The 72,089-nt window shown below is 40.2% G+C and overlaps 2 protein-coding genes and 1 non-coding gene across 3 annotated transcripts in view; all 3 read left to right on the forward strand.

The window, feature by feature from the left end:
* The first annotated feature begins 35,013 nt into the window (after positions 1-35,013).
* On the forward strand, positions 35,014-37,744 carry LOC145160709 (serine carboxypeptidase-like). The gene is made up of 7 exons (XM_079079998.1): positions 35,014-35,386; positions 35,974-36,142; positions 36,218-36,337; positions 36,421-36,715; positions 36,800-36,888; positions 36,973-37,234; positions 37,315-37,744. The coding sequence occupies exons 1-7, from the start codon at positions 35,067-35,069 to the stop codon at positions 37,566-37,568; spliced, it is 1,509 nt and encodes a 502-aa protein (XP_078936124.1). The 5' UTR covers positions 35,014-35,066; the 3' UTR covers positions 37,569-37,744.
* Positions 37,745-38,864: 1,120 nt separating this feature from the next.
* TRNAF-GAA (transfer RNA phenylalanine (anticodon GAA)) lies at positions 38,865-38,937 on the forward strand. The gene has a single exon. It is a non-coding gene; the product is annotated as a tRNA-Phe (tRNA).
* A 32,826-nt stretch (positions 38,938-71,763) lies between these two features.
* LOC145158386 (uncharacterized) overlaps positions 71,764-72,089 on the forward strand; it is a 959-nt gene continuing 633 nt past the window's right edge. The window contains exon 1 of the mRNA XM_079077291.1: positions 71,764-72,089. This exon is cut by the window's right edge and continues 7 nt beyond it. Coding sequence (XP_078933417.1) covers positions 71,764-72,089 — 326 coding nt within the window.

Here is a 72,089-nt window from a genome sequence, read left to right on the forward strand (position 1 = left end):
AACTTCCTGGTAACCACCGTAACAGAATCAGTACCCTGCTTGAGGGTCAAGAACTCCTGAACCAACCGTTCCCTCTCCACCGGGGTAACATACTCGTCTCTGAACATGGTGGTGAACCTCTCCCAGGTCACCGCTGAAATCACTGCAAGAGTGAAGCTCGTCGTCACGAACTTCCACCAATCCTTCGCTCCCAAGCGGAGCTGGTTCAACGCGAACCGTACCCTCAGATGCTCCGGACATGAACACGTATAGAAGCATCCCTCGATATCAGAAATCCATCTCATCGCAGCGATCGGATCCTGCGTCCCATCAAACTCTGGTGGCTTCGTGTTGCTGAACTCTCGAAGCAACAACGAGTCACCTCCCTGAGGTCTGGCAGTAGCCACAGCTGCAGTAGCTGCAGCAGCCGCAGCCTCAGTCACCGCTGCATACCGCTCATCAAACGTCTCAATCAATGTGGTCTTGATAGACCCAAACATCTTCGGAATCTCGGCTCGAATCGCCGCTGCCACCTCATCGTGGATCATCTGACGAAGCTCCTCGTCACTCACACCGCTCGCCTCAGGTCTGTGGCGTGTCCCAACCATGATGTCTCTGAAATACAACATAATAATATCAAAGACTCGCTCGAGCATACTCGCACTCGATAACTCAACCCTACTTGTTCCTTAGTACCCAAAGGATTCTTACTTAGGGTGTGCACTGCTCCGGTGTCTTCAAAAGTACGGGCCCTATACTACCGTCCACACCGCATCAGCATTCACTCTAAGTCCTCCTCCATGGATCCCAGATCACAAGTACCCTACATCTCGCTGGTATAGGCTACCCTTCGGTAGACCTATTATAAGCTCCTCACTGCTATCTACTCACTCTCAAGCATCACATATCAGCAAAAATCTTCCTAGGCTAAGGCATCCCAAAATCAGGCCACTCTAGTCCTAATATGAATACCTAGCCAACTCTAGCATGCATATCATATCATAACATATCTCATAACACGTAATGTAAGGGTATTTTGGGAAATCACCGTTCAGGCGCTGGCTGATCGTACACACTGCTTCCTTCTGCCTTTCTCAAAATATTTTACTCTTTTAGAAAAATTGTTTACTTTATGAAAAACTTTCTCAATTCCTCAGTTTGAGTCCAGATCCATCCGAAGATGCACCTGAATCCCTCAAACCAGGCTCTGATACCAACTTGTAACAACGTAAATTTTCAAAACAATTTTTCATTTTTAAATCATACTTTCATTCACATGATAATCACAAAACATAATGTGTCACTGTGTCATAACAAAAACATGTCCCAGAATCTCAATAACATAAACTCCATAAGTGTGTACGGATCATGCCGGCGCCTTCCCACGGTCCTCGCTAGTACCTGAAACACATATCGTAACAACTGTAAGCATAAATGCTTAGTGAGTTCCCCAAAATACCACATGCCACACATACGCCTTTCCAGGCCACAACTCTGTAGGATCTTCCGATCCATATGTCTCAGGGGACTCCCGTCCCAAATCCCGGTAGACCTTCTGGTCCTACCCGTATCGACCTTCCGGTCCGTAACCTCTTGACCTTCCGGTCCATATCATACATAATCATACATAGCACATACATATCACATAACCGCATATAGCACATACATCATAGCATACAAGACCTTCCGGTCACACATAAGTACCCTTCCAGGTACAGTATAGTGAGAAGACTCACCTCATATGATGTCTAGTAACTCACGTGCTCGATATCCCTGAATCTCGAAACAACGACCTAGCCCCGCCTAATCACATAAAGTAATTATTTCAAATCATTAACGGCTCTCAAGGCTAGACTAATCCCTTCCTATGTCCTCTCAGAAGGTTAAAAGACCATTTTACCCCTCAATGGTCCCAAAAGTCCAATTGTTGACCAAACCCTAAAAGTCAACAAAAGTCAACTCTCCGGGTTACGCTGCGCGTACCAAGCCTGTACGCTGGGCGTACCCGGCGACCTCACAGAAACGGGGAACGTGACCCCCTACGACGCGCGTACTGGGATTACGCCCAATGTAACTCCCAGTTTCAGACTCCTTAGCTCTTGAGGTCTTAAACAGTTAAGACCCACGTCTAACTTTTAGATCTGACCATTTCTAAGCCTCTTAATCCATAAAGTTGGTGACTTTAAGCCTTTGCATGGCTGGACAAGTCACTAACACCCATAACATTCCATTTCCCAACTCTAGAAAGCTCATAATTCAAGCATGACCTCATATCAACGACCAATATGGAAACTTTATGGATCTATAACATTAAATATCACTGAAATGGGACAGATCTAGGTCCATGGAGTCCTTTATGCTCATAAAGTCTCCACCTTTGGGACTTTAACCCTAGAAATGGTCCATAAAGCACAAATAAAAAATAACAAGGAAAACTTTGAGCTTTATACCTCCAAGTGAAGCTCCTCCCTCTGTAGAACTCAGATCCAAGCTTGTACTCCAACTTCTAGCCTCCACAAGAACCTCCTCTTCTTCTTTACTAACACACAAAGGCACTTTCTTGCTCAAGAACACATACACTAGCTTTAGAACGATAAAGTTGCTCTTCTAGGGTTTCTCTCTGAGGGATGGTGGCTGGGGACAAGACCATCTCATTCCTTTTATAGCCCTCAAGCCACAATTAGGGTTTTGCACCTGGGCCAACTACGCCCAGCGTAACCCTGGGTACGCCCAGCGTACCTAGGCGAGTCCGCGTCTAAAATAAGCGCATGAGTACGCGCAGCGTACTCATTTGCTACAATTTCCACTCAAGGGCTAATCTTGACAAGTTGACAAAAGAGAAGGGTTAAATAGTTGTACCTGAATTTCGGGATGTTACATAAATCATAAAGTTTCCGACTTTATGACTTTTCATGACTAGAAATTGTCCAAATCTAAAAACCCTAACATAACACAAGATTCTAAGCCCCAGTATTCGTGCATGGATGAAAGGAAAGGATCAAGATCACACTGTTATGACTCCATGCACTTCAAAACGTCTTAAAAGGCTACTCATAAGGTCTGGAGTAGCTTATACTCAACTAGAACAAGATTATGGGACCAAAATGCACAAAACTTAAAACTAACAAGATCTAGTGAATCATTCATCAAGTTCAGAACTCTATACCTTCTGGAGGTTGCTTGATAGGTGCAAATCCTAGATATACAATGCTTGAATCTTTCCAAGTTCACTCCAATGATCTTCTTCCTTCAAGGATGAACACAAAACACTCATATAGCTCAAAAACTCTCAAATGAATACTAGGGTTTGCAAGGGGTCGTTTGGAGGATGGACGATGAAGGTGTAAGGGACTTATGAGGGTTAAGGTGTTTAAATAGGGCTCAAAACCCCGGATTTAAGGTTTGCATAACAGTCGAGTACGCCCTACGTACCCCTTGCATACGCCCTGTGTACTTATAAACACGCGCGTCCCTTTTTAACTACTTACGCCCATCGTACGCCCCAAGTACGCCCGACGTAAAGACCAATTTTGCAACAAATTTTATACCTTAGCTAAGAATGGAAATACCTAATTGGTTGGGTGTTACATTTCTCCCCCACTTGATTCAGACTTTGTCCTCGAAGTCCGATGCTGCGAATAACTTTGGGTAGTGCTCCGGCATCTGTTGTAACACCCATAAAATTTAAGCCAATTTAAAACTTTTTAAACAATCCAAAAACCATTAGTTATTACAAAACTTGTTTTCAAAAGGTATAATATCAGAGTATCCCAAAAACATAAACATAAATATGAGGAGCTGTACGATCACGCCTTCGCCTTGCCGCGATCCCCTGATGTACCTGAAACAATAAACTGAAAGTGTAAGCCCGAGGCTTAGTGAGTTCCCCAAAATACCGATACACTGCACATAATTCATATACAAATAACAGCATGTACTGGGTCCACAGCTTTACAGACTGGAATACCCCTGGGCCCACAGTGTGAGTCTGGATTGCCTACCGGTCCCACAGCTCACATCTGGATTGCCATCGAGCCCACAATACGAGTCTGGATTGCCTACCGGACCCACAGCTCGTATCTGGAATGCTCCCGGGTTTGTTGTTTACAATACGCAGCAGTATCACCTCAACCCATCCCCCATAACATATCAACATATAACATAACTACTGAGCATGCAGATAATCATATAACAAAACAGGTAGTCCTACAGATCTACCCAACTGGCATAACCACTAGCATGCAACACTAACTCATACCCAACATCTAACACTGCTAGGATAACATATCCAATGGGCCGGCCTTGGTGCCTTAGACCCCTTAGTATAGTGAGGTAACTCACCTCGCAAGTAGTGCTGAAATACTATAATTCTCTGACTGCTGTCTCACCGGGAATCCCGAACTGTCACATAATAATAAATACTAGGTTAATACCCAACATTACTTCCTTGACTAAGTTTCCTCATAACTCATTAAGTCCATTCCCTTTTGTTGGCCAAAGTCCCACACCGAGCTCTCAACTTGGAAGTCCATATACATAAGTCCACTATTGGCCCAATTTACTAAATTGGGCCCAATCTCCTTATTGGGCCTAAACCCATGATCCACTATCACTAATTGGCCCAAAACATCTTATTTACTAAGTCCAGCAAAGGCCCAAGTCCCTTTAGTCCATAAAAGCCCAATACCCGAAGCCCAAATGTCAATGGCCCAACAGAGAACGTACGCGGGGCGTACTCATCTGGTACGCGGGGCGTACGCGACCAGATGTTGACCACCATCGGGGTGCTTGACCCAGTACGCTGGGCGTACTGGATTTACGCTGGGCGTACTCCATAACTGGCCAAAACCTTATTAAGTGCTTAATGGCTTAAGCACTTAAGTCCTAATCTCAGATCCAGAGGCCTATCATGCCCAGGGTCCATAAAGTCACGAACTTTATCACTTTGGACGTCCATAAAGTCCTTAATGCTTGGTCTTAAACCATTAAGACCATATTTCTCTTGCATGGGACACCTACAGCCTATGGGACCTTATTTTTATCACTCAAGGTCCCTTCAAGAGCCTGGAAGGACAGCTCTTTTCGTCCACAACACAACATGCACCAATTTATGGCTTTTGGGACAAGAAATGCTTCTAATAAAGTAAAATGATGAGATCTAAGCATATAAGCATAAAGTTTGGAACTTTATACCTTTAGGAGCTTCTTGAGCACAAACTAACTTCAGATCTATGAACTTGATCTTCTTCTCCAACACTTGGATGCAATGCCTTCCTCTTGAAACACTCTAAGACACACCAAATAAGCTTACACCCACAAAGAAGAGTTAGGGTTTTGGGGAGGACGAATGTAGGCAGTGGAGGCTGAGGATAATCAGGGGAAATGATCCATAAAGGTGTTTATATAGTCCCCAAACCCTAAATATTAGGGTTTCCTCCTGACATGAATACGCCCAGCGTACATGAGTGTACGCCCAGCGTACTAGGGCGCGCCTAGTACGCTCAGCGTACCCTTATGTACGCTCAACGTACTCCTTCATGACTTAAAGTTGCAACTTTAGTACTTATACTCCTCATAGCCCAACTCAAACAACTCCAAGGACTACAATGGCAATTAAATAAAGAGAAGGGATTCGAAATATACCGGCGAAGTTCAGGATGTTACAATTCTCCCCCACTTGACTTAGACTTCGTCCCCGAAGTCTTCTGCAGCAAATAGATCCAGGTAATGCTCCCGCATCTCGGACTCGGGCTTCCAAGTCCACTCGGATCCTCTCCGATGCTCCCACTGTACCTTTACCACTGTACCTTTACCAAAGGTATCTCCTTGTTCCGCAGAACCTTCATCTTCCTCTCCAAAATGGCCACTGGCCTCTCTACATAACTCAGGCGCTCGTCAACCTGAATATCATCCAATGATACTACTGCCTCCTGATCCATGATGCACTTCTGCAATTGCGAAATATGGAAAGTGTTGTGTATCCGACGGAGTTCCTCCTCTGTATGCAACCTTGCCAACCCTGGCGATAACCCGAAATGGTCCAATGTATCGGGGACCCAACTTTCCCCTCTTCCTGAAGCGAATCACACCCTTCCAGGGCGAAACCTTCAGTAGCACCATGTCACCTACCTGAAACTCCAACTCAGATCGGCGTCTGTCGGCATAACTCTTTTGCCGACTCTGAGCGGTCTGTAGTCGCTGTCTAATCTGCTGAATCTTCTCGGTAGTTTGCAAAACCACCTATGTCCGTCCCATCACTCTGTAGCCAACCTCTCCCCAACAAACCAGGGTGCGACATCTCCGCCTGTACAACAGCTCGAAAGACAGAGCGCCAATGCTAGAATGGTAGTTGTTGTTGTAGGCGAACTTTACAAGGGATAGGTGGGAATCCCAGCTCCTACCGAAGTCAATAACACAAGTCCTCAACATGTCCTCGAGGGTCTGTATGGTCCCCTAGCTCTGACCATCGGTCTGCGGATGGAATGTTGTACTAAAGTGCAGCCGCGTGCCCAGTTCCTCGTGGAACTTCTGCCAGAAACGGGAGGTAAACCTAACATCCCGGTCGGAGACGATGGAGACTGGAACCCCATGGTGAGCCACGATCTCGCGGACGTACACGTCGGCCAATTTCTCGGCTGATGAACTCTCCTGGATGGCCAAGAAATGGGCACTCTTGGTCAATCGATCGACGATGACCCATATAACATCAAACCCCTTCGCCGTTCTCGGCAACTTGGTAATAAAATCCATCGTGATCTGTTCCCATTTCCACATGGGGATCTCCAGGGGCTGCAGCTTGCCATGCGGCCTCTGATGCTCGGCCTTGACCATCCTACAGGTCAATCACCTCTCGACGTACCAAGCGATTTCTCGCTTCATGCACGGCCACCAGTAGCTCAAACTCAAATCCCGGTACATCGTGGTAGCCCCGGGTGAATAGAGAAGTGAGACTTATGAGCCTCCTCCATGACTGTCTGTCTGACCGCACGAGACATCGGAACCCACACCCGAACGCATCGGGTTAATAATCCCCGGCTATCCTGCATAAACCGGGTGTTCTCACCCCTGATCCTCTCCAACTTCCAGTTCTCTGGCCGCATGCCCTCGACCTGAGCATCTCTGATCAAACTCACAAGCGGAAAATCCGCCGCTATCCTCATACATCTCGTTGGGGTGGAAGACCCAGCTGACTTGCGGATCAAGGTATCCACAACCAAATTCGCTTTACCAGGGTGGTAAAGGATCTCGTAATCGTAGTCCTTGACTACATCCATCCACTTGCGCTGCCTCATGTTCAAGTTCGGCTGATCCATGATATGTCTCAAGCTCTTGTGATCCGTGTATATGGTACAACGGACCCCATACAGGTAATGTATCCATATCTTGAGAGCGAACACCACTGCTCCCAGCTCTAAATCATGCGTAGGGTATCTCGTCTCATGCGACTTCAGCTGCCGCGATGCGTAGGCTATCACTCGTCCTCTCTGCATGAGGACCGCCCCTAAACCTATGATGGACGCATCACATAATACCACTAAATCCTCGACTCCCTCCGGAAGAGTCAAAACTGGAGCCTCGCACAAAACCTGACGGAGCGTCTCAAACGCCCTCTGCTGCTCAGGGCCCCATCGGAAATCCACCTCCTTCCTCGTCAGACGAGTGAGGGGTACTGCAATCTTGGAGAAATCTTGTATGACTCCACTACATGACTACCTCGATTTTGGCCAGCTCGACCAAAATCCCATCCTGGTTAATGAGGTTCCCGAGGAACTGGACCTCCCATAACCAAAACTCACACTTCGAGAACTTGGCATAAAGCCATTCTCGCCTCAGAACTCCCAATAACTCCCGCAGATGCTCCTCATGCTGCTCTCAGGTCTTGGAATACACCAAGATATCGTCGATAAACACTATGACCGAGCGATTGAGCATCGGTCTGCAGACCCGATTCATCAGGTCCATGAATATTGCTGGCGCGTTGGTGAGCCCAAACGACATCACCACGAACTCGTAATGTCCATAACGAGTTCGGAACGCAGTCTTCTCTACGTCCTCCTCTCTGACCTTAACCTGATGATACCCAAACCTCAAGTCTATCTTGGAAAACCAAGACGCACCCTGCAATTGATCGAAAAGATCATCTATCCTCGGGAGTGGATAACGGTTTTTCACCGTTAACTTGTTCAACTCCCGGTAATCAATGCACATCCGGTGCGAACCATCCTTCTTCCTGACGAAGAGTATCGGTGCTCCCCATGGGGAACTGCTAGGTCGAATGAACTGCTTGCCCAACAGTTCCTGCAGCTGTGATGACAGCTCCTGCATCTCTGGTGGTGCCAACCGGCACGACGCCTGGGCGATAAGGGCCGCGCTTGGCACTAGGTCAATCCTGAACTCGACATGCCTCTCCGGAGGTACTCCGGGTAATTCCTCCAGGAACACATCAGCAAACTCTCTAACCACTGGGACCTCTGAAACTGGAGTCTGATCCCTGTCCCGCGTATCCACCACATATGCTAAATAACTCGCACACCCGTGCTGAATGTACTGCCGAGCCCTGGCAGCAGAACAAAACCCTGATCCCACTCTGGTGCCCTCGCCATAAACAATCAGTTCTCCCCCACTTGGGGTTCGAACTACCACTCTCTGGCCCTCTCAATCTATCATGGCACCAAAACGGCTAAGCCAATCCATCCCTATGATCACGCACACCTCCCCCATGGGAATCGGTATCAAATCTATCGGAAGGGACACTCCGAAGATCTCCAACTCGCACCCTCGATAGACCGAGGAAGCAGAAACTCCATGTTCGTTGGCGATAGAGACTCGCAACGAACACTCTAGCTCGCTCACTGGCACACCAAACTCCCTACTAAAGGTCAGAGATACGAAAGATCGGCTCACCCCCGAGTCAAATAAAACCAAAGCAGGCAAGGAGTTCACTAAAAACGTACCTAATCATAGGTACAACAGATAAGCATAGAACATATATAATAAATGAGATAGAGGATAGAAACATACCAGCAACCACATCTGGTGCTGCTCTGGCCTCCTCCATTGTAAGCTGGAAGGCACGCCCCTGAGCCTTCGGAGGCTCTGCCTTAGCTGGCCTCCCATCTGCAATCCTCAAGGTAGCTGGATCGGAAGTCTGTGCCGGCTTAGCGGCAAGCAACAGACAGTTGGCCTTCATGTGGCCAACCTGATCACAGTGATAACACAAGCTCATAATCGGAACCAGGGCGGGCTGACGACAATCCTTCACATAATGCCCCTCCTTGCCACACTTGTGGCACCCACTACCAGCTCGACAAACCCCATAATGACCCTTGCCGCACTTTCCACAAGTGCGGATCTACTGGCTCCCAACCCTAGAATCAGCGGTCTTAGACCGCTTTGGCGCTGGCTGTGACTGTGCTGGGGCCTGTCGATGCTCCCTCATCTGCATCTCAATCTCCAACTCACGCCGCCTAGTGGCCTCCTGTAACTCTAGTAGAGTATCGCATCGTTGTGTGGCAACAAACTGACGAATGTCAGTCTTGAGCATGCTCAGATAACGTGTCATCTGAGCCTGCTCCTTTGCAAACTCCGGGCATAACATCGCCCTCTCCGTGAATACCCAGGTGATCTCCGTCACCAACTCTCCCTCCTGTCTCAAACTCAAAAACTCCTGAGCCAATCATTCCCGCTCAACCTGAGGAATGTATCGAGCGCGGAACATATCCCTGAACTGCTCCCAAGTAACATCAGCTCTCTGATCATCTGTGTACGACCCTGTCGTCAATCTCCACCAGTCCTTGGCCCCAAGCCTCAGCAGGTTCAGGGCACATCTGACCTTCTGGTAAGTAGGACATGAACACGTGAAGAAACAACCCTCCACGTCGGATAACCACCTCATAGCTCTAATCGGATCCTAGGTACCATCGAATGTCGGGGGCTTCGTGTTATCGAAGTCCCGGTACTGGAAGCCCCGAATGGCTCCACCTCCTCCTGCCGCTGTTACAGCCGATGCAGCTGCAGCGGCAGCCGTCTCTGCAAGGGTTGCGTAACGCTCGTCAAAGTACTCAACCATAGTGGTCTTAATAGACCCAAACATCTCCGGTAGCTGTGCCCGGAACATGGCAGCAACCTCATCATGCAGGATTTCTCGAATCCTGGCATCCAACTCCTCTGTACCCATCTGCACCACAGGCTTAGGTGCTGTTGGCCCCTCCTGGCCTCTGTCTCCTGATCCTGATCCCGAACCGGATCCAATCACAAAGCGTCTCGTCATCACCATTCTGAAACATACCACAAGATATCAGATAATCCATATAAGAACTGGGAACCAACTCCCGACTAAACCCTAGGGGTTGTGACTTCCTTGATACGCGTATGGGTCCTGTGCTTAAGGTAGTACGGGCCCATACTACCTTTCACACCTACCTATATCTGTCTCAAGTATCACCACAACGCCCTAACTGTATACATAATCTGGCAAGCGCTCAATCCTCACTCCTAGAGCAATATTGAATATCTCATAACTGGCCTCCCAGCCTCACACAACTCACCCATCCATGAAACTTCCACCAACCCTGCAACACTAGTGTATGCTAGCCATACATAACGCTGGACCCTATAGACTTTCGAATATCCAATACTACCCTAAGCCCTAATCAATAAGAACAGAACACAAGGCTAAATCAAACATTCTCAGGCTATAAGATCTTAATTATGTACGGCTGTGATGCATACACTAAGCAACTACAGTAATGATGTCAATTTCATATAAGGAAAACCCTAGGCTATCAGGCATCATGTAATCAGGCAATTCTATCATGCAATTCCTGAAGATCCCTAGCCTGGTACTAGCATGTTGTTCTAACACATTACAATATCAAATAACTGTATGGTATTTTGGGATCTACTTACTGGCTCCGGTTGATCGTACACCCTACATCCTCCTTTACTTATTTTGAAAACCTTTTGAAAAATCATTTTGAAAATCCTTTCCTTGATTTGAGACTGGAGTTACACGAGTGTTCCTCCAATTTACTCAAACCAAGGCTCTGATACCAACTTGTAACACCCATAAAATTTAAGCCAATTTAAAACTTTTTAAACAATCCAAAAACCATTAGTTATTACAAAACTTGTTTTCAAAAGGTATAATATCAGGGTATCCAAGAAACATAAACATAAATATGAGGAGTTGTACGATCACGCCTTCGCCTTGCCGCAATCCCCTGATGTACCTGAAACAATAAACTGAAACTGTAAGCCCGAGGCTTAGTGAGTTCCCCAAAGTCACGAACTTTATCACTTTGGACGTCCATAAAGTCCTTAATGCTTGGTCTTAATCCATTAAGACCTTATTTCTCTTGCATGGGACACCTACAGCCTATGGGACCTTATTTTTATCACTCAAGGTCCCTTCAAGAGCCTGGAAGGACAACTCTTTTCGTCCACAACACAACATGCACCAATTTATGGATTTTGGGACAAGAAATGCTTCTAATAAAGTAAAATGATGAGATCCAAGCATATAAGCATAAAGTTTGGAACTTTATACCTTTAGGAGCTTCTTGAGCACAAACTAACTTCAGATCTATGAACTTGATCTTCTTCTCCAACACTTGGATGCAATGCCTTCCTCTTGAAACACTCTAAGACACACCAAATAAGCTTACACCCACAAAGAAGAGCTAGGGTTTTGGGGAGGACGAATGTAGGCAGTGGAGGCTGAGGATAATCAGGGGAAATGATCCATAAATGTGTTTATATAGTCCCCAAACCCTAAATATTAGGGTTTCCTGCTGACATGAATACGCCCAGCGTACATGAGTGTACGCCCAGCGTACTAGGGCGCGCCTAGTACGCTCAGCGTACCCTTATGTACGCTCAACGTACTCCTTCATGACTTAAAGTTGCAACTTTAGTACTTATACTCCTCATAGCCCAACTCAAACAACTCCAAGGACTACAATGGCAATTAAATAAAGAGAAGGGATTCGAAATACACCGGCGAAGTTCGGGATGTTACATCTCTGCCTCGGATTCCCAAGTCCAGTCGGAACCCTTCTGATGCTACCATTGAACCTTGACCAAAGGTACCACCTTGTTGTGTAAGGTCTTTGTCTTCCTATCCAAAATCGCCACTGGCCTCTCAACATAGTTCAAGCGCTCATCAACCTGAATATCGTCCAAAAGAACCACTACTGAATCATCAACTACACACTTCCGAAGCTGAGAAATATGGGAGGTGTTGTGAATCTGACTAAGCTCCCCAGGCAGGTCCAAACGATAGGCTACTTTTCCTACCCTAGCTACCATTTAAAATGAGCCAATAAATTGGGGCCGCAACTTGCCCCTCTTCCTGAAGCATATTACACCCTTCTAGGGTGGTACACTTAGTAAAACCATATCACCGACCTGGAAGTCCAACTCGAATCGACGTTTGTCAGCATAACTCTTCTGCCGGCTCTGAGTTGTCTGCAACCTCTACCTGACTTGCTAGATAAGCTCTGTCGTCTGAAGAATGATCGACGTTTTTCATACCCCAGTCTTCCCCATATCCCTGTGACCGTCTCCCCTCAACAAACCGGTGTACGACACTTCTTCCCGTAGAGAAGCTCGTAAGGCAACGCACCAATACTAGAATGATACTTCTTGCTGTATGAAAACTCAACCAGGGGAAGGTAGGAGTCCCAAATCCCACCGAAATCTATGACATGTGCTCTCAACATATCCTCGATCGTCTGTATGGTCCGCTTGCTTTGGCCGCTAGTCTGCGGATGACAAGCAGTGCTAAATTGAAATCTCGTACTCAGTTCCTCGTGGAACCTCTGCCAAAATTGTGAAGTGAATCGAACATCTCGATCAGATACAATGGAGACTGGAACACCATATCGAGCGATGATATTGTGCATGTACACATCGGCCAATTTCTCCGCCCGAGGAACTCTCTCGAATAGCTAGAAAGTGGGCACTCTTGGTCAGACGATCCACAATGACCCATATCACATCAAATTCCTTAGCCTTCCTGGGTAACTTGGTATAAAATCCATGGTGATATGTTCCCATTTCCACATGGAAACCTCCAAAGGATGTAACTTGTTGTGTGGCCTCTGGTGCTCGGCCTTGACCATCCGGCGGGTCATACACCTCTCCACATACCAGGCTATCTCCCTCTTCATGCACAACCACCAGTAACTAAGTCTTAAATCCCGATACATTTTTGTGGCTCCAGGGTGTATCTAAAATCTGGACTTATGAGCCTTCTCCATCACGGTTTGCCTGACCCCACAGAAATCTGGAACCCAAATCTGACCATACTGAGTCAACAATCCGCAGCTATTGGTGTCGAACCTACTAATATGACCTTTGATTTTCTCCTTCTTCCAATGAGCACTCTTAATTCCCCTCTCCTTGAGCCTCCCCGGTTAACTCCAAAAACGACAAATCGATAGAAATCCTCATACATAAAGCCCCAACATAAGTATTAGCCGTATTACGGTTCAAAACGTCAGCGACCACATTCGCTTTCCCAGGATGATAAAGTATCTCACAGTCATAATCCTTGACTACTTCAAGCCATATATGCTGCCTCATATTCAGATTTGGCTGATCCATGAGATATCTCAGACTCTTGTGATCCGTGTATATGGTACATCGGACCCCATATAGATAATGTCACCAAATCTTGAGGGCAAACACCACTGCCTCCAACTCCAGATCATGCGTCGGATACCGAACCTCATGTGGCTTTAACTGCCTAGAAGCATACGCAATAACCCGCCCTTGTTCCATGAGTACTACCCCCAAACCAGTGATAGAAGCATCACAATATACAATAAAATCCTCCACGCCCTCCGAAAGTGTCAACACCTGCTGCTCATGCCCCCAACGAAAATCCATGCCCTTCCTCGTCAAACGAGTGAGAGGTATAACAACCTTGGAGAAATCCTGAATAAACCTCCGATAATAACCAGCCAAACCCAGAAAACTCTTGATCTCCGAGGGGGACTTCAGAACCTCCCACTGCATAACTGACTCTATCTTGGTCGGGTCAACTAGAATCCCGTCTTGGTTAACGAGGTGTCCTAAGAACTGGACCTCCCGTAACCAAAACTCACACTTTAAGAACTTAGCATAAAGCCTCTCCCTCCTCAAAATTCCTAGTAGCTCTCGAAGGTGGTCCTCATGCTGCTCCTTGGACTTGAAATAGACTAGGATATCATCAATTAAAACAATGAACGAACGATCGAGCATCGGCATGCATACCTGATTCATCAAATCCATAAATGTCATCGGTGCATTGGTGAGCCCAAACGGCATCACCACAAACTCCTAGTGACCATAACGAGTTTGGAACGCTGTCTTCTCCACGTCCTCCTCTCCGACTCTCATCTGATGATACCCTTACCTCAAATCGATCTTGGAGAACAAAGATGCACCCTGCAGTTGATCGAAAAGATCATCAATCCGTGGAAGTGGGTAACGGTTCTTCACCGTCAACTTGTTCAGCTCCCAGTAATCAATGCACATCCGGTATGAACCATCCTTCTTTTTCACGAACAAAATCAGTGCTCCCTATGGCGAACTGCTCGGTAGAATTAACTGCTTGCTCACCAGTTCATGGAGCTTAGAAACAACTCCTGCATCTCAGGCAGTGCTAATCGGTACGACGCTTTAGAAATCAGGGCCACGCCGGGAACCAAATCAATCCTGAACTCAAACTGCCTCGCAGGAGGCACACCGCGTAAATCCTCCGAGAATACATCTAGAAGCTTCCTGACTACATGCACATCCGGAACTGAAACTCCCCCTTTGATCGGAGTTTCAATCATGTAAGCGGGATAACCCAAAGATCCACGATGAAGATACTGTTGAGCCCTGAGAGTTGAACAAAAGACCGAACCAACCATGGTACATAAATAATCAGTTCTCCCCCACTAGGGGTTCGAACTATCACTCGTTGTCCCTCACAGTCAATCATGGCACCAAATTTTCTCAACCAGTCCATCCCTACTATCACGTACACATCCCCCATAGGGATAGGAATCAAATCGATCGGGTAAGACATCTCGAATGTCTCCAAGGTACAATCCCGAAAATTGGTCCAAGCAGAAACCCTGTGTTCGTTAGAAATGGAAACTCGCAACGAACACTCCAACTCTCCAAGAGTCATATCAAAACTCCTACTGAAGGACTGAGACACAAAGGACCGACTCGCACCCGAGTCAAAAAGCACAAGAGCAGGCAAGGAATTCTGTAACGACCCAAAAATCAAGGGTAAAAATTTCATTTTTAAATGTAGCTAAAGCATTGATACCATTTATTTCAAACATTTCAAATCATCATTAAGTAAAATATTTATCAGAGTTTATCCCAAAATCATTCATTGCGGAAATCATAGGTGTGTGCACTGCGATCAATCTGAGCCCTTCTTTTCCAAATCGGTGATACCTGAAACCATAAACAAAACTGTAAGCACGAAGCTTAGTGAGTTTCCCAGAGCATACCACACACACAATCCACATATCACATATCATGTTAGCTATAAAAGCTACCTATATCACATAAGCCATGCATACATAAACCTAGGAATGCCATGGGCTACCCCACATGGTCTTACATCCAACGTGCCATGGGCTGCCCCACATGGTCGTTACCTAGGAATTCCATGGGCTACCCCACATGGTCTTACATCCAATTGCCACGGGCTCCCCCCGGGGTCTTCCATGCAATAACACACATAATCACATAACATGTCATATATCACATAAATATCTACACATAATACAAACATAAACATGTAAGGATGCCGTGGGCTCCCCCCAGGGTCTTATACCATAGTGCCATGGGCTACCCCACATGGTCTTTACCTAGGAATGCCATGGGCTACCCTACATGGTCTTACATCCAATTGACACGGGCTCCCCCCGGGGTCTTCCATGCAAATATCACAAAGACAATTAGCATATCACATAACATATAATCACTAGCATACCATTTAGCATACAACTATCTATCATACCTAGCGATGAGCAAAAGGACCGAACCGGCCGGAACCAGCCGGAACCGGACCGGACCCGGGAACCGGCTTCGGCCAAAATCAAGAACCGAACCGGCCCGACGGTTCTACCGGTTCTCGGTTCCTACCGGTTCTTGTCGTGTCTTCTAATGTTGGAACCGGTCCTCGAAAAATAGCATCATACGGTTCCGGTTTTTGCCGGTTCTACCGGTTCCGGTTATATCGGTTCCGGTTCCTACCGGTTCCCGGTTCCAAAAATCCACAAAAATAACGTCCCGGTCCCGGCCCGACCGGTTCCATCGGGTTCCGGTTCCCGGTGCCGGTACCGGTTCCGGCCGGTTCCCTGGTCCATATGCTCATCCCTAATCATACCACATATCCCTACTACAACTAGTGTACCACATAACATAACATGGGCCGACCTTGGTGCTTTAGACCCATTGGTATGGTGGGAAGACTCACCTGGCACTACTAAAGTCTCGCGAATGAACTTCCAGCTGCTGGTTGACAGATTCTTGCACTGCCAACATCAAACAATACCCAATTAATAATTGGGTTCCAATGCATAACCACAACTCCATACTTGGGGTAAAAGACTACTTTACCCTAACTCAGCTTTATTCAGACCAAGGCCCAATCCAAAGGCCCAAAAGTCAAACCATGGACCAAAGCCCATAATATGGCCCAATTTTCCAAATTGGGCCCAACATTTACATGGTCTCCTTCAAAGGCCCACCCATTTAGTCCAGTCCAACATTTGGTATTTCCAATGGCCCAATATCTCGTAATCATATAGGCCCATCTATGGCCCAATTTTCCAAATTAGGCCCAAACCCCTTACATGGGCCTTGCCCTAGGCCCATTAAATTATTCTAGCCCAATTGCTTGTTCTTGGATGGCCCATTATTATCCCAATTATCAAAGCCCAATAGAAAGGCCCAACTTAAGGCCCAAGTGAAGTTAGAGTTTCACATAAAATGATGATTAGGGTTAAGTGTGCCTACTTAACCCCTTAAGGACTTAATCCATTAAGTCCCACATGGTCTCAGGTTAATTTGCAATGATTATTACTTAATATTTTAAGTTCATTAAATGATCCCGATGCGGTCTCGATAAATCCAAAATTAGGGTTTCATGACATTAGGGTTTTCCAAACCCTAGCTAGGGTTTCCAACCCATCTTAGCCCAATAGGCCCCATCGCTAGGTCTTTTGATCAATTAGGGTTCATTAGGCCCATTAGGGCTTCATTGGGCCCATTAGGGTTTTAAGCATCCCAACCGAATCAAACACGACAAGGCAAAGCATACCGCCACCCGACACTGCGGCCGGTGGCGGCAGCCACCACCTCACGGTGGTGGTTAGGGTTTCTTTTCATTATTCAATTTTAATTACAATTTACAATGCTTAAACCCCAAAAATAAACACACACACTATTGACAAACACACACACACACACAACCACCCTCGTGGTGGCCTGCGGTGGTATGTGGTGGCAGCCACCACCTCACGGTGGTGGTGGTGGCATTCCAACAAAATCCGGCCAAACAATATATGCAACATAGTACATCAACACCCTACACACATAAACCCATGGTGGAACACGCACACATCCACCTTCCATGGTGGCTGGTGGCGACGAAAGTGGCAGCAGACGACGGCCATGGTGGTTCTTCGTGGTTGTCGCCATCAACCACACACACAGTATGCACAACAACGAAAAACACACACCCTCGTCTTTTGCTTGCAAAGGAAACCCACACCCACCTGTGGTGGGTGGCGATGACGGTGAGCGAAACAGCCGGCAGCAGCACCCACTAACGGCGACAATGGTATAATCGGCGGCAACAACAACGAACCTCATGACGGCAATGGCTTCTCGGTGGCTTAGAACGTCCCATATACACCTGCGGTTGCTTGGAGCTACGACGGCAGAACGAAGGGAAGAAGTGGAAGGATGAGGCAGCAAGCGTTTTCCGGTAGTCCTCGTTGTCGCCTGCAGCTGTGGATGCGACTTCGACAGAAAAGGGAGCTGCGACGCCGGATATCGGAGGAAGAAGGGGGTAATGGCGGCTGGAGGGACAAGGGTGGAAAGGGTGGTGACGGCTGGAGTATACTAGGGTTAGGGTTAACGTTATATACTCCTTCCATACAAACTATGCCCCATATTAACAACAATAGTCCCTCCCTTCTAAAATCATTTCGAGATAAATCCCTTATTCACCTTTTTAACCCTGCCTCCTGAAACCTTTTACAAATCGAGTCCAAAATGTTCTCAATCAGCCCCTGCCTCCATAACTCCTTACAAAATAAGTCCCAATAATACCAAACACCCCCTGACTTCTAAAATCCTTTGCGAAACAAGTCCCGAAATTACACTTTAACCCCCGAGTAATCCAATTTATAATGTCCGGCTCCCCAAAACCAATAATCCTGTAAATAATATGAATTTATTGCGACCATTCATTCATCAAATTTTATCTATTTATTTAATTAATAAACAGGATGTTACAAATTCACTAAGAAATTACCTATCAGAAATAGAATCATAAGCATACATAATAATAATTAAACAAAAAAATAGATTAATGCATACCAGTAATAACGTCAGGCACCGCCCTGGCCTCCTCTGTGGTGAGCTGAAAAGAATGACCCCTGACCTTTGGTGCCTCAGCTCTCCCATGTCGTCCATCTGTAATCCTCAAAGTAGTCGGAGTTGGTGCTTGCACTGGTTTGGCGGCGAGCAAGGGACAACTGGTCTTCACATGGCCGACCTGCTCACAATGGTAGCAAATCCTGGTTCTCGATAATGGGGCATGCTGACGACAATGCCTAACAATATGCCCCCCTGCCACATTTTTGGCACTCACAAGCTGATCGACAAATGTCCTCATGCGCCTTCCCGCACTTGCCACAAGTGCGACTCCTCTGTCATCCAGATCGTGAATCATTGGGCTTGAACCGCTTTGTTGTAGGTTGTGACTGAACCGAAGCCTACCTTTGTGATGGGTTTTGGGCATTCTAACACTCCTATGGTGTACATGCAACCCTAGAAACCTTGGATCTATGTTTGACTAAGATACATGCAAATAATTATTTTTCCAAGGTTCTTATCCTAACTAGCATGGCATGGGATACTTGAATCAAATAAAACTAGTAGAATTACTTACCTTGTAGTAGTAGTTGATTGCTTGGAGTTTGAGAGCCTAGCACCAATAATGTGGATGCCTCAAATGGAAGTCACAAATCACCACAAACTTGGAAACTTGAGAGAAAAGTCACAAACTTCTTGAAATCGGCCCTCTTGGTTTACACACATCAACTAGTGCAATTTCAAGAACCAAAGCCTCATTTATATAGTGTGGTGGATTAGGGTTACATCCATGTAAACCCTAATACCCATGTCTTTTCATTTCCATGAGATCCACGGGTTAAAGCTCCATGGAGTATCCATGGACTTTCCATGCAAGCCTAGCCCATTCCAAATAAGCATTAGCCCACACTATATAAATATAAGAGCCCATATTTAATTAGTCATACTTTTGATCTCTAAATTAATTCTAAATTAATTATAGATCAATACTAATTAAATAATATGATTTTATATTAATATATTAGGACTTATAATATATTAATAAATCATAACTTATACTATTCTCAAACGATTATCCATAAATTGTTCGGGTGAAGTGCAACCCAAATGGACCATGCCGGGTCGGGTCAAGTACATACCAAATATAGTTATGGACTTAAACACTATATCCAACAGTCTCCCACTTGGATAAGTCTAATAACTATAGTTGCAAGTATGACTTCAGGAACCGATCAGCAATCGTAGGTCTTTAAACTCTATTGAACTATGAAGCGCCATTTTAGATAAGTGATCATATAATCCTCTGTTCTAGATATCAACCAGACAAATACATGGAACATGGTCTTGCTTATTGTCCAGCATTTGTTTCCCGATTTCCGATTTGTTTGACATAGAACTTAACTGAACACGTCAATTTAGTTCTGACCGGGCCCGGTACATAGGTCAAAACAAAATCATCGAGGGGCCCAGATATCGCTTCTAATTCTAGAAGGAACAGATAAACTTCGACTCATATGTTTGCTCTACTACTTGTTGAATTACACACAAAAGCACGGTTTATAACATCGAGTTACCAATGCGTTTTCGTGCAATCAGTGCATAACCAACTCATAGGCAACAAATCATATCTCTAGGTTTTAAGACTTATATGATATTACCGTCTCACGATCACTCGAGATAAATTCCATGAAGTGATACAAGTGAGCGTGGGTTGAATCCAATACTCAGAACTTATGAGCACTCATGAGTGCTGTAGCCCCGCTTTGTCTAACATCTTAGACCTCTACAAGCCAACCCATGATAGTCTTGATTCATATCTACTTCCAACATATGACCGACTGTGGAGAGTTTGAATAATATGATATAAACCATAACATAATTATTCTGGAAGTCAAAACATGCAAAAAGAAATAATAGTAAACGATTGACAAGAGATAGCAACACTTTACTCATAAATAACAACTTTTATTTATCATCAAATGTCAATTACATTTTTACAAATTTCAAGATTATCTAACTACTAAAACTAATATCATCCTTCAGCCCTATGCTCCGAGCATGCTGGAGATGCTTAGCCCGAGTCAGTCCCTTCGTGAGGGGATCTGCTGGGTTCTCATCCGATGATACCCTCTTTGCCACGAGGATTCCTTCTTCTATTCGATGTCTCATGAAGTGATATTTTCTGTCAATGTGTCTGGATCTCCCATGATCTCTTGGTTCCTTGGCTAAGGTAACCGCACTATTGCTGTCACAGAAAATCTCCATTGGCTCCTTTATAGCTGGTACAACTCCAAGGTCTCCGATGAAGTTCTTTAGCCATATAGCCTCCTTTGCTGCCTCGCTTGCTGCTATATACTCTGATTCACAAGTGGAATCAGCCACTGTCTCCTGCTTGGAACTTTTCCAAGTAATTGCCCCTCCGTTTAGAGTAAAGACCTAGCCCGACTGAGAGCGGAAATTATCCCTGTCAGTCTGAAAGCTAGCATCACTGTACCCTACAACTCTCAAGTCCTCACTGCCACCAAGGGTAAGGACCCAGTCCTTAGTCCTCCGTAGGTACTTGAGGATATTCTTTACCGCAGTCCAGTGTGCCTTGCCAAGGTTCCCCTGATACCTGCTAACCATGCTCAAAGCAAAGGCTACATCAGGTCGAGTACACGTCATAGCATACATGATCGATCCTACAGCTGAAGCATAAGGTATTCGACTCATTTCTGCTATCTCAGCCTCAGTACTAGGGCTTTGTGTCTTACTCAATCTGGCGTTACTCTGGATGGGTAACTCTCCTTTCTTGGAGTTATGCATGTTGAACCTTTTCAACACTTTGTCCACATAGGTGCTTTGACTAAGTCCAATTAGTCTTTTACTCCTGTTTCTCAAAATCCTTATCCCTAGGATATAGGCAGCTTCTCCAAGGTCCTTCATAGCGAAACACTTCCCAAGCCAGGACTTTACTTCCTGCAGGGTTGGGATGTCATTTCCTATGAGTAGTATGTCATCCACATACAGTACCAAAAAGCTGACTATACTCCCACTAGCCTTGGTATAGACACAAGATTCATCTTCACTCCTTGAAAAGCCAAATTCTTTGACTTTCTCATCAAAGCAAAGATTCCATCTGCGAGGTGCCTGTTTTAATCCATAAATGGATTTCTCGAGCTTACACACTCTACTGGGGTACTCTGTACTGACAAAACCCTCTGGCTGAACCATGTAAACATCTTCAGCCAAGTTTCCATTAAGGAAAGCGGTTTTGACATCCATTTGCCATATTTCATAATCATGAAATGCAGCAATGGCTAACAGAACCCTAATAGACTTAATCTTCGCCACTGGTGAAAAGGTCTCATCATAATCAACTCCCGGAGTTTGAGAATAACCCTTTGCAACCAGTCGTGCCTTATAAGTGTGTACATTACCATCCATGTCGGTCTTCTTCTTGAAGATCCATTTGCACCCAACTATCTTACGATCAGGTACATTGTCAACCAAGTTCCAAACTTGATTGTCATACATGGACTGTATCTCGCTATCCATAGCCTCTTTCCATTTAGCAGCCTCAGGTCCTGCCATGGCTTCCGTGTAGCTGTTAGGCTCATCCAGATTTACCAGTGTGTTATCACTGATAAGTGTCTCACCTTCTGCAGTAATATGAAAACCATAATAATGCTCAGGTGCATTCCTAACTCTGGTGGAACGCCTCAGAGGTATAGATTCTTCAGTCGGCTCAACAGGAGTTTTCTCCTCAGGTTGAGGGCTAGGGTTTGAGGTTCCTTCACCACTTGACTCTTGAATTTCCTCAAGGTCAATTTGCCTCCCACTGTCTCCTTGGCTCATGAATTCTCTCTCTCGAAAGAATCCTCTTCTTGCTACAAAGACCACATTATCACTGGGTCTGTAGAAGATGTAACCAAAAGATTTATGTGGGTAGCCGATGAAAATACACCTTTCGCTTCGGGGTTCGAGCTTATCGTGAGTCTCGCGTCTCACAAAAGCCTCGCAACCCCAAAGCTTGATGTGGTCTAGATTAGGAAGTTTTCTAGTCCACACCTCGTGAGATGTTTTGGCAACCTTCTTTGTAGGGACTAGATTAAGGATATGGGCGGCAGTATCTAAGGCATACCCCCAAAATGAGATTGGTAGCGAAGCTCGACTCCTCATGGAACGAACCATGTCCAACAAGGTCCGATTGTGCCTCTCAGCTACACCATTCAACTGTGGTGTCCTAGGAGGTGTCAATTGTGAGACAATCCTACATTCCTTAAGATAGTCAAGGAACTCAGTACTAAGATACTCACCACCACGATCGGATCAAAGCATCTTAATGTTCCTGCCCAACTGATTCTCCACTTCTTGCTTAAACTCTTTGAATTTCTCAAAGGTTTCTGACTTATGCTTGATTAGGTAGACATATCCATATCTACTAAAATCATCAGTAAAAGTCACATAGAAGCGATTAGCATCTCTTGTGGCGGTTCTGAAGGGTCCACACACATCCGTGTGTATGAGGTCCAACAAACCTTCACCCCTAGCACAAGTGCCAGTAAAAGGTGACTTTGTCATTTTACCAAGCAAACAAGATTCACAACTATCATCTGACTTTAGGTCAAATGACTCCAAGACTCCATCCTTTTGGAGTTGGCCTATGCGTTTCTTGCTTACATGTCCAAGACGACAATGTCATAAGGATGCTTTATCTAAGCTAGTGGAAGAGTTAATACACAATACATTATTTCCTAGATTATCTACAACATATACAGTTTCATACACGCCATCACAAGGTAATGCTTTAAAATAAAGAACATTATTAAAGAAAGCATCAATACTACCATTATTATTATCAAAATTAAAGGTAAAACCTTGTTTATACAATGCATGAAAGGAAATAACATTTCTTGCCATTTCTGGAGAATAATAACATTTATTCAAATCTAATGTAAACCCACTATTTAGCACTAAGGAATAAACTCCTATCTTGGTGACAGGTGAAACTTTCCTGTTTCCCATGATCAAGTTTATATTTCCCTGCTCCACATTCTCACTTCTTTTTAGTCCCTGCAAATCACAACATATGTGAATACCACAACCTGTATCAAGGACCCAAGACTTAGAATGAGGTGAGTTATTAGACAATATAGTGTATATACCTGCATGGTTGGGTTTTACTTTCCCATCCTTCAAATCTTGCTGGTACTTTGGGCAGTTTCGCTTCCAATGCGACTTTTCATGGCAATAGAAGCATTCAGCCTCATTAGGGTTAGCAGAAGGAGTGACAAAACCTTTCTTGGTTTTGCTTGAAGAGGAGCCTTCAAGGGTCTTACCCTTGGTACCCTTAGAAGGGTTCTTTCTCTTCTTCCCTTTGCCATGCCCAATTGCCAAGACATTGGCCGCAGTTGGAGTAGGAGTAGGAGTAGTAACAATCGACTTACCCTTTAGACCACTTTCGGCGGTCTTCAAGAGTCCTTGAAGTTTGCTGAGGGTGACTTCTTCCTTGTTCATGTGATATGTCATGCGGAATTGATCATAACACGATGGCAAGGAGTGCAAAATGATGTCTATTGCTAACTCCTTAGGGAAGTTCACATTCAGCTTCAGTAAACGGTCCACATACCTTTGCATTTTCTGCATGTGGCCCGTAATGGTTCACCATCCTTCATTCGGGTTGTTATCATGGAGGAGATTATTTCATATCGCTCTTGACGAGCACTTTGATGGTAGTGGTCCATCAAGTCCTGGTGCATCTCAAAAGGATAATAGTCCTCATAGGACTTTTGGAGCTCGGCTGTCATGGTGGCCATCATGATGCATGCCACTTTTGTAGCATCTCTTTCATGTACCTCATATTCAACAAGCTCTTCAGGAGTAGCAGTTGGCTCGGGTACCTTCAGCTCCTTGTCGAGAACATATTCTTTGTTCTCATACCGAGTGACCATCCTGATGTTTCTGATCCAATCTGTAAAGTTGGACCCATCAAATATGACTCTCCCACAAAGATTCATGAGAGAGAAGGAGCTAGTAGGGTTTGAGCCAGAAGCATTGTTATTGGAAGACATCTGAAAATAAGAGGGAATAGATTAGATTAGATATAGAGATAGTCCTTAACAAAACACCCAAATGTAATATTAAGGCTAGGACCCAACACAATATTTTATAACTTAGAAGAGGGATGCCGTAATCTAAGCTATAAGATATTTGAAGGCAAGTGAATGACGATTCACCAATTTCTACCATGAAAAACGAAATATTTAATTAGGTTTTAATGGGTTTAGAAACTCCTAGATTCTTTGAGATTCATTGAACTTTCTTCAATGGCATGTTTCAATATCGAGTGTGCCCTTCAAGTTTTGTGACAAGGATGCCGAGGATCACAAAACAAGGTGTGAAGTAACCATGCAAATTACTTGGTACCCTTAATGTATTACCCCTCAATCGATGTGCCGGTTAACCACACACGCTCCATCGATACTATGATAAACATTAAGTCACCCTTTACCTACCTTGTTAAGTTCAAGTTAGTGTGCCGATTAACCACACACGCTCCACTAACGACTTAAACAAAGTGTAAAGTGTAATTTCATGGATTAGCACCTTATTCACATTTTCCTAAAATAACTAAGATTGGGAATTCAATAAAGTTTAGTTACTTTAGTATTATCATTATACTTTTAATGAGAATTTATAAGTCCTTGTCCTACCCGTTCGGCTAACGACCCTCCACCGATCAAGGAAGCGGTGGGTGAGAGTGGACACCCATTAAGTTGCCATTTTATAGGCAACAACCTTATACCCCCCTTATAGACCGGCTTCGTGAATGAGGCGTACTAGCGGTAAGACGACTTGATCTTATACATATATAAATATTATTAAACTTATAATATTATAAAGTATAAGGGTTGAATTTTAACTTTTAAAATTCTAGGGGTTGGAACTAAAGTTTTTAATATGACTTTACATGTTCCAAAACTTGAGGGCAAGTTTTGTAAACTTTCAAAACTTTTCATTTCTCATAACTTATGAGTTAATGGTTATTAAAAATGAAGATTCTTCATTTTTTGTAACCTATGTGTTCTTTTAATGGTTATTTATAAATGTGACTTTTGGTTATCCATAACTTAAGAACTAGTTATGGACTCCATTAAAACACATAAAGATCAAAAATTAATCTAATCAATTATTAGCATATAATTTCTATGATCTTCTAAACTCATATGTTTATGAATGTTCATATCAAAAATTTCAAGAATCGTAAGTACATATACAAAACTTGAAATTTTGATACGAGCTTTTGAACAAAACTTCGATTTTTCAAGTTTTTATTTATTTATTTATTTATTTTTTTTTTTTGCATCAAGTATCAAATAAACAAACTAGGCTCTGATACCACTGATGTGTTTTGAGCATTCTAACACTCCTATGGTGTACATGCAACCCTAGAAACCTTGGATCTATGTTTGACTAAGATACATGCAAATAATTATTTTTCCAAGGTTCTTATCCTACCTAGCATGGCATGGGATACTTGAATCAAATAAAACTAGTAGAATTACTTACCTTGTAGTAGTAGTTGATTGCTTGGAGTTTGAGAGCCTAGCACCAATAATGTGGATGCCTCAAATGGAAGTCACAAATCACCATAAACTTGGAAACTTGAGAGAATAGTCACAAACTTCTTGAAATCGGCCATCTTGGTTTACACACATCAACTAGTGCAATTTCAAGAACCAAAGCCTCCTTTATATAGTGTGGTGGATTAGGGTTACATCCATGTAAACCCTAATACCCATGTCTTTTTATTTCCATGAGATCCATGGGTTAAAGCTCCATGGAGTATCCATGGACTTTCCATGCAAGCCTAGCCCATTCCAAATAAGCATTAGCCCACACTATATAAATACAAGAGCCCATATTTAATTAGTCATACTTTTGATCTCTAAATTAATTATAGATCAATACTAATTAAATAATATGATTTTATATTAATATATTAGGACTTATAATATATTAATAAATCATAACTTATACTATTCTCAAACGATTATCCATAAATTGTTTGGGTGAAGTGCAACCCAAATGGACCATGCCGGGTCGGGTCAAGTACATACCAAATATAGTTATGGACTTAGACACTATATCCAACACTTTGCTCCCTCGTCTGGATCTTAATCTCAATCTCCTGCCTCTGCGTGGCATCCTAAAGCTCAGAGAGGGTATAATATCGTTGGGTAGATACAAACTCCGGAATCCCAGTGTTGATCATGCTCAAGTATTGCGACATCTGGGCCTGCTCCGAAGCAGAATACTCGGGACAGAAAAGAGTTATCTCAGTAAACATCTTGGTGATCTCCGTCACCGACTTTGTCATCTGCCTTAACGACAGATACTCCTGATCCAACCTATACCTCTCCACCAGAGGAACATACTCTGTGCAAAACATCTCCAAGAACCGCCCCCAAGTAACAACAATTGGTTTTCCACTTTTCTCCCCCTTTTTTAGGAACGATTGGTTTTCTATTTTTTGATTTTTTTTCATGCCTCTAGTATCTACTTACTATCGATTCCATTAATCCACATATTTAAAAGTTTGGGCCCATAAAAATCAGGTGTATAATCAACGAACGATGACCGATTAGGGCATAGGAGAAATAATATCGTGAATTCATGGAGATGATGAAGTCCAAGGCGTGTGAGGCGTATATCTTTAAAGTCTTAGTCTTTTATTTTTGAATATTCCATAATTATAGGTTCGATAATTTTGGATATAAATTGCAAAATTCCAAAACTTACCTTATAGAAATGATTGGACCATATTTTATCATACAATCACACAATAATTGTGGTTTATATATATATATATATATATATATATATATATATATATATATATATATATATATATATATATATATATATATATATATATATATATATATATATATATATATAGAGAGAGAGAGAGAGAGAGATAGCTAGGTTCAAATGTGGATTAACATCTATTGTGTGGACGTGTGGATAATGCTATTCTGTGAGAATTACAAAGAAAATATGTTGTTTGATAATATGAATACGTTCAATCTTATATAATTATTTTACTTATTAAGCATTTTCACTAATTAAATCGTTTATAAAGTTATTATACACTTTTTTTAATTATTCTCATTCTGTCAGAATGTTATCAGGATGTTTATTGAGTCGTATTCTGTAAGAATTAAAATAAATAAAAAACGATGAATGAGAACAAAAATGAATTAGAATTGGTGAGAATCCATTAAAATAACAATAGTTCTGTGAGATTGAACGTATTCACATTAGTAAACAACATATTCTCTTAGTAATTTTCATAAAATAGCATTATCCACACGTCCACACAATAGTTGTCCATCCACATTATAACCTAGCCCTATATATATATATATATATATATATATATATATATATATATATATATATATATATATATATATATATATAAAAGGAGTTAAGTTAAAAAAAATAAAATACAAATGTATAGTTTATTATTTTTCCAAGTAAGCTATTTATAATTTAGAGGAGTACTGGAGTTCATTAGTAAGATGCTTTGGGCTTAAAAAAATAAAATACCAGTGTATGATTTATTCATTTTCCAAGTAAGCTATTTATGATTTAGAGGAGTACTGGAGTTCATTAGTAAGATGCTTTGGGCTAAAGTACATGTAATCTAATAATAATATAATTAAAAAATAATACAGTTGGGCTGGATGGGCTGGATGGGCCAAAATATTGAACCATAATCCATGACCCACTCCCATAGTCCCATGTATATATTATCTTCTCAAACCTCACTTTATCCACAAGACCACAATGAAGCTACACATGAAAAACTAAGAAATAGCCAAAAATCATGCAATTAAACTACATATGTCAAAAAAATATGATGTTTTTAGCCCTTCCAGATTTGTCTCACGTGATGAAATATATCTAAAAATATAGGAAAATAATATTTATATTTTATTATAGAGCAATAATCTTATTTATTTTAATTCAAAATAGATGATTTAGTAAACTAAAATTAGAATATATTTTTTTAGAATGGTGGAAACACCTTGTTAAACACAATACATACAGTCATTCAAAATAATAATAATAATAATAATAATAATAATAATAATAATAATAAATTTGATACCTTAAATCTATCAAATGTCCATCAACATTTATCACTTAATCCAACCGTTTCCTAATTAATGAGAGACATAATTGATATTTTGGGTTGGATTTTAGTAGAGTTTTACGTCCTTAAGCATGTTGCGTATACGTCTCTTTAAAGTCTAATGCCTTAAACGCAAACATAAGCCCGAATTTCATGGTCCACATCCACCAAACACATTTCCAACCCCAAATTTATAGACGTAGAGCGGAAGACGTGACACCCTATATAATCTTGAATTAGATTGTTATTCCATATTGTATTAAGGTCGTTAGAATATTATTTTCTGAAGCACAAGTTTATGTTTCATAGTTAAGTGATTTTCTAATGGAAGTTTAGGTCGTTTTGCTGTATTATGTAATTTATGTTGACAATTGTTCATCTGCCAATTTTATGTTGTTACAAATTGACATATATCACAATATTACATTGAAGATCTTTTGAAAAATTAACTTTAATGGAAATTATTTTAAATGAGAAAGAGGATAGAACAAAGTTCCTCCTTACTCATGCATTGTACTCCAAATGTGAAAGCCAAAGGAAAACATATATTTTTTTTAAAAATTTTAGCTGCATTGTGCACCAAATTGTTCATGCTTTTTGACAACTAATCATCATCGAACTCTTGCAATCATATTTTAGTTAATTAAAATATATGAATATGTTCATTAATTTGTTGTGGTTTGACGTTGGTAATAAACATTTTTTTAATATCAAATGGTTTTTGGCCTAGCGGTATCAAGAGTTGACAGAAATGTGCCATCAGCCAAAGGTTAATGATTCAAATCCCGCTGTGGACGAAGAATGTAGATTTACGAGTAGAATAATAAGTGTGCATGTGTGTGTAAGCCGTTCATTTTTTTTAATGTTTTGATGGAATAAAGCTAAAAATCCTCTTTTTTTTAACGATTGAAAATTATTACTATTAGCGAGAAGTTAGAAAACTAATTCCAAATTAATCGTGATAACTAGGTTTTTGTAACCACGTCACACAAATGACTTTTAGTTTTCGAAATCTAAAATTGAACCAACTAACATGATAGCACATCGACTGAGAATGAGAACTAATAATTCCCTTACAAGGAGTGTGACTACATTCCTTATCACAACACGTTTAACATATCCCATGAGAACTTTGCAATTAAGTGTGTCCGGTGAGAGCGGGTGACCCAAATGGACAATATTGTCTTACATGCCTTAGGGATGCTACTAATGGTATTAGAGGCTGGGGCATCGAACCTTGTGATAAAGGGTGAATGAGGGAGGGATCCTAATCTCACATCTACTGAGAATGGGAACTAAACATTGTCATATAAGGAATATGAATACCTTCTCTATCATAATTCCAGGATGCTGACCCCTGTGTGAGGTTTTCGTGTCGGGTGGTCTAAAGAGAAAATTTTATGGTGCATGCTTAAGGGATGTTGCATATGAGATGAAGAGAGTGGGATCTTTGATTGGAATGTAGGTAAAAAGTGGGAAGAAAACAAAGGGTGTAAGACATTTTCATGTCAGGTGACCTAAAGCGGAAAATATTGTGGTACGTGCTTCAGTGATGTTGCATATGAAATGAAGACGATGAGTTCTCTGATTGGAATGTAGGTAAAAAGCGAGACGAAAAAAAGGGGTGTAAGATGGTGGTGTAGGGAGCATAAGCACAATATAAGGTGTTGTGGAGTTCTCGAAGCTGCTATTAACGTAAACATGTAAAAGACAAGAAGAGAGCATGCAAAATGGCGTACTAGAGAGAGAATGAAAGAAAGAGAGCCTATCTGATATAAGCATGAGTATTATCTTGCATACGAGATATGCTCGGATAAGGTTGGATAAGGTATGACTATGAGAGCAAGGCTGTGAAGGGTTGGGAGTGAGCACGAAAGTGACTGAGAGGAAATGGGTCTAAGCTAGAAAGATCAGGGTGAAAGGCCGGAATTAAATGGAGAGACCAGGAGTGCAAGTAAATTGAGCATAAGTGATATAAGGTAGTGATGTTGAAATTGACTTACCCGACTGTAATGTCCCAAAAATAAGACTCGAAAATTTTCATTTTTAAACTAATAAAATAGTAAATCATATCATTTTCATAAAACCAAGGTAATCAAAGTTTTATCAATACATCATCATTATCAGAGTAAATCATAGAATGCAGAAACATGTGGTGTGTGCTCTGCAATCATCCCGAGCTCTTTCCTTTGAAAACAGAAGTACCTGAAACATAAACTGAAAACCGTAAGCACAAAGCTTAGTGAGTTCCCCAAAATACCACATACCATACATACATAAGTAAGCACATAATGGGCCCCGCCCCGTCATCAGGCCCCGCTCGGTATACAGATTTGTAAGTCTTCGGGCCCCGCCCAGTAAACATATAAAACATATATCATACAAACATACAAATACATGCGAAGATGACAAAGATAATAGCATACCGTAAAGTCATCGGGCCCCGCCCACTGAGTATAACGGGCCCCGCCTAAACTCGTATAACGGGCCCCGCCCACATACAAATCATATACACAGATACTAGCATATAGAATACCCATCGGGCCCCGCCCAGTAAGCATACAAGCACATACACATGCAAGAGTCACGCAAACATATAGCACCTTACATAACAAAACGTGGGCTGGCATTGGTGCCTTCGACCAGCTAAAAATAGTGAGGAAACTCACATCGCACTGCTGAATCTCACAGAAAGAATCTATGGCTGCTGCCCCGCTAAGATCCTCGCGCTATCAATCACCGAAATAATCATCCATCAATAATCGGATCCTGACCCACACTAAGTGTCTAAACTAGGGTAAAAGACCTTTTTACCCTTCCTTATGCTTGACCCAAGGCCCAAGCCCAAACCAAATCCAAAGGCCCAACTTCCAAATAAACACCCAAGGCCCACATATGGCCCAATTTTGCAAATTGGGCCCAAAACCTCTCATGGGCCTCAATCCAAGGTCCAAAAAATATTCCTAGCCCAAAACACTTGAATTCTGATGGCCCATCAAGGCCCTAAGGATCTAAGTCCAAAAATGGCCCAAACCGAAGCCCAAAACATCCGAAGCCCAACTGGCGAGTACGCGGGGTGTACTCAGCACGTACGCACAACATACTCGCTTTAGGGCTTGTACACTAAGCATACCTATTTGTACACCCAACGTACTCCCCCATTTGGCCATTTGGCCATTTACAGCTCTTAACCCATTAAGACATCACTCCAAAACTTAGATCCGACTTCCTTGAGATGGTTTATCACGTAAAGTTGCCAACTTTACGTGCATGCATGACTTAATGAAGCTCTTAAAGCTCAAAAGGACTTAACAAATGACTTAATGTATGCATGAAACCACTAAAACCATAAAGCTTACACCTTTAAGCTCAAGAAACTCATAATATGCCCAAATCTAGAAGAATAAGCTCCACAAACGACTTAGCTCAAAAAATAACCCAAAAGGGACCAAAAGCATAAAAACTATGACATGAAGAGATCCAAACATACAATGATAAAGGTTGGGACTTTATACCTCAAAAGTCACCAAAAGATTGAGCTAAATCTGGATCTCCAAGCTTCATTCCAATGAATGAGTCTTCCATTTCTTCTTCTTTCGCTTCTAGGAGCACAAATAACCCAAAAATCAAGTCCAAAGCTCAAGAACACCCAAAGAGGCTATTAGGGTTCGAGATTAGGGTTTTAGGGCAATGGAGGCTGGTAAAGAGGCTAGCCCTAGGAACTTAAAGAGCTTACATAGGGTGCAACATCCCAAAATTAGGGTTTCATTAAAATGCACGTACGCCCCGCGTACATAAGCGTACACCCCGCGTACATGCCCGAAGACGCGATCCATCCTCGCATGAGTACGCTAAGCGTACACCAGTGTACGCCACGCGTACTGTGCTTTGCACTAGTATGCCATGCGTACTCCCCATGTACGCCCCACGTACTAGGGTTATCCTTAAACCCTATAATCCTTCGATGACCATAACTTCTTCATTATAAGTCCGATTTCGATGATCCTTATATCCATGAAAAGGTAACAATAAGCTCTACGCTTTTATCAACTCATACTTGCCTTAAAATTTCCCGAACAAAAATCCAATTTCCATAAAAGCCCGAGCTGACACTTTACCAAAATACCCCTTGGCTCCGAAACACAAACCGAACACCTGGGTCATCTAAATTACGTCACCCACACCCAAATGGGAAACGATTCGGGAGGGCGTTATACCGATGTTGGAGAGGTGTCGACTTACGTGATGTAAGTGGTGATGGAGTTATTGGAGCTGCTGTCGTTAACATAAATCCGATGTAAGATGTGAGGGAGTTACTGAAGTTACTGTTTACCCTTTTTTTTTAAAAAACTGCATATTATAAAACAAACAAAAAACTAGAAAATAGATTACATAGAAATGTTTAGAATTGGGTTTTGTAGCCAATCAACCCAAGTAATCGTACTTTTCCTATTTCTACTCACAAACCAATCATATGAATTATCAACTATCAAATAAAAAATCGGTTTTTGTTGATATTTCCTTCATTAAAAACAACCGCATTCTGATTCTTCCAGATAGACCAACAAGTTAATGGATTCCAAAGCTTGTTTTTTGTATCTCGAAATGACCACAATATCAAGCCAATTGCACAAATGAGTCCCACTCCAGGAGAATCAAGTCATTCCATTGGGAGATAGCATTCCATGTTCTAACTGCAATTTCACACTTAAAAAACAAATGCTCCATGTACTCCACCTGTAAATCACAAACCGGAGACGTAATGTTCGAAATCTCCAACCCTTTTTTTCGAAAGATTAAATTTCATAGGAAGCCTATCAAGCCGAGCCCTCCAAAAGAAGATGTTTATCTTTCGAGGCACAAACCGATTCCATCTCGTATTGTTAACGTAAATATGTAATAGATAAAAAGAGAGCCTGCAAAATGGTATACTTGGAGAGAGAGAGAGAGAGAGAGAGAGAGAGAGAGAGAGAGAGAGAGAGAGAGAGAGAGAGAGAGAGAGAGAGAGAGAGAGAGAGCTTATCCAATACATGCATGATTATTATCTTGAGGAAGTGATATACCCAAATAAGGATACTTTTGTGAAAACATTTTCATATCCAAACAATGATAAACGACAAAGGTTCAACGTAGCGCATGCATCGACAATGAATGATGTTGAACGAGCTTTTTGTGTTCTCAAAATTCAAAAGTCTTTGGGGGGTATAAACCGTATAATTCAAAACCCTTCACTAACAGTGCAACCTAGAAAAATTAGAAAATAATGTACGTTTTCATTATATTACACAATATTGTTTTAAAAGAAGAAGGTGGTGATATGTTCTATTCACAAAAAGGAACTCCAACCTATTCATGAAGGTCTAGAAGTAAATCTAGATACTCTTTGGGAGTTGTATTGCAAAGAAACTCCCAACAACCTACGACGTGGAGCATATTGCAAATGTCTACATAGCTAATCTTGACTACTAGTTCCATATACATTTTATTAATAATTAGATGTAATTTTTTAATATATGATTATTATTTTGTTGTAATTTTTTTATTAATGAAACTCCATTTTAATTACAGTTTCATATATTTTAATTAGTTTTTATGTTGTTTTTATTAGATTCCATTTGTTTTAAATCTTTTATTTAACAAAAGTTGTAGGATGGGAGGGAGGTAAACGAGGACACCCCTCACCCTAAGTGGTTGATTGTATTGTAAATCGGTGGATTTTTCAGGTGATTCAAACAAAATATTTATCAAAATAGACAAATTAAATCAGGATGTAAGGAAATAAATGAAAGGAAAACCGTTACTAAATCGAATCGAAACCGAACCGATTGGAACCACATAAAGATATTTGTTCAGTTCTCGATTTCTTGAATTTCTGATTTTCAGAACTAAACGATCTCAACCCCACTTTAGAATGATAAATGATAGCATATATAGTGGATCCAGAAACTATCCGACCCATGTGACTATTTATTCATATGAAAGTCAAAAGTTAAGTTTTTAATTGGTCAAAAAGATTAAAGAAAAGAGTCAAAACTCAAATGAATACAAAATACAAATTTCTAAGATCGTGAGAGAACAAAGGAGGAAACAACATGATGCATTGCATGCAATATGATAACAAAGATACATTTCCATTTAATATTCCTTCACTATCCATTCTTTATAACGCACAGTTAATGTGTAACGTGTGAAAAAATAGATTTCCAAATAATACAAAAAATCAAACACTATATATACCCCCAACACAAAGCTCACACCAAAACCAACCTCCTTTCATTCATCTTCACACACAAAAACAATGGCTTCTCCTCTTTCAATTCTCTCTCTCTTCCTCTCTTTCCTTCTCTTCAATTCTTCATCATCTTTAACCACCAACCCTTCTTTACCTCTGAGAAAAACCGGCCACCAACTGATCAGAGACCTCAATTTGCACCCGAATCCTGAAGTCAACTTCTTTAACACACACACAACCTCTTTTGATGACAATTTTAAAGTATCTGAATCCAAGATTTTGGAGAAACGATTGAAGTTCCATGTTCATGGTGAACCTGGTGCAACTGTTAATGACCTGGCTCACCACGCAGGATATTATCATCTTCAACATACAGTAGATGCAAGGTATCATATGTTAACACATTATCTTAATCTTTCTGTTCAATGTAAGAAATTTTTCCATCTTATTCAATGCAAAAGATGCGGGTTTCTTTTTTCCTTCCTTATAAGTCGTCGTTTCTTATGAAAAGAATTCCAAGATATCATTTTTCTTCATGGGTTTTGATTTTTTAATTGGGGAATTTACCTACCCATGGAAAAAAATCTTTATGGTTAGGAAAATTTGGATTCTTTAGGTATTCGGTGCAGAGGTGACAGTCTTTTTATTCTATTGGTAGAGACTTTAAAGTATGGAATCTTTGAAGGACATGTGAGTAGGGTCAAAATGTCCAAAAGCACATTCTAATGATACCCAAACAAGGGCACTACTGTCTTATTCTCTACTTTTAGGACAGTCGATTATTGCCCATATGTTTTCGAAATCAAGGACCTTACATACAAAAAGAATTGAGGGATTTCCCGTTTTTGATTGGAGATCAAGATCCATTCATTTGGCCCATTTTTCTTCTACAAAAAAAGGGGTCCACAAAATGAAATCAAGAAATTGATGGGTTTTGCAGAGGGACTAAAATTGTTAAAGATAATATTTGCAGGATGTTCTACTTTTTCTTTGAATCAAGAAAAGCCAAAGCTGACCCTGTGGTCATATGGCTGACAGGAGGACCAGGGTGCAGCAGTGAACTGGCTCTGTTTTACGAAAATGGTCCTTTTAAAATTACCAACAACATGTCTCTTGTCTGGAATGATTATGGCTGGGATAAGGTAACTTTCCGTTTTACTGCTTTAAGGAATTGTACTGTACAACTAACTCATCTAGTTTGTTTGACTTTGACTCAGGTTTCAAACATGCTATATGTTGACCAACCTACTGGAACTGGTTTTAGTTATAGTTCCAGTGGTGAAGACACTCGCCATGACGAAACTGGTGTTAGCAATGACCTCTACAACTTTTTACAGGTCTGTTGTTTATTCATGGCAACACCGGAATCAGCAATTCCGTTGTTGAATCTAACTCTGTAATGACAATTGACATTTGACAGGCGTTCTTCATGGCCCATCCCGATTATGTCAATAATGACTTCTACATCACGGGAGAATCATATGCAGGACATTACATTCCGTCTTTCGCTTCAAGAATAAACCAAGGAAACAAGAACAAAGAAGGAATTCATATAAACTTGAAGGGATTCGCAATTGGAAATGGGCTAACTGATCCGGGAATCCAGTATCAAGCATATACGGATTACGCTTTAGCCAATAATTTAATTTCAGAATCAGATTATAACCAAATAAGCCAACGAATCCCAAATTGTGAACAAGCAACCAAACGATGTGGTAATTAATCCCCTTCGTTTCTTGAATTTTGTTCATTTAGGATATAATTGTAATTGTGTACGCATGTTATTGTGTTTATTTCAGGCACAACGGGAACAGATACATGCCAATCGGCCTTATATGTTTGTCAACAAATTTTTGAGGATATACTTTCGATAACAAACAATATAAATGTAAGAACTAAGAGAATCAAAATCTCACTAAACGTAGAAAATCGATTATTCTATTCTATAATGATTTATTTTTTCTATTTGCAGTATTATGATATAAGAAAGAAATGTGAGGGTAACTTGTGCTATGACTTCTCAAGAGTGGAAACTTTTCTAGGACAATCATCGGTTAAAACAGCATTAGGGATACCAAAAAATATAGATTATGTTTCATGTAGTGATGGAGTGTATGAGGCAATGATGAATGACTGGATGAGAAATCTTGAAGTAGGGATTCCAGAACTTCTAGAAGAGAATGTGAAATTGCTTGTATATGCTGGAGAATATGATCTTATTTGCAATTGGCTTGGTAAGTTGACTTCAAGACGTTGACTATTAATTATCAGATTTTATTGAATTGAGTCATTGACTAACATGATTGATTTGCAGGGAACTCGAGATGGGTTCATGCCATGTCATGGTCTGGACAGAAAGATTTTGTTGCAGCTTTGAATACTTCATTTTTAGTTGATGGAAAAGAAGCTGGGATTATAAAGAATCATGGACCTCTTACTTTTATTAAGGTTCATAATGCTGGACATATGGTTCCTATGGATCAACCTAGGGCTTCATTACAAATGTTGGAATCTTGGATGACAGAGAAACTTAACCCTTTAAGGAAGGGTAAGGTTGCACGACTGTAAAAACAAAAAAGGTTTAATTTTGTTACAAATATACATGTAACAGTTGAAAGTATTTGCTGTTTGTGTGCATATTTACTTAAAAGGAGGAAAAAGGTGGAAACTTTACTTGTAATTAGACAGCAATATTTATTGGGAATGTTATATGAAAGAAGTAAGAAGAAATTTGTTGACATAAATGATATGCTTTTGTTTGTTCATTGAATATTAGTTTGATGGTTATGGCTCTTATTTTTGGTAAGATTATGTAAATAAGTACAAGGTTAACTTTTGAAAGTCAAGTTTATTAAACAGAAAAACATTGGAGTTACAAAACGAAAAAAAATTGGTCAATTTTGAATCTTGAAAGTACATTGCTTGAATTCCAAATGGAGCAAACAGGTTTTCAACAACCATTCAATTGACAACTGTTTTGCTTCAAATGCAAAAGTTTGCAGGGTAAGCAATGAGATATGAAAACATAACTTCAAAGAAAAATCACGCTTTTTGAAAGCAATCTTCAAAGAGGAAAAAAAGAAAAAAGACATTGATTCAAGACAAAAGATTTTAGCTTTTCTAGATGAGCATATCCAAGATTTCCTGTATAGATCTACTCAATGCCACATTCGATATATGTCAATTTCTCTTGTCTGAAAAATGAATGATTGTTAACAAACAAAAATGTGGACCATTTATAACATTTTTCCTTTGTTGGATTACTTATTTCTAAACCTTAGTTCAGCAGCTTTTAATACATAGAATAAAAGAACAACGGGAGAAAATGACGAAATAAAAGTTCTGATCGTCTTTTTCATATGGGTAATTAGCAATTTTCTTCTTACGAATGATACTAACCGGAAAAAGGATGAAGCTTGATGAAATCAAAGAAATGTGGAGCAGAGCAACAAAATAGAACCCTAGCAGCGCTGTCAAGCACGAGCACCACAAATAACTTCGTCTCCGTCGCTAACGACGTGAATTAAGAACACGAAATTGCCATTAAGAAGGTTTAGAAGTAGAGCCACATTGAGGTGAGGATCAGCACTTGAGTGAAATTGCAGTGAACTCATTATAGATGGCGCCGCGGTGTTGGTTTCCGGGAGGGTTCTTTCAAAGAAGGAGCACACTGTGTAATACAAGGCGGTGTGATCAATGGCGACGGCTGTTTATATGGTGGTAGTCCGTTTGTCCTCTTCCATGGCGATTGCTGATGGCCGGCGATCAACAAACTATGGTGAGCACTTGGGTAAAATTGATGATTTTATTGGCAACAAAACCAACTAACGGCTTTGGTAAATAAGTATGAAATATAAACATCAAGCGGGGATAGCTCAGTTGGGAGAGCGTCAGACTGAAGATCTGAAGGTCAGTTGTTCGATCCACCTTCACCGCATTTTATTTTTCTTGTTTTCGTTTTTGTTACTTGACACAGTTTAGAGTCTGGCTTAGACCATAAGGTATATTTAACATACTTCTTATTTTTTCCCTGCAGCTCTACTGTCATTTTTTTTCCCATTCTCTTTACAACATAATACATAAATAAATAGAAATATGTCATGGATTCATCTTAGATGCTTTAAACCTTTAACCTATAACTTCTTTTCAAAATTTTCACATATGGATCCACTTTAGATTAAAACATGGATCCATTTGAATTGAAGCAATGGCTTGAACGAGGAGAGATACATTGGTTTTCTCAAGTGACAACCCTCGCCGTGTTGGGATTTTTGAGGTTGGGGTGGTGTACTATACCCCTACGGTGCTAGGTCGCATCTTAGTTTAACAAAAATTTAAAATTAAATTGACGGTTCATTTTAGGAGTTTTTAGGAAAAGAGGTAATGATTTAGGAGAGTAATAAAATTTCTATTTTGTTCAAAAAGTATCATTATTTTTTGCACATTATACCATTAAATTTGTTAAAGTGTTCAAAAAACACCATGACTACATGTAGTAGCAGGTTTGATGTTGATGATGCACATTTTTGCTGAATTAGACATCACTTTCTTCTTCTTCTAAACCATTGTTTCGAATCCTTATTACAATCGAGCCACTGATGAGTTGATACATCGAAAGGAGAGTTCACTGGCGAAGAGGGGTCCATACAACAACAGTCAGATTTTCGCGACAATATATTACTGCATCATGTCTACCTACTTCAACGGTCTAGGTACGACCTAAATCGGGCACCTTGAACATGATTTGGTTTTGCTTAGTTTGTCTCGCATATCATCTTTGTACACAGTCGGTGCGACTCTTCCATTTTTATCTGTAATTAGGGACCATATACAGAGTATCTTTTATTGTATATCGATGACAATATTTTGACTGCTTCATCTTCTGAATTTTTACAATAGATTATAGTCACATCGGGCAACAAGTTCTCCATCTTCGGGACATGAACCATTTTCTTAAAATTATTGTTATAGGAAATCACTACGACATGTTTTTATCTCAATAGAAATATGTGTAAGATTATGATTTTCCCATAATTGGATTTCCATTAAAAGAAGTAATATATACAAAGTATATTGGGCTCCATGACACAAATGGACTAACTATTGATTACATACAAATGGGTTAGACTAAATATAACACAAATACAATAAATACATATACCCTAATACGTCCCCACAGTTTGAGCAAGAGCTCAAGAGCAGATGCTTAAACTGGATCTGAAATACATAAAAGAGATGTTGGAAGCCCTATGGTGAAGATGTTTGCATGAATAGACAGATTTGTTGCACAACATAGGATAAATCTGGACGGGTAAATGTAAGATATTGAAGTCCGCCTGCCAGGCTGCAATACATAGTAGTATCTGAAATTAGAGAGCCGGAGTTATACTGTTTGGACTAAGTGACAGCTGGAGTGCGACAGGGTTTGCAGTTGGACATGTTCACCTCTCAAGTAGTTCTAACGCATATTTGCGTTGAGAAAAAATACCCTTGTTATCCCGAGTAGCTGCAATACCCAAAAAATATGATAAATCCCCCAGATCCTTCATGGAAATCTCAGAGGCCAAAAGGGAAATAATGCGATGCATAATAAGAGACATAGATGAGACGGTGAGAAGAATGACACACACATATATATATATATATATATATATATATATATATATATATATATATATATATATATATATATATATATATATATATATATATATATATATATATATATATAAGTAAATACACTACATTAATGCCTTGCAAAATATATAGTAAAGAGTCACAAACAACTATGTGTAAATCCGATATGTATGATATAAGAAGCATAACGTTGAAACCAATAACGATGGGCTTGTGGGCTTCTTTTCAACCCATAAAGAGATTTCTGTAGACGACACATATAATTTGGGTGAGTTAGGTCTTTAAACCTTGGTGGCTAATACATATAAACCATCTCATTCGAGTGGTCATGCAGGAAAGCATTGTCGACATCAATATGATGAATATGTCAGTTATATAAGACAAGTTGGCTCAAAACAGTGTGTATATAGGCCAATTCAACAACATGACTAAAAGTATCATCACAATTAATCACGGACCGTTGATGTTTTCCATTTGCAACCAAACGTGCCTTGTATCGCTCAAGAGATATGTATGCCTTATATTTCTTACGATATAACTACATAAAAAAACTATATTTTCCATGGGAGGACGCATGAAAAGCACCCAAGTACTGTTAGCAATAAGATCATTAAATTGATCCTTCACGGAAATGGTCCAATTCGGGTCTTGAAGAGCTTGAAGGTGAGATTTAGGCATGATTAATTTGGTGATGATGTGAAGATTAAGGCACTGAGTGGGTTTGGAAATACTAGCACGAGATCGAGAAATTATGGGATGAGAATAGGGAGGTGGCATGTGGGCTTGAGCCCAATTCGAACATGTTCATTCTTTTAGCCCAAGTTGTATATTCCCTTACGCCTAGTTCCTAAGTTTAACAAAAGAAACGAAAAGAAAGTCAGGAGAGAAAAGAAAAGAAAATAAAATTTTCTTTTGTGTTCCCGAGTTGGAGAAAAGTGGAAGAAAAATTAATTATTTTGTTCTTTCTTTCCAAATCCTCCCAAACCGGAAGGAAAGTGATACTTTCATTTCCTCCCATTTCCTTCCACTTCCTTCCTTTAATGAAACTCGGGAACACCAATTTCTTTTATTTTCTTCTCATTTCCACCCATTTCCTTTCTTTTCTCTCGTTAATTTGAACTCAGTAACGGGGTGTTAGTTCAAAAGTGGAAAAATGAACCGATTGAAAGTCAAAATTAGATCAGTTGTGAAGTCGGCGTTTTGGAACTGGTGATTCGAAATCTAAACTCAATTTTGGATCTCACAACTTGCAAGCAGAATGCGTATGTGTATCTATTCGAAATTGATAGTCAAAATCGAAATCTATTTTCACTAGTATTGGATTGGAATCGATAGATGAAGGTTTCGATTTTGTGGACATTTGGTAGTTCGATTGATTTGAAATCAAGAACGGTGGAGTCGAACATGAATATCATTCGACTGATGTACCTCTGTTGTTCACATATGGGATATCGATTGTAATGGATTATTGGAGTCGAATCAAATGAAAATGAGATTCCTTGGAATCGAAATTGAACTAGGTCGATATCAAGTTTGAGTATCATAGTCGAAAGTGTTCTTGATTTGAGTTTGATGATATTGATTGATTTTCTTTTGAGTTCGACTGAGATATGAGAATTACAAGTCGAATGCAACAAAGTCAAAAAAGAATTTCAAAAATGAAAATGAATGTGTATGAATCGAATTTCATAGATTTTTGATTGAGTCGATGGAGTCAATGGTACTTTGAGGTCAAACGAAAATCACATAATCGATGGTGTTTTGGTACAAGTTGAACGTGTTTTTGAGGACATTGGTCGAATATCAAAAGTTAAATTCTACTATTATGGAGACTGATGAAGTCTAAATTTGATTCAAGATGACGATTTCGATTTTGGAATGTCCATATGGAGTCGAAAACGACAAAGCTTGAAGCACACTGCTTGTGAGTCGAAATCTTGTGGTGTCAAATGTATTAACAATCAACTGTTCAACGAGGCTTGTGAGTCGAAACCAAAATGGGTTAAGTCGGACGCTTTTATTTGATAGTCGAACGAGTTTTGATGATAATAAGTTAAACGTGAGTCGAATTCGACTGATGGATATTGGTGATGTTCATTGAGTCTGGAACAAATTGGGTGAGAACGTAACTCGAATCAAGTGCTTAGGTCGAAATTGTGTTGAGTCAGTCACAAAGTTGAAACCCACATAGTCGAAAATCAATTCTTGTTTCGACTAGTATGGTGTTGATTGGAGTCGACATCAAATTCGACTGATGTTCTTTGTTCGCGTACTGGAATACAATTGGGGAAAAAGAGTTCAACATTTCGAATACGAGACCTTGATCTTTCAGCATTTTGACAACTTATACCCAAATTCGGTGTGGGGTAATTTTCTGTGAAGAAGTAAAGATGTTTCAATTCGAATCCTTGAACTTTAAGAATTTTGACAGTTTACCAGTTTCTAATTGGGGGTATAATTATGTGAAGTAGGAAAAAATTTCAGATTCAGTCCCTACAGTTGATGCGAATTGACACTGTATACCCAGTTTCACATTTGGGTTATGTTTCACATTTGAAGCTGATTTGTCGCAAATGGTCCCTACAGAATTTGCGAAATTGACAGTTATTACCCAGTTTTCAAAATTATTGCAACTTTCACCTAAAAGTCGAAATTTTCACAAAAATTTGGAAAATTTTCTTGATTTTTTGTGATTGTTTTTCGTGCAAGATTTTTGTGGTTGCATTTTTGTCACGCGTCGAGGGGAGTTTCGTCACATTTATTCCTCGAGCGCTTCTCATCCCTTGTGGGTTTTATAATCATTTATTGATTATAAAAAAGGGGAGAATGTTGAAATGGGTATTCGAAGATTATCGTTTCAAAGCGGATTTGAAGACCAGTGTTACTTCGAGGGGGAGTTGGGTCTTGATCGCTTGGAGCTCGTTTGGAAATTGAAGTCAGGAAGTCGAATCCTAACTTTGAGGGGGAGAATGTTAAGGCGCAAAGTTCTCCTTGTATGTGACATACCCTCTTATGATGTGTAATGGGTTGAGTCTTTCCTATAAATAGGAACCGGGTGACTCCCATTTATGTAAGAACTATGATGGAACCCATTTGGAGAGATTAGTTTAGAGAGAGGAACCATTACAAGACCCACTTTGTAAACTCTTTCTATTCTAATGGAGCTTAAATATTTATTTACTCTTGGTGTTCTTCGTGTTTGTATGATTCACTTGATCTTTACTATTCCGCACATGTCATCATAATCGGGTCACTCCAGTGATCATGCCACCATCGTCTGCTATGATAATGTTAGTGTTGTCTGTTTGTCCAACAACCCACTCCAACATTGAACTAAGAACATTGAAATCGACATTCACTCCGTTCAAGACAAAATTTACCTTGAAGAACTATGTATGCTAGGTGTTCCCTCCTCGTCGCTATGCTGATATTTTTACTAAGGGTTTGGCGTCTACTCTGTTTTTAGAGTTTCACTCCAATTTGAACATTCACAACCAATACCACCATAAAACTGTTTAGAGTAACTGTATTTTGGGATGTATTTAATTTATGTATACGACCCATTCAAAATGTTAGCTACATTAAATATTATAGTTACTGAAATATTTTTAAAAAAAATTATGTTTAAGACACGACTTTGATAAAAAAACACACTAGCTAAATATCAGACCATTGCCCTATTGTTACGTTACCGTATGCGGCCACGTTAAACTTAACGGAAAGCACTAACGGGGAGTTATCAAGTCGGGGCCTTGGCCGGGACCCGACCTTGGCTCGAGTAGGCCAACGTTGAGCTGATGGTCCGCTTCCCCTCATGAGGAAAGAATATTACTCGTAATCTTCTCATTCTCTCACCACCAATCATGTCATGACAAGGAGCCTGGTGATGCCCAGAACTGACGTCACCCGACAGTTAGTTATCGTGGGCATACTCCACCCAATAAGAGGGTGCCACGTCTCACTCCCATATGGGAGAGTCACTTCATTCCGTTAGAAACAAGTATAAAATGATCTCTTCCTGCCCAAGGAAGGGATCCATCTTCTTCTCAAGACAATTTACCCTAAACTCTCTCTAAGTAAGAACTAATTTGATCGTCGGAGCGACGTCCCGGGGGAACCCCCGGTCGTCCTTTAACGATTATTTAGTGTTGTGTTCACATGAAAAGCACCAGGACAACCCGTCTACAAGCAACCAATTCCCTACCGAACATGTCACAACATTTGGCGCCATCCGGACGTATCCTTAGAGTGATACAACCAATAGACGACATTGATTCTCTGCAAAAGGGGGATCTAAACCCAACAATATCTGGGACAGCAGTAGAAGATCTGTTCAGAATACCGGTGACGGTAAAAAACGACCACCACCGTGAGTGTAGAACATAGGCCCCAATCCAGGTGCCAATGTCACAGGTCCCACCGATTATGGCAGAAATAGCAGAGCCAGTACTCCAGAGCAGTTTTCGGCAACTGTTGTCGGAAGGTTCGCTGCCTCAGACGGCGATATCGCATCCCGATCTGCTACATGAACCTATCTGCTACATGAACCTCCGTATGATGACACCGAGGTACTCACTATCTCTAAGTCCTGTAAGAGAAATGCAACTCACCAAGCGGAGGACAATATAGAAGTACTCTCGATAAATCTACTCAATATTAATTTTTCGAGCAGCGATCCCAGGCCGTTGAACTGGGATCCGCGATATGCCGATATCCACTTCTCATATCTGGATTCATTCGTCATACGAAAATCCATCGAATATACATTGACAATGGTATTTGCTCCGACATACTCTATGAGCATTGTTTCAGGCAACTACCAGAGGCATGGAAGGAGGGGTTAAGGCCCCCAACTGGAGGACCGCTGGTGGGGTTCACCGTTCACAGCTTATAGCCATTGGGCACTATCCGGCTACCCTTGATATTGGTTAGTCATGACGAAAGGGACATAATCACAAGAACAATCGAAATCTCTATGATTCGGTTTCCAGCAGAACACAATATTCTGCTTGGACGGTCAACAATCTCCCTACTACAGTTCGTGCCATCAACGATACATGGCATAGTTAAATTTAGCACACGTCAGGGATCAACGACAATCATCGCCACAAACACTATGGCGCAACACTGCCATCAGATTATAGCTGCTCCCGAATTGGTGTGAGCACCAAAGAAGTCAAAGGAGGGATGTTCCACCGAACAACACCAGATAAACGTGGAATACCCAGAGCAGCTCGTGCGAATCGGCGCTCACCTATCAGGCGAGACTAAGGCACGACTGGTAGCGCTCCTGAAGCAATATTCCACTGTTTTCGCCTGAAAGCCAACATATTTAACAGGTGTAGATCGACGGTTTATCGATCACAGCCTCAATATCACACATGGAAGCAATCCTGTCATACAAAATAAGAGGGGCCAGGCGGAAGACCGAAACAAGGCTATCAATTCAGAAGTAGCCGACCTAGTAAGTGCCAGCGTGCTCAGGGATGTAATGTTCCCGACATGGATAACAAATCTTGTTATGGTAAAGAAATCCAATGGGTCATGGCGAATGTGCATCGATTACTCAGACCTTAACAACGATTGTCCAAAGGATTGTTATCCCCTTCCGGATATCGATCAAAAAGTCCAATCGCTTGAAGGGTTTTAGTTCAAATGTTTCCTCGACGCGTACAAAGGTTATCATCAGGTATAGACGAAACGAGGGACAAGGCGAAAACAACCTTTCATACCGAGAAGGGCACTTTCTGCTATCAGAAAATGCCGTTTGGGCTCAAAAACGCGGGCGCTACATATCAGAAACTAATGGACAAGATATTCGCTGATCAAATCGGCAGAAATATCGAGGTCTATGTTGATGACATGATAATCAAGAGGTGTAACGAAGAAACTCTACTCCATGATGTAGAAGAAACTTTTAAAACGCTAGCTAAAGCGCATATGAGGTTAAACCCGGATAAGTGTACCTTCAGTGTAGAGGAAGGTCAATTCCTTGGGTATCAGATATCCAAAGAAGAGATTCTGCCCAATCCCACCAAAATCCAAGAGTTCCTCGATTCAAAAACTCCCCACAACCTCAAGGGTGTACAAGAGATCAACGGTAGGCTAACGGCATTGGGAAGATTCATCGCCAAATCAGCGGCAAAGGCGCTTCCTCTGTACCAAACCCTCAAAGAGTGTTTAGATAAAAACAGTTCAAATGGATAGAAAAAGCAGACGAAGCATTGCAACGACTGAAAGTCACCTTACACCAACTACCGGCTCTCGCTTTCCCGCTACCAGGGGAGACACTACAAATGTATTTAGCCGCTTCAGAAGAAGCTATCTCCTCCGTGTTGGCGGTGGGAAAGGGAAGGAAAACAGGTATCCATCTACTTTGTGAGTAGGGCATTGCAAGGGCCAGAGGTTAATTACCCGGCCTTAGAGAAACTAGTCCTCGCCTTGGTATACGCTGCCAGGCGGCTACAACGGTATTTTCAAGCCTACAAGGTGGATGTCCTAACCAGCTATCCAATAAAGCAAGTTCTGCTAAGGCCGAAAAAGTCTGGGCGCCTGGCCAAGTGGGCCATAGAATTAGGCGAACACGATATCAATTATCACCCCCAGACTAGCATCAAGGCCCAGGCCCTCGTAGACATCCTAGTCGAAATCCCAGATATTATCAAGGAAGTACCGATGATGTCTTTGTTGACCCATTGGAACGTGAAACCGGCAAAGAAGTTTGGAAGTTATACACCGACGGTGCGGCAAGTAAGGAAGGCTCAGGCGTAGGCCTGGTCCTTCAAAGCCCCAAGGGCGAAGAAATCACTTACGCACTGCGATTCGATTTCCAGGTATCCAATAATGAACCGGAATACGAAGCACTTCTAGCGGGCTTGAGGTTGGCAAAGGAGGTTGGTGCAAAGCAATTAGCAGCTCTCAATGATTCATTACTTATCACAAACCAGATAAATGGAACATATGAAGCAAAAGATCCAAGGATGTAGAAATACCTAGATGTAGTCCACAACTTAACAAGCACATTCAAAAACTTTACCAAAAAACAAATTTCCTGTGGAAAGAATGCGAGGGCGGATGCCCTCAGAAAGCTAGCCTCAACTTCTTATGATCACCTAACAATGAAAGTGTTAGTCGAAGTACTCCCAGAAAGAAGCATTGATAACCAAAAGGTTAATATAGTCTCGACTATCCCAGAAAGGACCAAGCCATACGTCGATTACTTGCGCCATGGCGTACTCCCGGACAACCTAGAAGAAGCGAGGAAAGTTAGGATCAGGGCGTCACATTTCACAATCAGAGACAACTAGCTGTATCGAATAGGGTATTTAAGCCCATGGATAAAGTGCATCTCTTAGATAGAAGGGCAGACGCTCCTGGAAGAAAGTCATTCTGGAGACGCTGTTGCACACGAAGGTGCTCGAGCGCTCACAGGGAAAATACTCCGCCTAGGAGTATATTGGTCGGACATATACAATGAGGCAACAACTCTAACCAAGAAATGCAAAGAATGCCAGGAATTCGCTCCTTTCCAGAATCAACCGGCCATGCCGTTGACCAGCATCACCAGCCCCAGGCCTTTCCATCAATGGGGAATTGACATAGTGGGGTCATTCCCACCAGCGTCAGGGGGTGTGAAGTTCTTGTTAGTTGACGTGGATTACTTTACAAAGTTGATAGAGGCGGAACCGCTGGCCACTGTCACAGGAAAACAAATGATAATGTTCATGGTCAAAATATCTTGGCTCAGTTTGTTACACCCAAAATTCTCATAAGTGACAACGACATGCAATTTGAAGGGAGCCCCTTTAAGAAGTGGTGTGAAAACAAGAAAATTCACCGCCGGTTCACGTCCGTGGCACACCCTCAGGCCAATGGACAAACTGAGATATCGAACAAAACCATAGTCAATGGTTTGAAGAAAAGGTTGCTCATATCAAAGTCTGCTTGGGTGGATGAGCTCCCAACAGTGATGTGGTCATATCATACCACTGCAAGGTCAAGCACAGGAGAAATGCCATTTAGCCTAACCTATGGGACGGAAGCAGTCCTCCCATTGGAAATAGTGGCTGGTTCACTGCGAACAGAGACAAGGAAATAGCCAATGAAGAAGGGCGACGCCAAGACTTGGACATGCTAGATGAAAAACGCGAGGCTGCACAGATGTGCCAAGCATTGTACAAATCGTGCACCGAGAACTATTACAACCGCCAAGTCCCGGTCAAGAACTTCAAAGTTGGAGAATGGGTGCTAAGGAAAAACGAGTCCAGACATGCCGAGCCATTGGGAAAACTCAGTGTCACTTGGGAGGGACCGTACAAAATTGTGGAAGCCCATATGAATGGTGCTTACGTACTAAAAGCCCAGGACGGGCGTGCAATCCCAAGAACTTGGAATGCGCAGAGCCTGCGTCATTTCTATTCTTGAAACGAGTGTCAAAGATAAATTGAATGTTAGCAAAGGCATTTGTGTATTAGTTTTGGATTGTAAATTTAACCAGCAAAAATTACTTTACCACTTCCAGTCTTATCACACTCAAACAATAAAATTAGAAAAAAAGAAAAAGAGCAATTCAGATGCTCCTTATTTTCAAGCTTGAAGAGTAAAATAAAGAGGTTGTGTACATTTACCATGTGACAACAAGGATTGATTATCCAACGTCACATGAGCTAAATCGATACAAGGAGGCAGCCGGGGGGTTTATATAATAAAAGGTTCATAACCTTTCCTCCAAAGACTAGCATGAGTAAAGCACAAAGAGTCCACAAGTAAAAGGACTCAGACTAGGGATTTAGGCAAGCCATGCATAAATACTATGTGATGGCCAACATAAACCGTTTACAAAGCAACCAAACAAAAGAATATATGCGATAATAGGAAACATTCACATCCATGAATTAAAAGAAAACATTGTCAAATCGCCGGACTCCCGGACTTTAGGACTACCACTGAGGGCAACAAAGACAAAAAAAAAAGAGAAAGAGAATATATTGTTCACAGAAGTTACATCAAAACAAACTAGGCAAATAACATTACTCATGGGCAGGGGCAGTACCATCACCGGGTGGAGAGCTTGGGCCAGGACCCGACCCATAACTCTGATCATATTGACAAAGAACACGGAGCTCGACCAAATCTGTGTCGTCAAGTTGGAGATAGCCAGCAAAATCTGTCTCCGTGAACGCCGCAATGGCGTCCTCCATCTCTCGAGTCTTGGTGGCCACATCCACCTCTACCTCTAGATCAAACTCCCCGACAACCACTTGTTGTCTTAAAGTTATTTTCCCCTACTCCACGCCTGCCGCAACGCAAGCTGCCTGCACATGAACCAAACCATTGAGAAACTGGGGGCTTTCGATCACCCTGTCCACAACCCGAATGAGCCCATCACGAAGGATCCATAAAATATCCTTCTCCAACACCCCTCTTGCGGCACTTTCCCCAACCAGGTCTGCCTCCAGCTCTGCCGTTCGCTCGCTTAGGCCGGTGTTTTCCATGGTCAGGGCCCCCACACGATCATTCAAGCGCTTCACCTCCTCGTCCATCTTGGCCACGTGTTCTTTTAGGCTTGCCTTCTCGCACAACACCAGCTCTTGATAGGCCTCCCAATTGCGCTTGTCAGCCTCCATCTTCGCCACCTGGGCCTTCAGCTCTGCACATTCAATGCTCATCTTTTCCGCATGAGACTGGATAGTCTCTATGTCGGAAATGCGCTCGGCAGCTGAAACCAGGTAAGATGACACTTGGGCGGCGACATAGCAAAGACCGTCAGCCGCTCATCCGCCAAAACGGACAAAGCTTCAGTTGTGGCGGGTGGAAAACCATGCTGACACCACTCAAGAGCAGTGTCGTGGTCGAACACGAGGTTTCTAGGGGTTAGGCTCCAAGATGGCTTGTAGGCGCCTGAATGAGACCCTGCAGAAGGAGGGACAGTTCTTGTTTTACCAGAAGAAGTTGGCACAAGACCCTGAGAGGGCGCAAATCCAGTCTTCACCTTGGCTCCTTTAGCAGTAGGATCAAGGATGATCAAGTCGGTGTTTCCTTTCTCTGTATGACCGGGCAGTTCAGTCTCCCTGTTGTGTGCCCCCTCCAACAGTTTCGGAGGACTTTCATCGGGGGCACTGGTGGAACCCTTGGAACCCACTAGAAAGAAACTAAGATTACGTTTCTTATGAAGAGGGGGCTCGGTGCTGGCCGTCTCAGCGCTGCCGCCAAAAGAGGCGTCCAAAAAAGCGAATCGCCTCTTGACATGACGGAGACTCTTTGGGGACCCGAAAGGGGCAGAATCCTTCTGAGAAACACCAGAAACAACAACGTCCTACAGATCCAGATCCTCGTCGGCGCCAACAACACTTTCTGAACCGACGATAGACTCAATTCCCCGACTAGAAACAGGGGGTGGAATAGTCTCTACAAGGTCGACGTCGCGACACTCAATATCACCATCAAATAAACCTTGAAGACCTTTCTCTAAGGAGATAACCTCCTCCACACCTGACAACAAAACAAAGACAGCAACGGTTAACAAAATTACCGATTTTAACGCGCTTTGCCGAGTAAAAAGGGGGGGGGGGAAGGAGGGCAAGAGAAAACAGAAGAAGAAACATCATACCTTCTTTCTCGACGAAAAACTTGGGCATCTTCCCACGAGCCCTCCAAGTGACGCTCATCCCGCCAGCGGCCAAGAAGCAGTCGAGCCAGTCCTCACCATTGATGTTGACATTCTCTAGGGCATCAGCCAGCTCTTTGTCAGCACCAAAGAGTGTTGGAGCGCGGTCAACATACGCCTTAGTCCTCGGATGGCTAAGCACCACAAGATCGTTTTTCACCCACAAAAACTTCTCCTTCCAGTTCTTCTTGGATTTTTTTTATCGTGAATGAGGGTAGGGACTTCCTGCCTACGAGAAAGGGTTCGAGTCCCAGTTTGGGTGGAAGCATTGAAAAAATGCTTGAACGCTGGGACAATTGGCTGATGGCCTAGGGCACGGAAGTGAAGCTCAAAACCCACTATCTTGTTTATGGTGATTGGGGTCAGTTCCCTCACGGAAAACCCATATTTACGGATGATCAGGTTGAAAAAGTCCGTTGTAGGAAAACGTAAAGTCGCCTTGAACAAGGCAACCAGAATGCCGACCTGGCCCTCGGGAGGACTATAGAGCGATGCATCGGGAAGAGGAATTTGAACTCCATGTTCGGGGACAAACCCAAATCGGAACTGAAAGGACCCCCATTCCTCAGCAGTAAGTTCCCTTCCAGAAAGACGAGTGGTAGCCATGGAAGAATGAAAAGAAAAGGTCGAAAGGGTTCTTTGAGGCAATAAAGCAGAAAGAGAAAGTAAGAGAGTAAGGAGGAAACGCCTTGAGGAACAAGGGTTTAAATGCTACTAAAGTAGTAGCGAACTGTCTCATGATGAAACCGCCGAAGAACGGCGACTTCGTCCTGGCAACCGCACAAACTAGCAATAACAGCCCGCCACGTGTCTACAGGTAGATCAGAACGACTCTGTTACGTTACAAACGCAGAGGCCTACTAGTCTAAGGGATTTGTTAACGTTACCGTATGCGGCCACATTAAACTTAACGGAAAGCACTAACGGAGCGTTATCAAGTTGGGGCCCTGGTCGAGACCCGACCTTGGCTCGAGTAGGCCAGTGTTGAGCTGATGGCCCGCTTCCCCTCATGAGGAAAGAATATTCCTCGTAATATTCTCATTCTCTCACGACCAATCAGGTCATGACAAGGAGCCTGGTGATGCCCAGAACTGACGTCACCCGACAGTTAGTTATCGTGGGCATACTCCACCCAATAAGAGGGTGCCACGTCTCACTCCTACATGGGAGAGTCACTTCATTCCGTTAGAGACAGGTATAAAAGGATCTCTTCCTGCCCAAGGAAGGGATCTATCTTCTTCTCAAGACAATTTACCCTAAACTCTCTCTAAGTAAGAACTAATTTGATCGTCGGAGCAACGTCCCGGGAGAACCCTCGGTCTTCCTTTAACGATTCTTCTGTGTTGTGTTCACAGGAAAAGCACCAGGACAAACCTGTCTACAAGCAACCAATTCCCTGCCGAACATGTCACAACACCTATATTACTCACATCCTTGTGGTGTGATTTTGGACCATCGCCATTCAAATTCTTCAGTTCATCGATGTTGAGGGAGGATTGTGAATCTGTTTTCATTGTTTCATGGAGTTGCTTCAGGGGGTATGGTACCCCAGACATGTACCTACTGGAAAAACTAAAATGGTGAAAGAGGGACTTAAAAAATGGAGAGCCACCACATTCCCAAGGGAAGAGGCCGATCTTATGAATCTAAAAGATGTGGTCCAAAAAATTATTATTGAAGTCGAATCCAGGATGCTATCTGATGAAGAAATTGAAATAAGACGCAGGGGTTACAAAGAGATCATAGAAAAAGAGAAAATTACGGTATTAGATCTAAAACAAAAGTCAAGAATTAAGTGAGCGGTTGAAGGAGACGAAAACACTCGATTCTTCCATGGATCTGTTAACAACAACAACCGGAAAAACAGAATTAATGGTCTTTTGATAAATGGTGAGTGGTGCACTGATCCTATGAAAATCAAGATGGAGGCATATAATTTTTTAAAGCAAAATTCCAGGAGGCCCGTCCTATGAGGGCTAACTTGATCAGCCCCATGTTAAAAAAGATTCCACCATTTGAACTCCAAAATCTCGAGTCCTCTTATTACACTCAAAGAGATCAAACACGCCGTGTGGGCTTATGGAAATGAAAAAGCACCTGGACCGGATGGTTTTTCATTTCAATTCATCAAAAGATATTGGGAGGTTCAGTTGGGCGATATAGCAGTGGTGGTCAAATACTTCGAATGACACGACACTTTGGATACCTCGTGTAATTCCTCCTTTATTTCCCTAATCCCCAAAGTCAAAGACGCAGTGATTATAGACCAATAATCCTAATCGATTGTATTTACAAAATTATTGCAAAAATATTGGCGGTGAGGATAAGAAAAAGTGATGGGTCATTGCATCGACGAGGTACAATTGACATATGTTGAGGGCATGGATGTATTAGACGGACCGTTGGTGGTGAACGGAGTATGTGCATGGGCGAAGAAATCAAAATCTAAAATTCTCTTATTTAAAGCAGATTTCGAAAAGGCGTTTGACACAATAAATTGGGACTTTTAGATTGCAAACTCAGGAACCGGTAGACATTGGAAATTTATTATGGATTAAACAGGTGCCTTTAAAAGTAACGAGCTTCATATGGAGATCTAGATTAGGGTGAATACCGGCTACTGTGGAACTCATCAAAAGAGGGGTGATGGTGGACTCAAACATTTGTCAACAGTGCGGGAATACGGAAGAGACGATGGATCACATTTTAGTATAATGACCTTTCGCAAAGCCAGTCATGGAGTGGATTTTTAGTTGGTGTAATATTCCTTTGGTCAGCTTGAATTCGGTGTTTGATGTTTTGGATTATGCCTCAAACTTGGGTAATTATCTAAAAAAAAGAGTGAGATTTGTTGGTATATGTTATGGAATGATGTGGAGTGTGTGGAAAGCAAGGAACGATTGACGGTTCAACAAAAACAAACTGACACCTACAAAAGTTGCAGATATCATCAAATCCACCACTTTTGTCAAACACAAAAGTGGTAATGGGAGTCTTAAATGGACAGATTGGAGTCTACAACCATCCTAAACCGGTGGTTTTTTTCTTAAAATTGTGTGCATATTTTATTTTTCTCTTATTTCCATATTGGTTTTTTCCTAGCTTTTTGTTAGGGGCCTTTGTATATTCATTTGCTGGTTCCAAAAAAAATAAAGCTAAGTAACATTTAATAGAAGAAAATAGCAAAATTTAACCTATATGATTTATCTCCACTTGCACATTTTGTTCGAAAGTAATTTTTGCAGTTGGATCGGTCTAAAATAGTTTTTCAGCAACAATAAAATCCCTCCACCTTTGATGATTTCGTTGATTTATTATCGAGTGTTGTGAATTGGAGTTATATGCATGTGTTGTACACATGTGTTCAAATGAATGGTGATTTAATTTTTTTTATGAGTATTAATGAAACTACCAAAAAACAAAATTTGTAGGTATTTAAAATATCATATTGTGATAGATTTTTTTAGGAGTTTTGAGTTAAGGGAGTTTGAAAAAAAAATTATTTGGGAAAAAGATGGTTTTGGTTTGTGTTTTGGGTTTAATTATAGTTATTTTTTTTTAAAAAAAAATTAAAAGTTAAAAAAAAATTGTTTAAAATTTATTTTTAATTAGAAACTCAAGCAAAACTCTCGTCTTCTTGAGGAAGCTGAAGGAAAAGAGGCAAATAACAATAATAATAATAATAATAATAATAATAATAATAATAATGTCATTTCGGTGATCTTAAATAAATATTCATCATACCCATATGTTGGTGGATCCAACACACATATTCCATCAATGAGATTCATTTAAATGCGTATTAACGATGAGAATGGGAATTGAGAAAACCCATTCTCAATTTCTCATTCTCAGTCAATAAGTCAAATGCATCTTAAATAAACATTCTTAAACTTTAAAGGCATCTTAAGTCTATGAGAATGGGCATTGAAAAAGTTACAATCGTTCCTCAACCGGCTGTCATTAACTGGAATCATTCATTGTTTACCTGTGAGACTGTAAATTGCTTTGTGGATGCGATCGTTAAAACGTAACCCATTTACTGGTGCAATAAGGTGTTTGTTTATGTCTATTCTAACTAAATGTGGAAGATGACGTACACTACGTTTTTTTTTTTCTGCTACCCTTTCTCTATGGAGGTCTGGTCCAGAGTTTTAAGCTGGCTTGATGTGGGCTGTGGGCCCAAACAATCTACTCTATGAGTTGTGTTGCAAGGCTGATGTATCTTTCGACAATATACCCAATGGAAGAAAGTTTATGCATGCTTTATTTGCCTATGTTTTATGGTACTTAAGGAAAGCCATGAATGGCCTATTCACGAACTCTAAGACCCAAGAAGTAAGAGCTTCAGAAGGTGGAAGATTATCAATTAGGTTTGTTTACGTAGATGAAATACGGAGCGGAATTTTTTGCTTTAGATTTGATTGTGTGGCGTTCCTCTCCCATTTTTAGCATGTAATTTGTGTTTTCTTCGGCTTTAAGCAAAACCGATAGAACTCCGAAAACTTGAGAGTTTTATGACATTAAACCTTTTATTTAAACAAAACCAGGCAATCAATAATCCATTGAAGAAAACACAAATTACATGCTAAAAGTTGAATTCATAAAAACCCTCAAGTTTTTAAGGTTTTGTCCAAAATTAAATTTTGTGTCCGTTTTTACCCTCATATTTTCCAGAAAATATTCGGTTTTACCCTTCTACCGGTGATTACAGGTTTTCAGGTTACCATTATATTAACTTCGCAAAAAAACCCTTAAGTTTACAATTTTTTACATTTTTACACACATTTATGATTGAACAAGTTTTTTTTTATTGATATGTATATTTTGAAATGCATAAAAATACATATTTCTAGTTCTAAAAAGATATTGATTTGTTTTTTTACACTTTAAACGGTTTATCTAGAAAAAAAACTCATATATATATATATATATATATATATATATATATATATATATATATAACATTAAAAAAATGTAAATACAATATTTAATTAAACTTTTTTTCGTATATAAATACAATTTTTTTTGCATTAATACGTATAATATGAAAAAAAATACTTAAGGTAAAAGTATAAAAAAATTATAAACCTAAGGGTAAAAAACGTAAAAAAAAAAAATGTAAACTTGTAACACTCGAAAATCTGAGGAGAAATTTTGGGAATGAATCACCTTTTGAGGATTTGACACGGCGTGTTGGAGGCACCAACACGGCGTGTCCAAATATGATGAAACGCATATTTTATCAAGGACAGCACGACGTGTTGCCTCTTGGAACACAGCGTGTTGATGGCTGGTAATGAAACCCTAATCTTCAGGGTTTTTGCTCCCTATTTAATGGAATATGGAGGCTAGGTTTTGTTCACCCTCAGCCCCCATCAGCCCTTAATCCCTGAAAGAAACCCTAATCATCTTTCCCTCCCATTTTTGAAGCTAATTTGATGTTTTTGGAGCTAAAGAAGGAAGAAAGTGGAAGAAGGAAGCAAAGATCCAGCAAGCAAGCCCCTATTCTTCAGTTTGGCCTATTTTGGACCTTTGTCAGTGTCCAAGACTCGATTTTTATCATTTGAAGTTGTTAGATCTTGGGTTTTGTCCCTTTTGCTTCTTGTTCTTGAATGTTGGAATGGTTAGATCTCATAAAGTTTGCAACTTTATGAATCTCCATGTCAAGGTGACCTAGTAGTGTCTTGGATCTGGTCCTTAATCATGTTTTGATACAATTCATAGAGATTAGGTCATAAATCCTCATTTTGACCTAATATGGGTTCAAGACATACATTGGACATGTATGTCTAAAAAGCACCAACCTTTGGAATTGTTTTGGTGTTAGTATCACTTCTGGAAAGGATAGATTTAAGACTTTAAGGATTAAGTGTTTATTGGTTAAGCCCTTGCATTTTTAAGCTTCATGGATTGGGTGTTGGACCTTTTTGAGTAGTCCTAATGAAGAAAGCTCGAAACTTTATCCTTATGGATCACATTTCGGCCTAGATCTGAGCTTTGGAGCTTTTGGAATCAAGGAAAACGGCTTAACGAATTAAGCTGTTAGATCTTCGTCAAACACGGCATGTTCTAAATCAACACGGCGTGTTGGTCGAGATTTTCCCGACTATTTAGGTACAGGCGGAACACGACGTGTTTCTAAGTCAACACGACATGTTGGGTCAACATGGACTGTTGACCTTGACCGTTGACTTTGACCAAGTTGGACATTGAGGGTATTTTGGGATTTTGATGGAATTGGTCACTCGGTGGAAACAGGTATCGGTTAAAGAGCTGAGATTCGGAGTCGGTCCTCATCAACTATGGATCGGATCAAGAGGTGAGTTTTCCTCACTGTACTTATGGGTCGAAGTATGGATTAGGTAAAGAGGTTAATTTTAGTCCGGGAGTATGGAATGGGCATAGTTACTGATCCGGGAGCATGGATTAGACATACCTGATCCGAGAGTATGGATTAGGTAAAGAGGTTAATTTTAGATATGAGAATATGGATTAGGTAAAGAGGTTAATTTTAGATCTGGAGTATGGATTAGGTAAATATGTTAATTTTAGATCCGAGAGTATGGATTAGGTAAAGAGGTTAATTTTAGATCCGAGAGTATAGATTGTGTTGCTGTAAGGATCGACGGGGTGGGGTAAAAATTGCTTATATGAGGTTAAAGTGTATATGCTGTGAGTTCTAATATATATATATATATATATATATATATATATATATATATACATGTGTGTGTGTGTGTGATAACATTGTGGGATTGAAATCCCTATGTACTCACCAGGTTTCCCAACCTGACCCACTCAGTTTATTTGTATCACGGGTGTCGATACGAAGCTACACTACACTGAGAGATTAAAGGAGATGTAGATCACTAGTGTAAATGAATGTAAGGTTTGTTTATGCTTATGTTTCTGTATTGACGATAACATCCCAAAGTTTTAATATAAACAAAATTGTAACGTCCCGAAAATCACGACATAATTTTTTTTAGATTAATAAATCGTTAATACAGATTGTTTCCTTAAAGCCAGAGAAACCAATATTTAGCAAAACATCGTTTAACCAAAGTAATTCATAGAATACGGAAACATGTGGTGTGTGCTTTGCAATCATCCCGAGCTCTTACATTTGAAAACCGGAGTACCTGAAACATAAACTAAAAACCATAAGCACAAAGCTTAGTGAGTTCCCCAAAATACCATACCATATACAATCATAGATTATCATGCACATACATATAGGTGCCATGGGCTCCCCCCATGGTCTTTACCCGGAATGCCATAGGCTTTCCCCTCATGGTCTGACATCCAATTGCCATGGGCTCCCCCCGCGGTCTTCCATGCAAGTATCACAGAGACAACTAGCATACCACATAACACATAATGGGCCGACATTGGTGCCTTCGACCCATGGATATAGCGAGAAGACTCACCTCGCACTGCTGAAACATCCAGAAAACCCTTGGTTGTTGGCTGACAGATCCTCAAACTACCAATAACAAAACAATACCCAATTACCAATTGGGTTCTAATCCATAACTATAACTTCATACCTGGGGTAAAAAGACCATTTTACCCCTAACCTAGCCTTGTCCAAAACTATGGCCCAAACTATAATCTAAAAGGCCCAAAGGCCAATTAATCAACCAATGGCCCACTTTTATAAATTGGGACCAAGCCTCTACATGGGCCTTACCTTAAGGCCCAACCATATTTCTAGTCCAAAACACTTGGCATTCCGATGGCCCATTAACCCATAATCATCCAAAACCCAACTATGGTCCACTTATGGCCCAATTTTCCAAATTTGGCCCAGACCTCTCCAATGGACCTTATCCTAAAGCTTAATAATTCCCTTAGTCCAAAAACTTGTTTCCAGATGGCCCACGAAATCTCGCAGCAACTAAGTCCAAGAAATGGCCCAACCTGAGGCCCACAATTACGAAGTCCATCCTGACTGAGTACGCAGGGTGTACTCAGCTGTACGTTGCGCGTACTCGTTGGATGTCTTGTACGTTGTACGTACAGGCTTGTACGCCCAACGTACTCCTCTCTTAGTCCCACTTTTGCCATTAATCACTTAATGCTTAACCCATAAGTCCAAACCACAGATCTGAGTCTTAAACAAAGTTTAGACCCATAAAGTCACTGACTTGGTGACTTTGCATGCCCCAAATGAACCCAAACTCAAAATATAACACTCTACTATCATGGAAATGGTCCTAACTCATTCATGGATGGATTTAGACCCCAAAGATGGTAACTTTATGACTCAAGGACAAAAATAACACCAAGAGTGGCAACTCTAAGATTCAGAAATGATATGAACTCATAAGATCTCATCAACGGAACCAAAAAGGTTCATAAACCCAAACCAAAAGAGATCTAAGCTAAGAAACATCAAGTTCAAGACTTTATACCTTAAATGAGTGCCAAATGTTGATGGGATTCTGGATCTATAAGCCTTCACTCCTCTAGTGAAGCTTCAATGACGACCACCTTCCTTCAAAGCACCAAAATCCACCTTACAATGACCTTCTATGCTCAAAACACACAATCATGGAATTAGGGTTCGAGTGTAGGGTAAGGGGGACAAGGAGGGTGATAAAATGAGGGTTTCAAGTCCATAAGAATGCTTAAATAGCGGCCAACCCCGGAAATTAGGGTTTTCAAGTTCTAACCGTACGCCCCGCGTACACTTATGTACGCCCAACGTACACCTTCGGATCCCTGATCAATACCCTCGCATGAGTACGCTAAGCGTACCACTTGGTACACCCCGCGTACTCGCTTCACTGCTTGTACGCTAAGCGTACCTTGTTGTACGCCCCGCATACTTCTCCACCCCTTAACCCTAAATACTCCGAGGATCATAACTCCTTTGTTATAAACCCGATCCCGACGATCCTTATATCCATATAAAGGTACCGAGACGCTCAATACTAATATCAATTCATACTCACCATAAGATATCCCGAATGGACATCCGCTTTCCATAAAAACCCGAGCTGACAAATTACCAAAATGCCCTTTTGATTCTGAAACACAAACCGTATACCCGAACCATCCGAAATACCTTAACCACTCCAACTGAGTCCAGAACCCAACTCCTTGAGGGTCCGAAGTCTACTAATACCCAGTCCTTTGATCACCAACCCAAATTGGGAACAATTTGAAATAGGATGTTACAAAAATATATTTCTTCGGAAATGCTTTGATAATATGTTTATCATGTTTTTCTGGGAACAAATTCCGTAATATTATTCTTTAAAAATGAATACTCTGATTTTCAAATAAGCATAAATAAAATTTTTAAAATGGCCGTGAATTTGGGGATGTCACAATTGGTATTAGAGCATTAGTTTAAGCGAACTAGGAATAAGGATTTATTTCTAGACTTAAACTTAGAATGCTAAGCGATGATTGTGAGTTGAGTGTGTCTAATATATTTTAGGTAGTACACCTGAATAGACACAAGCACTAGCTTAATTAGGGAAGATGCATAAAATGCTTTTATGTGTTAAATGATTTGTGATGCTTTATGATGCTATTGTTTGATCCGATCTATGGTCTGTTGCCGACCGAATCTGGAAACTTTATGTGTTCAGATTTCTAAAATGTTTAATTATGGTATTAGAACTGACATGTAACTTTTCGAAAAGATAATGAGATTTATACGTCTATCGTAAATAAAGCTTTCCTATCTAAATTCTCGTCACTGTACACCGAACGTCTGATTTGGTGAATAGATCGACATGGTGGGAACTCGAAGCGGATTTGCAAATGCTAACGCTAATTAGTGGCCTGTGATTGAGCGTGAACCAGAAGTAGCGGTTGCACCCGAGCCAATCACTATGGCAGGAGTACTAGCATTGATTCAAATGATGTTGGATCGTCAGATGGAAGAGACAAGGCATCTACTTCAACAGAATAAGGATGAACCTACTGTGCCTATTGAATAGCCTGAACTGAATGAAGGTCAGTCAGAAGAAGGAAACTATAGTAGAACCGTTGGCCAATATGAACCGCCAATGGTTAGGAGAAATAACCAAGACGAAGGGATTGAAAGAAATGGGTGAAAGTACAAAGACTTCACAACTTGAAAACCATCAACTTTTGTTGGGAAAGAAGATCCAATCAGAGTTATGGAATGGATCTCTGAAATGGAGCTAGCTTTCATAACATATGGTTGCAAGGGCAAGCTACAAACCACTTATGCAGTGCGTCGGTTTAGAGGTGGTGTTGTTCGCTGGTGGAACACCTTGGGGAAGACCATAAGCCCCAATGAGCCACTACAACTAACATAGGCAGAGTTCTTGGTTCACTTTAAATGCAAGTTCTGCTTAGCCCAAAACATGCTGGAACTAGAAAACCAATTTCTGACATTGAAGAAGGGCAACATGTCTATTGACGAATATACCATTGCTTTCACAGACAAGATGGAGTTTGATTTGTGCATCGTCCCTGAAGAACTAACGAAGGTCGATAAGTATACGAATGGTCTACCATGGGAGTATGATGTGCCAGTACGTCAGACACCTACTCTTGAGGCGACTATCTGGGCTGCTAAGTCTGTTGAGGAGATTATCAAGAGTAGAGCCGCCAACAAGGTTGAAGTTAACGAGAAGAGAAAGTTTGAAGGATCTTCAAGGTCCAACGAAAAGAGAAAATTCTCGAAGTCCGGTTCGAAGAAGTTCGGAGGAGGAGGAGGTCAAGCAAGATGGTGTGATAGGTGCAAGAATAAACACTTTGGAAAATGTGGCGAGGAGGTGACAAGTTTCAAGTGTGGAAAGTCTAGGCATTACGCCAATAAGTGTACATTCAACAAAAGGGTGTGTTACGGATGTAATGAAGAAGGGAACTTTAAGCAAGACTGCCCAAAGAGGGAAGAAGCTATAAAGCCAAATGCACCACCAAAGCCAAAGGCAAGAGCGTTCCAGATGATCCTCGACGAAGCAGGTGACAATGCAAGGGATGAGGAGTAAGGGACTTTATATCCGAAGATCAAGATATAAAGTAGTCATGTGGATAATATCATGTGGTGTAGCCTATTAGAGGCATAGTATAGGTTGAACTTGAACATCTATGTAATGGTTTCAAGAAATAATACTACCTCCGTCCCAAATTAATTGTCTGCATTCTACTTTTGAAGTCTTTATTCTTCAACTTTGACCTTAAATATTTTTGTTTTCGATAGATAATACTTGATGCAAAATATATGAATAGATTGTATTTTAAATTTCTTTTCATTGTTATAAGTTTTATCAAGTAATCTATAACATAAATAAAAATATTTAAGGTCAAAGTCGAAGAAAAAAGACTTCAAAAGTCAAAAGTGGACAATTAATTTGGGACGGAGGGAGTATAAAGCTTGGTTATGTTATCCGATATGTTAAATGACTATATGAAATGGTGACTTGGAAAAACTGCGAGACAATACTTGGGACGAGTATGGGTAGGTGTGAATGGTAGTAGAGGCCTATACTACCGGAAGTACATGACTCACACTTAGATCTGGGAAAGACACAAGGTTACCAAGAAACTAGTAATTGATTTCGTTTTGTTCAAGTATGTTGTTACCATCGTTTCGGTAATGACTAAGAAGATGATTGTTATTCCAAACCTAGTGGTCATATCAAATCGAGTCCGACCAAGATGAGTATGTTACGTGGTTCAGAGAACCAAGATCGATGTAGCATCTGACTTAAGCCAGAAGATTAAAGTGAAAGATAATCGAAACGATCAATAGAAGTATCACGATCACCGTTAAAGTAAAGAAGCTTGTAGCTAGAAGTACTAAATGCTAGAATGTGATTATATCGCATTAGAACACGAAGGAATGTATATTCCATTATGGAATTTGACTCTATGAGACATGAGTCTAAGCATTGCATCATATGATGAGATACCATTAGAACACGACCCATCGGTCTGTCATGATAATTGAAGTAAAGAAATTCTCTTAATTTAAGTCTGTTTAAAAATAAGTAGGAGTCTCCAATAAGGATCGATTTTGTAACTCGAAGGTTACAATTGAAAGTCCAACATAGGATAGAGAACAGATGCAAGATTGAGCATCGACAACAGTCAAGAAGTTCAAGAATTAAATACTCATTCAAGGGGACATATGAGTTACAGTTATTATCTAGGATGAAAAGATAACATATGGATTAATTATACAATCCCCGTTTTGTTGATGATTCCGGGACGTAATCATCCTAAGGGGGAGATAATTGTAACGCCCGCATATTTGGGCTAGTAAATTTAGAGAAAATAAGCGTCAAAAATGACTTTCTGATGGAATATTATTTAGAATGAATAATCTTAACCAAGTTATAGTATACGTCACAAGGGTTCCGTACATATAAAGAACGTCGAAATCCAAGTTATAACGAAGAAATTATGGTCCGTCGAAGTTTTACGGCTAAACGTGCACGGCACCGTGTAAACTGTAACGTAAAAAGTGAATTTTTAAAAATTACTCTTTAGGATTAGGGATCTAAAGAAATTCATAGTATACATTAAACCAAGAGCGTGCATAAAAAGAACGTCCAAATCTGACTTTGTATGAGGAAGTTATGATTTTTCTAAGATTTGACATCGCAATATGCAGCTCGGAATTCGAATTTTAGATCGATCAATTTTTAGCCGAAACAACCTAAATGAGAATTGAAGATCTCATTAATATGAGCTCAACGATAAAAATACAATCGAAAACGGAGTCCGTATGTAGAAGTTATGAATTTTACACGGTTGATAAACAATATAATCTTCTCATACTGTTATATTTAAATTCAGTCGAGATTTAGCCGATAGAGTCAAAAGTAGAGTTGCAGATCTTGTCAATACCAACGCATCGATATAAAGAATGTCGAAAATGGAGCTTGTATGCAAAAGTTACAAAATTTAGAAGTCGGGACGGTCTGATGCGAGTGACGTGGCGCGATCTGAGCCATTGCTTCCTCCCCACGCCTTGCCACTAAATGGTGACACCTGGAACCCAACTCGACGAGTTGGAGGCTCAGAACTCGCCGATTTGAGCCATTTTTCATCCTATAAATACCATGTGAGGCTCACTTATTTTCCTCACACCTCAACCCTTCTCTCTCACTCTCTCTAACTTCTCTCTAAACCCCTCTCATTCCCTAGTAACTTCCAAGTGCTAGAGGAAAGCCCCCGGAGTGCCAGAAGGCTCCGAGAAAAAGATCTTTCCGGCTCGGAAATTTTGCCCCCGCAGAACCCGGTTCCTAACCAAACCCCCGGTAAGTGAGATATGCTTACCCTACTTTAAGTATAGCTTATGTTTAAGTTTATTATCGTTATTATAAACTTATAAAGGATAAATATATTATAAAATATAAAATACAAAGTGTTAACTACTCGTGGTACGGGGAATCTGGTTTGAAGGGCCGCATAAGGTTGTTGGATTTCAGAAGTGCTATAATGCCAAAATGGTTCCGCCCTCCGGTGTTTCATGTCTAGCCCCTGTCTGTACATAGTGGTTAAAAAGTATTGTTTAACACTTATAAAACAATACCACACGTGAATCTAGACTAATAATTAGTTGCAATAAATATTAGACTAAAATCTATTGGTAATGATACTAGGTTTCGTAGAAGGAAAATAAAATTGTTAGAAGCGAAGCGCTGCCCGAGTTTGGAATCATCACTTTAACAAGTGAGTGCATAGTCCCTTTCAAGAACATGATTTTAGTACAAGTATTGATTAAAGTATTAAATATATGTTTGTGTGTTAAATATTTGATATTGCCTGAAATACGTGTTAAGAGCATATATGATAAAATATGATGATTTAGGATACATAGTAAACCTAAATTAATTAAGATGAATATTAGGTAATATCTTCTTATGAGTACGAGTGAGATATACACGGAGAGTAGAACTTTAAAACTTGTCATTGATCCGAGAGCATGGATTTGAGTTAGGCATTCGTCCTTAGTCCGAGAGTATGTAGAGGACATAGTTATTTGTCATTAATCCGGGAGCATGGATTAGACATAGTCAATTGTACCTAGTTCGAGAGTATGGAATGGACATAGTTATTGATCCAGGAGCATGGATTAGACATACCTGATCCGGGAGTATGGATTAGGTAAAGAGGTTAATTTTAGATCCGAGAGTATGGATTAGGTAAAGAGGTTAATTTTAGATCCAGGAGTATGGATTAGGTAAAGAGGTTAATTTTATATCCGAGAGTATAGATCGTGTCTTTGTAAGGATCGACGGGGTGGGGTAAAAATTGCTTATATGAGGTGAAATTGTATATGTTGTGAGTTCTAAAACATACATACATACATACATACATACATAATACATACATACATACATACATACATACATACATACATACATACATATATATATATATATATATATATATATATATATATATATATATGATATAACATTGTGGGATTGAAATCCCTATGTACTCACCAGGTTCCGTAACATGACCCACTCAGTTTATTTGTATCACAGGTGTCGATACGAAGCTACACTACACTGAGAGATTAAAGGAGATGTAAATCACTAGTGTAAATGAATGTAAGGTCTGTTTATGTTTATGTTTCTGTATTGACGATGACCTCCCAAAGTTTTAATACTACCTCCATCCCAAATTAATTGTCCACATTTGACTTTTGAAGTCTTTATTTTCCAACTTTGACCTTAAATATTTTTGAATTTGATAGATAATACTTGATGTAAAATATATTAATGAATTGTATTTTAAATGTATTTTCATTGTTATAAGTTTTATCTAGTAATATATAACACAAGTAAAAGTATTTAAGGTCAAAATACATTTCTTCGGAAATGCTTTGATAATATGTTTATCATGTATTTCTGGGAACAAATTCCGCAATATTATTCTTTAAAAATGAATATTCTGATTTTCAAATAAGTATAAATAAAATTTTTAAAATGACCGTGAATTTGGGGATGTCACAATTATCATAATTGACTAAGTGATAAAGAATTCTCATCACCTAAGTTTCAATTGGACAGAAACTTGGAGTTATACAATTCGAATTGTGTGATGTATGAGAATCTTGATCTTTGGAAGATTATGACTAATTCATTGATCACCTGTTTTATGTGAATCAAAGTGAAGGACTAATGAATCTAGTCTATTGATATGGACAATTCAAATCTGCCACAAAGGATGAAAATTCTATTCGTCATGATTTACTGATAATTTAGTAAATATGGTTGTGTGTATATGGTTAAGCATAATTCTAACATTTTGAAAAGGGTTTTTTCAAAGAGTGGTAGAACGAATAAGAAGAATCTGATAGGTAGAAAGATAAATGTTTCTCCAATCTGAAAGAAAAGGATAGTACTTTAGTATCGTGTTTTGTGATCATCTTAATGATTGTGGAACTATGTCTCAATTGATCCTCGAAGAACATCTTATTGCAATTGTTTGACTAAGAACAAGAATCAGATATTGTTGAAATGGTTCAATCAAGAGATGGGTCATACTTCGTTTCTAATCAAGTTTTAGAGTCATGCTCTAGTTACTTTGAATCGTATCTTGAAACTTATTTTATACTAAGTAGGTTTATAACACCTCATGAAATGTGGAGTAATACTTTTTTCTTACTCTAGCACATTTGGAATTGGAAGTTGTGATGTTTTGGTTAAAACAAAGGATAAACTAAGACAAATTCCATGAAGTGTTTCTTATCGAGAATCCACACTAACTTTTGAATATTTGTTTTTGCTCATCAAAGAATGTCCCTTGAGAGAGGAACTTATATGTCAAAAAGTCAGTGGGAGTCTTAATGATTTTGAAGTCTTTCAGGATTCAATCAATAATAAACCTTTTAGTTATTACTAGCACACGACCTGAGGTTGATAACCTATCATGTTAAATTGACACATTCTTGTTTCTATGTACCTTACAGTTGGGTTGGAAATGCTTATGAGTTCTATGGTTTTCATTTGACTGCAAAAGGCAGAGCACGTTGGTCAGTGAAAGTACGTTGATCAATATGGGTGAGCTGCTTAACAACACGGAAGCACTGGTAGGCCCTTGTGCTACCAGAGGACGAGAAATTAAGAATAAGTAAAGTTTGGTCCATGAAAACTAAATTTGAATTTTGTTTTTTTCATAAACCTTGTCGTGTGATTTTAGGTTGGAAATGATAGATTCGCATGGATGGGAACATGTACAACATAAAAATCTAGGTGGCAAAAGGTTTTGCTCTAATTCATAAGAATGATTATGATGAAACACTATCTCTAGTAGATTTTAAAGATCTGATAAGTATCATTATGGTTAGTAGTTGTGATAATTTCATTCTCAAATTCGCAATATGATTACGACATCCCTTTTCGTAGTTCGAATTATGAGAGATGACAAGGAATTGTTTGAACCTTAAGGACATAAGGTTATAAGTTCTGAAAGGGTTTAAACACACACATATGCTATCTAATGAAAGGTGTATAATCTTGAGAAGTCTAGTTGAAGACTAACCAAAACATCACGTATCAGAAATATGCACTTTAGTAAGAAAGTCAAGAGCATTGATTTCTAGAAGTCCAGTTGATTTCTGGGTACATGTCAAAGCTAGTGGGAGCATAATTGTTATGCAAATGAGAGCATAAGTGTTATGCTAGTAGGAGCATAATTGTTATGTTAAGTGTTGCTGGTTGTCAATACTATTTGTAGGAAACAAAGTTTACAAATTTGCAAGTTGAAAATTTGGAGATTGTTTCGCTATAGTTAGGCTTAAGGGAGAGGGCACTCATACTTCTTTTCGAATCTAAAAGTTTAGATTGAAGGATTTAGAAGAACTTAGTCTTTGACATATATGAATGTCGTGTTGAAATGGTTCAACATAGGAAATTCGATATACAGAAATATTATAGCAAGAGACTGATCAGATATCAGGTCTTTATGTAAGACATTATGAATCGAGTCCCATATGCTTCGAATATAGGATTGATTACATATGCTCTGATTTTTCCAGATGCCTTGGGCATTGAAAGGGAAAAGGACTAGAACTTGGTATGGCTAAAGTTGTTAAACAACTGTCAAGAACACTCTGAGATTACACCAAAAGATTGGTTGCTTATGGACAGTTGGAAGTAAAGTATTGTTTGGAAGGACCATAGTGACATGTTTTAGATTGGGATGATTCTTGGTCAAAATTGATGGTCATATGAGAATATGGAAATGTTTCCATATAGGAAGTTGATGATGAAAATCTACATGTGAGTTAGAAAAGTTAATGCAAGGAATATGTTCAAGGAGTGTGCCTTGAATTTGAAACTTTATTACTTTGGAATTGTTTTAGTAACAAATCTCCAATGGAACATTTTGTAATATCATAGGCTAAGTTTCTATGACCTTGAATCCTCGACATTACAGAAGACCATTGCATGTAAGGTTGAATTCTAACACATTCTAATAGTGACAAGAATTTGAAATTGTGAAATGAGCATCGTTGGAATAGTGTCCAGTCAATCTGTTCACACAGGAAGGACCATGGAGAGACATAGTATGCATGTTTATAACATGGCATGACTGAATTTTAATTCAAGTTTTTAGTTGATTACTCGAAACATTATACAATGAATAAAATCTAATTAATATGGTGATTAAATAATAAGAGTTTTCTTTATATTCAATAGTTTTGAGACCCTAGTTAACTAGGTTATTATTGTGTTTCACTTTGCATGTTTTACTTCCTGAATAATTTGATTATTCAAAATTCCACAGTCGCTTGTACTTTTGGAAGTAAGTAGCAAATTAATACTGTCATGAATAGAATTGTAGATTGTTTATGGGAGTTAGACATAGCAATAGCTTTGCTATGTTCACGAGTACTTAGAAAATGGGGATTTTGAGTATTGGATAAACCTATGCTCAGAAAATTACCTCATGGATTTTATCACGAGTAATTATGAGACGATAATATCTTATGTTCTTGAAACGGAGATATATGAGTTGTTGTTTACAAGTCAGTATTGCATTGATAATGCGTAAACGCATCAATAACTTGATGTTATAAAACGTATTGTTGTGCATAATTTGATGAGTAAATAGTACAAACATATAAGTCAAAGTTTATTTGTTCCTTTTTCCCTAACGAGAAAAGCGATATTTTTGGGCCCCTCGATGATTTGATGTCGAAATCGGAAGTGCTTGGCCAAGCCTGGACTAAATTGATGTGTTCAATTTGTAGTCTGAATTCAGTTGTCATAAATCAGAAATCGGGAAACAAAACTTGGACAATGAGACTGATTATAATCCATGTCTCATGTCCTTACGATATCTTGTAGAACGGAAGAATATTTGATCAATTATTTTAGGACACGTAACTGACTGGGTCAGAGTTCGACAATGGCTTTTGGAAGCTACAATTTGCTGATCAATTTGGTAGTTATACTGATAGTTATAGTTATTATACTTATCCAAGTGGGAGACTTTTGGATTGGGTGTCTAAGCTCATAACTATAATTGATATAAACTTGAATTGATGGTAGCACAATCCTTTTAGGTTATCCTCACACCTAGCAATTGGTATAAACTTTAATTTATTATACGGTTGATAAATTAATTAGAAATCAAAATAAATAATTTGTTAATATATTATGAGAATAATATATTGACTGGAATTAGTATTATTTAATTAACAATTAATCAGAAATTAATTGGAATTAATTGGATTAATTAAAAGTAGGAGGACTAAAGGTGACAATGTTGAATAGTTGAGCATTGAACAATTCTAGAACCTCCCATAATGGGTGGGGGGGGGGGGGGGAACGAAATCTAGAAGCCTTCTAGGGTTTCCTTGGGCTCTAAGGGTGACTTGGATGCCTTAGGGACGAAGTTAAAGGATTAGGGTTATCTTGGAGATACCTGCCTTATCCAACACCTTCCTAGACTCCTATATAAACCCATGAGGGGGTGTTTGGTACAGGGAAATAAGTGCAGGGAAAAGGAATTGATTCATTTTCTCTTGTTTGATTAATAAAAAAAAGTAAGGAATTGAGAAATAAATCAATTCATTTTCCATCAAATCCATTCCCTATTTTTAAAGGAGAAAAGAGAGAAACGACGTATCTAGGCGTGATCGAGAATCAAAATAAAAAAGCGGAGAAATCAAATTGCCCCCCATTCGAACCTCACTACCTGCGATCGATCAAAAATTTTCAAACGTGGCTATTGGATTTTCATGTAATCGGCCCACGTAAGTGATTAAAACCAATCCTTTTTGCCCTACATATGCCGATACATAGGATTGAAGTCGGCAGTATAGGATCGAAGTCACGATTGTTGCTCCATTCACGTATTCTTGGGCCATTTTGGCACAATCCTCTTCCAATTCAAGGTGTGATTGCTAATGTTGATATCAATTCTTCCAATTCAAGGTTTGATTCTTAATCTTTATATCAATTCTTCCAGTTGATCTTGATATCAATTCTTCCAAGTTAAAGAATTTTGTTTTTTTGAAGTGTGCTAAAATCTTGCCAAGATCGACTCTTTAAACGTGTTTGAATTTTGTTTTTGATGTTAAAATCTGGTAAGATTGTTAACAGTACAATGAAAATTGTTTTACTAGTGCAGTTTTTTTTTTTTATCCTACTTTGAACCAACCATCATAAAAGATTCATATAAGCTCGGAATGATGCGATTTTTTTTCAAACTGTACTCCTCTGTCTTGTCTATGTTTTAGAATAAAAAAAAGCTTAATTGGTTAAGTCTTGGTTGAGTTATACAACCACAAACAGGAGCTGTTATGATTGTTGTATTATATTTCAACACTTTTTTTTTAAATTTTGTCCAACTTTGAACCATCGTAAAAGCTTCATACAAGCTCGGAATGATGCGATTTTTTTTCAAATTGTACTCCTCTGTCTTGTCTATGTTTTAGAAAAAAAAAACAGCTTAATTGGTTAAGTCTTGGTTGAGTTATACAACCACAAACAGGAGCTGTTATGATTGTTGTATTATATTTCAGCACTTTGTTTTTAAATTTTGTCCAACTTTGAACCATCATAAAAGCTTCATACAAGCTCGGAATGATGCGATTTATTTTTTCAAATTGTACTCCTCTGTCTTTTCTATGTTTTAGAAAAAAAATAGCTTAATTGGTTAAGTATTGGTTGAGTTATACAGCCACAAATAGGAGCTGTTATTATTGTTGTTTTATATTTCAGCACTCTTTTTTAAATTATTTCCAACTTTGAACCTTCATAAAAGCTTCATACAAGCTCGGAATGATGCGATTTTTTTTTTCAAATTGTACTCCTCTGTCTTGTCTATGTTTTAGAAAAAAAAAACAGCTTAATTGGTTAAGTCTTGGTTGAGTTATACAGCCACAAACAAGAGCTGTTATGATTGTTGTATTATATTTCAGCACTTTTTTTTTAAATTTTGTCCAACTTTGAACCATCAAGCATCTATTATGTAAATTTTTTTGTCGACATGGCAGGGCGAAACAAACACACATGGACTACGGAAGAGGATGCAAAGTTAATTGGGGCATTGTTGGAGTTGCATGTATCCGAAAAGTATGGTGGTGCCGACAACGGATTCAAACCCGGTTATTTAAAGGCAGTGCAACAATTACTAGATGTAAGTTTTCCTAACTCGGGTTTGAAAGCAGAGCCTCATATTAAATCGAGGATGAAGACATGGAAAAACCATTTCAACATCGTGCACTACATGGTATATGGAACAAACACGAGTGGATTCGGCTGGGATACAGATAAATGTTGTGTTACTGCCGATGTTGAAGTTTGGGATGAGTA

This window comes from Lactuca virosa, chromosome 2 (genome assembly GCF_052849685.1).
Source record: "Lactuca virosa cultivar CGN04683 chromosome 2, Lactuca_virosa_CGN04683_v6, whole genome shotgun sequence".
In the NCBI taxonomy this organism is placed as follows: domain Eukaryota; kingdom Viridiplantae; phylum Streptophyta; class Magnoliopsida; order Asterales; family Asteraceae; genus Lactuca; species Lactuca virosa.

Excerpts from the sequence above, each read along its gene's own strand:
- LOC145160709 (XM_079079998.1), top strand. The coding sequence starts at position 35,067 with ATGGCTTCTCCTCTTTCAATTCTCTCTCTCTTCCTCTCTTTCCTTCTC. Across the intron at positions 35,387-35,973 it reads CAACATACAGTAGATGCAAG|GATGTTCTACTTTTTCTTTG; the intron begins GTATCATATGTT and ends TAATATTTGCAG. Across the intron at positions 37,235-37,314 it reads TCTTATTTGCAATTGGCTTG|GGAACTCGAGATGGGTTCAT; the intron begins GTAAGTTGACTT and ends ATTGATTTGCAG.